The sequence below is a fragment of the Phalacrocorax carbo genome, chromosome 11 (genome assembly GCF_963921805.1).
Source record: "Phalacrocorax carbo chromosome 11, bPhaCar2.1, whole genome shotgun sequence".
Lineage (NCBI taxonomy): Eukaryota > Metazoa > Chordata > Aves > Suliformes > Phalacrocoracidae > Phalacrocorax > Phalacrocorax carbo.
In genome coordinates, this window is record NC_087523.1 from 14,154,714 (window position 1) to 14,226,802 (window position 72,089).

At 40.6% G+C, this 72,089-nt stretch overlaps 1 protein-coding gene and 1 long non-coding RNA gene across 2 annotated transcripts; one reads left to right on the forward strand and one right to left on the reverse strand.

Annotated features, from left to right (window-relative positions):
• Positions 1–13,449: 13,449 nt before the first annotated feature.
• Positions 13,450–40,974, reverse strand: LOC135315365 (uncharacterized). Its single transcript, XR_010374817.1, has 5 exons — positions 40,877–40,974; positions 24,360–24,506; positions 23,764–23,909; positions 23,414–23,483; positions 13,450–16,789 (listed from the first exon to the last, which is right to left on the reverse strand). It is a non-coding gene; the product is annotated as an uncharacterized LOC135315365 (long non-coding RNA).
• A 151-nt stretch (positions 40,975–41,125) lies between these two features.
• Positions 41,126–46,908, forward strand: SLITRK2 (SLIT and NTRK like family member 2). The gene is made up of 2 exons (XM_064463171.1): positions 41,126–41,387; positions 41,901–46,908. Exon 2 carries the CDS (start codon positions 41,944–41,946, stop codon positions 44,515–44,517), a length of 2,574 nt encoding a protein of 857 aa, XP_064319241.1. The 5' UTR covers positions 41,126–41,387; positions 41,901–41,943; the 3' UTR covers positions 44,518–46,908.
• Positions 46,909–72,089: the final 25,181 nt, after the last annotated feature.

Here is a 72,089-nt window from a genome sequence, read left to right on the forward strand (position 1 = left end):
TGGAGCTGTAAACAGAAAAGCCCGCCTCACTTGTTTCTCTGTATGCTCAAGAAGGTGAGATTTTGTACATTTTTATAAATAAACAGAAATACAACAGTGCCACCATTTTTTCCTGCTTAACCAGGATACTCTCAAAACCATGAAATATTAATTCTGCTGCTTGGGTCAAAAGAGATACTACAGCCCATACAGCCCATATCCTTCCAGGCATTCTCTAGCTAAAATAGTATCTTCTGGTCCTGCTCTCCTGTTGATATAATGCCCACAGTCCAATAATGTATTGAACATAGTCCAGTTCTGACATTTTCAATGTAAACAGATTTAGATTCTGTCTTCAGAACACTTTATAGAACCACACAGAGATTAATCAGTAAGGCTGCGCCAATCTCCAGGCACCTTTCTTTTTTACCTTATTTCAAGCCAACTTTTTAGGCCAGGACATAGGATAAACAGCAAAGACAGTGTATGTCAGTGCTTAGAGTGACTGGAAGATGAAAAGTAGACATGGTTTTGTATGGGTTGATGAAATTTTGCAGATGAAAAGTTAAATAGCAGAGACTTTAAGATGTGTGTGAAGCAAAGGCAGATTGATATTTGTGTGCAGCCTGTGTAGATTCCACTTTTTTGAGGAAAAATGGCTATGTAATTCCTTCCCCATGTCCTCCCTGGATGTCATCTGGGCATACCTGAGTGCAAAAATACCAGTGGATGTATCCAGAGCTCCAAGTCCTTTCTGATTTTCATCCTGTTGTTTTTCAAGAGCAATAATATATTATTTAAAATTGTTTAAATGTCAAATGATGTTGACTCAGGTGGTTCTGTAGAAAATAATTTTATTATCTACAGTATTTTTTCATTCCCTCAATAATTCAGTTACAGGTTGTTTTGACTGTCTTTCTGCTAAAATACTGAAAGCATTATAGCAGGTAAAATATAAATTTGACAGGCAAAAACATTTTAACAGAGCAGAGTTCACCTCTGCTGCATCAGACAACGTTGATGCGTAGAATTATAAACACTAACTCCAAACACACTGAAAGGTTTTCGAATAATTTGATGGTTTAGAAATGTTCATCCACGTAGAAGTAACATAATTTTTTGAAATGACTGATTCAGACTGATATGAAAATGCTGGTCATGATTTTTTTTGTCAGTAAACTTTGGTACTGTGACGGATCCACCTGACTCCTTAACCAAACTAGTGATAGTTTGGTACAGGCTCCAAAGGAGATAAAGGCCTAAGCTGTAACTGGGACAAGAACTTCTCTAGTTCCAATCTGTTCTCTGAAAACCCACAAAGGAGCAGAGTGACACGGTGAACATTAATGCATATGAGCTTGGAACATAAATCATGTGATTAACACCTCAATAGCGGTGGCTTTTCCAACACTCATTTATCAAGGAACAAAGAAAGTTATGGGTACAAGGAGTCTCATGCAAACCTTTACCTTTGCATGGAATTTGCCAACAAGCCAGCCACTTTATTCCATAAATACGACAGCCTAAGTGAGCCTTCTTTGAGCTTTTCCTGCTAAGCAGCCTGGCTGCATGGTGGTGATCTCCCCTTGAGCTGCGACACCTCTCAAGGCTGCTCCTCGAGGCAGAGAGACCTTTCACCAATAGCAGGTCTGTGGTAAGCGACCAATATCACGCATAGCCTTGTGTTATGGTAACTGTGATTTTTGTCTCGGTAATTTTGATTTTTGTCTTTGTAACTTTGTAACTTTGACTCTACCTTGGTAGTTTTGAGTCATTGCTCAAATGATTGCCCAGTACAGTAAGAGAGTGAACCCTGCCATTGAACTTTATTAAGTCACACTTTTACATCATATTAAAACCACTTCTGCTAATAACTTTGACAGTAGTCCTTTAAGTGATCTAAATCACCCATTCGCAACAGGGACCATTGGAAACTTACTTCATCAATTTAGGGCTGTTGAGACCATAGTTCAACAAACTCTCTGCTGTGGGAATCCATCTCCTAAACCATTTGCCTTCCTTGAATCACCCAAGCTGTCTGCTGAGAGCATTTGCATGAATATCTTGCTGAATCATGGCCCACGGGCCACGGTGTAGAGTGGGGGCGGGGGGAGGCTAACTGCATTTACGGTGTTAACTTCGACTGCTTAATCACCAAGGTAATTAAGTGTTTTATGAGTAGATTAGGTTTGCTTTAGAAAAGAATAAACCACAAATGCATATGCTAAATAGCAGTAGTTATATCATACTTGATTAGGTCTTAGTTTGGTTTATACCAGAGTGGGAGTGAAAAGAAGCAGTTGTCCTGGGAGAGGGCTTCCATTTCACATGACAAATATTTCTACACCAATCCTCCCCATCATCAGGAAGAAGGTTCTGACCCATCACTTCAACACAAACAACTTTCTCTTAATTTTATTTTACAGCTGAAGTCCTGAGGGAAAAAATAAACGGTGTGTGGAAGTGGTGCAAGGATTGTGACATCTCCCCTCATTACATATTAGGTAGTGAGGTACTTCAACATGGAAAATGAACTTAGTGTCTTCTGCAAAGTCATAATCTTACTCTTAATGCTTTGGTAGTCTAATTAATGTAAATACACAAGCCTGAATAATTGCTTTGGGGTCATCTTAATTAGAACTTCCATCTTTTAATTGGCAGAGAGATTAATTAAGATATACCCTCAACTATCCACTAAATCCCATCCCTTATATTTTATGAAGAATTATTCCATCTCTACTCAAGCGCAGGCTAAGAATACTAATCCTACCTGACTCTTCCACTCTGCCAGCAGTTATGCTACAAAGAAAAAACTTCCTTGCACATATATACTAAAACACATAGAAACCCTGGCATCTGGCTCCCTGCATTTCCCATGTATGGATGAGCTGTGGAAGAAACGGCTGTCACCACTATAACTCGTTCCCTGGAAATCCAGAGGAAAAGAAAGGGCAAAGCAGAGGGAGCACTGCCCCGAGCTGGAAGGGCCAAAACAGACCAGTCCTCTCAGAGGACCACTGGACATGTCCAAGCCTTGTCAGCTGCTTGGCAGCCTGGGGAAGAGGATCTGCAGGCCTGTAGCTGTGGTAGGACACCTGGAAATTTCTGGGGCAGGAAGGGATAGGGAAAGACCTTAAAAAAATGGTTAGCGTGAGAGTTTTTAATGCACAACTTTCTTTTATCCAGAATGCATGAATTCTCATGAATTTCACAATCTCAGCACTGTAAACCAGGTCAAGTACATCCGCACTGAGTTTTCAGGAGAAATTAAGTGAGAACTGGAAAAAATTGGAAGGTGCCATTTCTATCTAAGCGCCTCTGCCAGGTGTAAATGTTTCTGTAGCTATTTAGAGTCAACCCTTGGTGCTGCTGTTCAGTTTCTGTTGACATCTCATCAGATGGGGGTCCAATAGACCTCTTAGGACAAACTAAAGTTAGGCTGATTTTGAGTATCCCCAGCACTTGTCCCATCTGGGAAGAGGTATGCCTCTGCAAAAATTGAGATTTCATGATGAAAAATGAAATCGTAACTACCAAACTATGGCAAATCAATTCCTTCTGTACTACCAATCTTGCAAAGAGCACTCAGGATAGTCTGGGGGTCAGAGTGACTAAATTTAGTTGAAGTGCTAGTGGAGTAAAGAGACTAGTTAGCAGATTTATTGCCAAATCAGATACTTCTTGATTAAACACTTGAATGAAAAGTCAACATTTCCTCCTTCAGATAGGGATTCTGTCTTGTCCATTCAATGCTTGATGAAAAGTGTGCCTGGGGGTGCTGAGTTATGCTTTAACAAATGGTGTCTGTTGAAATCCCATTTACACAGGAGGAGGACCTGGAGCTGTGATCACACTAGAACTCCACTGCCTTAGAGAAACTGTGAAAGCAGAAGATTTGAGATAACTGCTTGAAGTTATAGTTTCCTTCCATGTTTCCCTCAGAGGAGAACACATAAATAGCTGTCCCATGGACAGTACCCTCTGTTGAGGGGCAACAGTGATATAAATATGTTCCTTCTGTTTCAGCAAAAAAAACCCATTTCTAGCACAGCTGCATATAAAATTTTAGGTAAGTTAGAAAGTAGGAAGGAGGGGAGTTTTGTATAACAGATTCAGACTTTTGTATAACAGCTCAGAAACTGCAAGTGTAAATAGTCATGTTTTTTTCTAACAAAACCACCCATGCCCTGTCATGAACAGAAATACCTCTTCCTAGTGTTTCTTTCGAACATAGATTTAGAAACAAAAGCCATACTACAACACCAGGTAAAACTATGGAAAATATACTGCTTCAACCTGTGAAGCCAGACACACTGTATTAATAACATATTATAGCACAGAAATACTGTACAAACAAAATCCCTTATATTAATAAAAATATATTTGCCTTCAAAATTATTTTGGTGATCCAGTGAGGCCTCAGGTAGCAATGTGTCTTCATTACTGTACCAAAGTCAGATCAGAATGTGCATAACCTTTATTAGTTTTCATTAAAAACAAACCAAAACATACATTATCTTACACTCTGCTAATCAAAGGAGATAAGGGGTTTCAATGTGAGGGATGTGACCCAGCTGCCCTTTTCCAGCTTTTTCGTAATGAAATGCTGCTAAATGTTTGGATGTTAACAAATAAAAATAACTGTAGGAAGAAACTGAATGTCCTTGAAGAAAATCCTGCCAGCTGAAGGAAGTAGTCAGTCTGCAAAACATGCATGTGTGTAATATTCAAAAAGGCTGGACCTCCTCAGTACCCCAGTTTGGGGGCTTACTTTCAACAGATTTGCAAACAGTGGCCAAGGGCAGTTCCTGTAATAACTATTACAACAGCTGAATTCAAACTGGAGAGCATAACCACCATCAGTGATGAAAGATGCTAGAATAACCTGTCAGCACATGTCCTGCCCAAAACAAAGCCATATGAAAGTCACTCTAGACCGTTAATAACAGAGGCAGAGTACATTGTTATTGTGGTAGCAATGAGCTTGTGTACCTGTATGTGCATGAGACAGAGGCAGCCCACAGCTCTACTTGTCTGTAGAGCGACTTGAGAAAAGCTGGAGAGAGAGAAGCAGCATGTGAGAGGAATTTTCAACATGGCAGACCAGCATATAGAGGCACAAGCTGTGAGCAAAGATGCTGCTCCTTCTTGTTTAATTTCTCCAGTATTCAGGGAAACAGCTCTGTGTTCTCTGAAAAAAAAAAATCATAGGTCTGCTTCAAAGAGTCACTGGCCTTCATCACATATTTTTTCTAGTGGAACACCCTGAAAAATCCTGAATGTGTGGCTGAACGCTCAGGTCAAAGGAGCAATTGTTGCTTCCAAGTTATCTTGTAATCTAAGTGGCATTACTGAGACCAAGGCCTCTGAAGGATTCTGGCATCAGGGGACCTCTCACAGATCCTGTGAAGAAATCAAAGGAATCATCCAATGACAAGTATAATAGTATTTCCCTTTCTGAAATGAAGACCTCCCTCCTGACCTCCTGGCTGCTCAGAATAATTCCAGCATTATTATAACACATTCATTTGCCCTCAGGTGAAAGAAGGTGCCCTCACCAGAACATTTCCACCCAGGGACACGAAATTCAAGTGGGTTGGGGTTGTGAGTAAAAGCCATGCATTAGAAACCTTCTCTACAACCATCCCTCTCCTCTGGGCATAAATATCACTTCTCTGACAGGGTCCCCGAAGCACTAAATCCTGTGGGGCTGTGTCAGAATGTCACAGCAATGAGCTACAGCCAAGCGTGTGACACACACTGGGCTTATCTGGCGCAGGGCTATGGAATTGCTCTGCCGCAATCCAGCTGTCCTGAAATGATATAATGCATAATAAAACCAAGACAGATACTGAAGAAAAGTTACTCTTAGGAAATATGTACAGGACTATTTGTTTGGAACTTCTTTACTTCCTGACCAAATGGAAAACATGTCAGAACTAGAAGAGAAATAAGCAGCAATTTCAAAATTACCATTTTTCTGATTAAAGACAGTTACCGATGTTCTCTACTTTTGTGTGGGTCTATAGTTTTATGTAGGCTTTTGTCTATCTTGAAGGACCTGGATAAATAAATGACAGATATGTGACAATGGCATATAAAATGAACATCTTCATATAGATTACTTTCCTTGATGTCACATATATCATAGACTTTATGGTGGTTGAGTCATCTCCTGCCCAGTCTTCATTAAAAATAATCCTGGTTATTATTCTACTGTCTTGCCTAAGAGAAGCAGCGCAAGGCTGGAACTAGCCTGACACTCACAGTCTGAGGCTTGCCTTTAGTACCAGGCAGAAGGTACTGAAGTGCCAGCTGAACTGGCACTTTTGTGGTACATCCCTGCTCAGTGATGACTTCTGAGCTATTTGTCAAGGAGTTTGGGAAAACAGAGTCAAAATGTCTCTCAGTCCATGCCATCCAGGATAAAAGAGGAGGTTGAGATGGCTGCTTCCCTGCCCTCAGGGGCTCCACCAAAGAGGTCCACCTCTTCAGGACCTGTTAGCACCTTGCAATCATACACAGCTGAGCTGCAGACACCCTGTTCAGATCATCTGGTTAAGAAGTTGCAATGAATCAACAACAAAAGTCTGTTCATGCACAGTTTAAGGAGTTCTCTAGTTCTGAGCCCACCCACTTCTCTTTTTTTTCAGTTTTTATGAAGCATATAATGGTGTTTTGAAGTAGAAATTCAGATTCTGCTTCTACAAGGACTGCTTTTCTTTATTTTGGTCAAAACTGAAGCAAACCGATAGCTAATTATTTCCTGCTTCAGGCACAATAGAGTGTTTATTGGTATGTTCCCTATAATCCTATCTGAAGTGTTATAGGATCTCAGTAATAAATGAGCTTCCAATTAATTAAATGCAGCTCTCCATATACAGAGATCACTCCAGAAACTAACTGTTACTTTTCTTCCTCCTTCTGCGTCAACATCAGTTGCTACAGAGCAGGAAGAAGGTTTTTACTGGAGTTTAATACAAAACATCATGATTGCAGAATGTTTTACTCATGGTGAAATTCACCCTTAGTGAATTAAAGTTAAAAATGAAATAGGAATATTCTTAGTTCCACTGTTAAAATGTAATTTATTTGGGTGTGCTTGCATATTTTGCACTTGCATGTTCTTTTTTATTTAAGCATTTTTAAATTGGCAATGTAAAATTGGACCTTGCATCATTTTTAGTAGCATTTTTAATAGCATTTCTCTCTAATTGGATTTAAATTACATTTTAGAGAATTAACGTTCATTCTTGATAATGACAAAGTGAAATACAACAACAGTTATTTGTGTGTCAGAAGGGAAAAGAGGTTGATTTTGTTCTTTTCAAATGTTAGTAGTGGGGTGAAAGGGCTAGGTTCAAACCATCTAGGTATTTCAAGCCAGTTTTCTACATGTGTTTTGGTGTCAGGAGAGTTGCTTTGAAAAAAAATCAAACCAGACATTTTTCTGCTTTACTTGGCTAAATACTCCATGCATTTGCGAGGCACAAAAATCAGGCTGCAGGACACTCCAAAAAAAACCTTGCCTAAGTGCATTCATTCTGCTACAGTGCTAAGGAGTAAGCTTAAAGTATATCAACTGCTCCGTGAAGATGCCCCTTTGGTGTGCTCTGTGGGACACACACTGTGGGGAACGTGGGAAAGACAAATGAACTCTTTGGGTTTACTCTGGGACACTGGCTGCAGAGTAGCAAGTGTGCTATGTGGCCATATCTCAGCTACCTGGTATGCCAGGAAAGGCGCTTTATTATAATGTTCATGTGTGGGTGTTAATAGGTAAAAAGAGTGGACTAGGGCAAACATTCTTGAATCATCTATGCTTCAGGTCTTCTGGTTTCTAGGAAACTGCTGGCTTATGCATCTATATGCAGTGCAGAAGCTTGATAGCATCTACCGAGTTCCTGATGAATAGAGGCTCGAGCACCTAAGGAATGGTGAAAGGAAAGAAAAAAATGTTCCTTTGCTACCAAAGAACATGTTTGGTACAGAACAATCAAAGAAAAAATAGATGTAAGGGTGGGTGGATGTGGGGGGCGGGTGAGGGTTGTGTTATACCTGAGCTATTCAGGATACTGCCGATGCTGATTGGTGCAACACCTCCTGCTTCAAACCATTCTAAGCCTTAACAATAACTTGGGGCATGATTTTGGATTCATAAGGTAGGCAAAAGTCCAAGTGCTCACTGAAAGAGATCACGTTGGAAATAAGGAGTAAAATTTATGTGTGAGAAAAGTTTCCAGTGCCTTACAAACAAGGCAGAACAAAAATGGCATTCCTACCACTCAAATTAAAAACGTGTCTCCTCAACAGACTGACACTAGTGAAACAGTTGAAGTCCCACCAGCACAAAGCCAGATAGCAAAGGTGCCTTTCAGAATAACAACCATTCCAAGTGCATCAAAGAAACAACACTGAATGACCAGGGACACAAAAGTCCATTCCTTTTTTCTTGGTGCTACAGGCTTTCCTGAGCCAGTGTAGTATGCACAGAATTGCAGCCTGTGATCTTCAAGCTAGGAAAAGGGACGAGGCTGGACCGAAAGGCTGATGGTGAGGCAGGAGAAGTAAACACTCTCTTAGGCCCCTCTGCTCTCCCCGATGGTCTGTGGAGCTGGAGGGCTGCAAGAGGTAGGTACTTCTCATCCTCACCCGAGGGAAGTATGATGCTGAACACAGCCAGCATTCTGGGTAAAGCAGCTAAACCCCATGGTCTGATGCAGCAGCATCTGTGTTTTATTCTCACAGTTATCTGTGTGTGAGTGTGACTTTGAAGCTGAAGTTCCTGCATGGATAGTCATTGTTAAAACATTTTCATCCTGGACTTGTGCCGGTGCCTGCTTTGACATGGAAAGTTACAAAGGCTGAGCAGGTCTGCTTAAAAACTTTGGTCTGTCTACCTTTATCTCCATTCATAGTAAACCCACCTTGAGCTCAAGTCTCAGCAGCCGGTAGATTTTTGTTCTTTCCAGAAGTGTCAGTTACTCCACCTGGAAGAGTGTGCACAGCCCTTGCTTTGAAGCTTATCTGAGGTAAGAAATCACTCCTATTGAAATCTCTTACTAGGGCACCAACTTGCCTCATCAAATGTTCTTTATGAGTACTCTTTATGATTTTCTTCCCCTATAATTTATACTGGAGAACATAATTCAGAACAGAAATTAATAACAGCAGTCCCTGAAGACAGTGTGGTCAAACTGATCAGGATTTTTGTTAATGGCCGTTGCATCTGACATACCATTGTGCCTGATTTCCTTCCCATCATTTATGTGCGTAGTCTCTGCTGCTTGTACAGCTGGGAAATCTCATATTTGTTTAGAGCAACAGAGTTGAGAGAACAAATCTCTTGGTCAAATTCACCGAGGACAAAACTTAGTAGCAAAACTAAGATCTGGGTTTAAAATTTAACCCAGGGTTTTAAGTATATATTCTGTCTACAGTTTGGTACAAGTGACAGTTGATTGCCTGAACTTTTATTAATGTTGGAGTCACATGGGAAAAATTACTAGATTGCTTTCTGAGATGAAGACTGAGTTATTTGTCAGCATGTTCATATTCTTACTACATTTGCTTTCCATGATTGTGCCAGGTAAAAATAGGAAGGCATAAATATTTAAGCAGAATAGAGCTTAGGGAGGCACAGCCAGAGCATTACACAGGCATTTGTATCTACATGAGTTTGGGCCATATTCATCCCATAAAAGGCTGATGCTCATGAGCCACAAGAGGAGATTTAGTCCTAGCAGTTCTTCAGGTCCCCATTATCCAGGTGTTTGTTCAACTCAAAAACCACAGTTAGCAGGAATGATTATACTGTTGCCACAGAAGTTATTAGTCATACAAAGATATTAGTCATACACATAAAAATACAGAGCCCTTTATTAAAAGCTGTTAGTGGGCATCTAAGTTTTGGGGAATTCATTGGATTTTCTTTTAATAAAGGTGCAGTTGAAATGAATGGTGCTTTTAGAGGTTATGGCCCAGTTGCAGTGCAGTCATATCAGCCAGGCCATAATGTAGAATGACATTTGGGTTAGAGAAGAGCTGGTACTGCAGTAATTGTTCATCTATATAGATTTTCATTGAATAAGTTCCATTTTAGTGTCTATATATATTTGCCACAACTATTTTGATTTTAAATGTTCTGTCCAGAAGATTGCAAATGCTGATGATATTTAATATGGCATTTTAAAGACAAACGGCACCCATGGCAGGGAGAAGTGATGGGTTAAGAGAATGACACCAGGGTGACACCAATTAGTTAAAGGCTATGAAATAAGAGCTTCTTTGTAATGGACATGTGCAGAATAACAAGGATACTTGTTACCTTCTGAATAACCAGGTTCACAGATTATACAGCTAGATTATAAAGTCTGATCTAAGGCATAAATCAGAGTGGTTTGCTGAATTGATTTTTGTTTGAATTACAGCATGTATTCTGAGAAAGAAATCCCAACGTTATTCTTACATTGTCCTGAAGCCCTTAAGAAATTCAGGAAAGGCTGCTCCCCCCCTCCTTAGATATATGGAAGAGACACCATGTGAGAGAGAGTCTGCAGTTCTCTCTCAGTTATTGAAGCAGAGCTACCCCGGCTGCAAATTTGTATACTAGTGACTGCAGGGTCAGGGTTTTACTAGCCTTTGAATCTCCTGCTTTTAGTCCTTTCGAAGGAAAGACTTTATATATTTGTGAACCCACAGGCATGCCCTTTTGAACTGTAAAGACTGTAGAAGACTTTCACGCTGCATGAGTTTTGTGTGATTTAAATTCACTACCATGAATGTGTGGGGAGATCATGCTTGAGACTAGAGGTAAAACTGATAGAAAGGGACCAGCTAGATAACAACTGTGTGGGCCTCCAAACCTCCAGATTGGGCAGTAGTTAGAAGTATCTTACAATGGACCATAATTTTTTAAAATCACTTTCACTAAGTCCCCTGTATAGCCTTACAATTAAACAGTGGGTTATTATGCCTTTCAAAAAACTATCAGGGGTAGCAGGCAGAGACACTATGACCTACTAGACTGAAGGGATACAGTAGGGAAAACAGACACACATCTCAAAGCTGCTCCTGAGGTCTTAATGAATGTGAATAGAGATTTTGGTGACTTGGCAGAGTTCTGAAGGTCAGTATAGGAACTACTAGGTGATCTTTCTGTTTTAATTCATGTGGATATTTTGTAGATCTGATGTAGTACTGAGGCTAAAAGAAGCTGAAATATTTTAAAACAAATGGCATACAATGTAAAGCCATGCAACAACAATTGGCTCTTTCCTAGGTCCACCCAGCCATGTTAGCTCTAGCGCTGCCTTCCCTGCTCCTAAACCATTTCAATGGCACTGTGAACACCAACAGGAAGGTCTGACTTGTTCTGCATAAAGCTCTACATTAATCAAAGTTGTGTTTCATTACTAGAAACTAACCCTGGGAATGACTAGAAATAACTATAACATTGCATTTAATTTTATGGTGTGAAATTCATTGTATGTATTTGAAAAACTAGTGTGTTGATTACATACATTAAAGCGTAGATTACTGAGAAAGCAGATGTAAATGTTACTTCATTACTTTCTTAAGCCTTCATAATGCAAAGCCAACAGTGGGTGCAAACAAGTGCAAGTAAAAGCATGGGTGTCCTTCTTACCAGAAGAGTGAACTGTCCAAAACTCCAGCATCAAAGCAGTCCCTGCTCGGTGCCTACCCGACATCAATGCTTCAGCTGTCTTAATATAAAATACGGAGTAAATGGGATTAAAAAAAACTGGGCACTGAAAGTACATGGCAGGTCCATGACCCAGATGAAGATGTATGTGCATGACAACGTGGCCCATAGCGTTTCTCTACAGGTCTTTGCAGTTGTCACTGTTCTATATGTTTCATTGATTCAAATAAAAGGACAAAAAACCTAAGGTTTCTGCTTATGAGTTTTAAAATGTTTCAGACCTGAAACACTTTTATTTGAAGGGGCACACTGCTGCAACATTTTCTTTTTTGTGATACTTCACCCTGTTTTATTTGGACTTCATCAAATCATTTTATATTCTCAAAATGTTTTTCAGAGATCCAGCTTGAAACTGCAAGATGATGTTCGGATATTTTTTTCCTCTAGCATGTGGCAATTACGATGAATCAGAGTTTATTCTGTGTTCTTTCGATCACCATAGTAACCTGTACTCTCTGTATTTAATAGGAAACAAAAAGTTATTTATTTGACAGGGATGGAGTTCTAGGAAGCATTGGTTTATGAACATTGGCAAAATATTTTAATGGGACTACTTGCTTCTCAGGTTGTTATGTGTACCAGTAATTTGATCTTCATCTGTCATGCAAACTTCACAAGAAGAAATTTATTGTAGTCAAAAATTATTCATTAGGATTAAGCTATTTTTTACTCTTATTGGTTGTTATATAAAGCTAGACAGTGCCCTATTCAGTCCAGATTGTTTATGTATATGTAGAGCATAGTAAAGGTACCAGGCTAGTTATTAAGCTTGTTTTGTATTCTCAGGAACCAAAGGAATTCCTAAACTGCAAACAAAAGATAGCAACTGCTTATTATTATTTAATAAAATCATTGCCATTTAGTCTCAGACCTCTTAAGGTCAATTTTTTCAAGCCCAAACTGTGAGATTGCCCATCAGCTTTTAATAGTTCATTTGGTGGTGCAAATTGATTTATTTTATTTTATGAAATTACTTACTTTCAGAGTGTTAATTGATCTGTCTGACCGGTTACTCTCAACAAGGATCAATCCATTGATCTGCCTCATAAAAGTGGCCCCACAAAAGGCAGAAATGGCACAGGAGCAATGACTGGTATCCAGTGTGGGGCAGATGAAGCTGTGGGAGGCTGAAGAGCTCTTTCTGCCCAGTCCCTGCTCTGTGGGACTCAGACACCAAATCTGCCGTCTTATTGAACTTTTCCTTAAGCAAATTTCAGTCTTAGAGGGCAAGCTGTAGGGAAACCAGGGTGATTGCCCATGCAGTTTTTCTTTATGAAGACAGTTTCTGCATTTTGAGTACCTTGGTGGAGACATCCCATGATATGATATACTCTCAGAAATATTTATAAAGCAATCCATCCAGAAAAGATGTGGTTGTTACATTTCTGACCTCGTCTACCTGCAATGAATGGTTCATTATTGAACTTCATTATTATATACCTATAAACCACTTAATTTTTTCTACCTTTATAACTTACCTAAACCATAATTACAACTTACCTAAACTGTAATTACAAGCATACATTACTGAGGTAGTCTCCAGTCCCTCAAGCATTTATGTATTCTACCTATCTTTTGTTACACATTTTATCATGCTGCAGTGAACCTTATTTTACAATGCATACAGATCTAAAGCTTGAATTTCACCAGTTCTGTAGGGAATATTTTACCCAAAAGGGTGAATTTATTTCTTCTAAGTTAGGAAGAATTTTGATGCTAACTCTCAAAAAATTAAAAAAAAAAAAAAATGGAAAACACATCTATTAATCCAGAAATTTTGTTTTATTGGAAACACAGAGCTAATATTTAATATACTTATTTTATACACTTAAATATACATTATCTCCTGCAGAAGTAGATGCAATGAATATCAAGCATCAACCAGTATGTGTATATTGATTATACAAAACCCTCTTCAAATTCATATTATCAGATAGGTTTTCTAACCTTTTTTCTTAGGAATGCAATTTGGAGGATGTGCATTTGTACGTGTAAAACCAACTGTTATTATCACTTCAGCTGTGTGTGTTGGCACTGCAGGCTACCAGTTTTGCTGAAGTAATAATTTGGTTATATCAAGGGATGGAAGATCAGATCATCAAAGCACGACTCAGAAGGAATTGCTGAGTAAGTGCATTGTGTTATTTCTTTCCTGCTAAGTGATTAAACATCATACCTGGATATTACCTCATAAATGCCACACACAGAGTAGTTATGAGATAGATAAGGGAAGGCTGGTAGCACAGGCAAAAATCAGAAGCATTAGGAGTTGGGAAATGCTACCTGTGATAGATGCATTTTCCTAGCATAATGAGATACCGGGAATGCACTGGTTTTGCTCTACAAAACAGTTAATCAAAATATTAGCAATGCTTTTTCATTCTAAAACCCGCAGAAGACAGGGGCCTGGGGATGGTACACCTGATGGTTTAACTTTGAGCCCAGGTTCATATTTTTGAGCAGCTTTATAGCAAGCTAATACTGCATCATCTCCAGTCTAAACGTTCAAAGATACAGAATCCTCATTTTCAAATTTATTTAGGGCAAGTCTATGCGGGCAGTTGCACAAAGAGACAAGCTTTTGCTAGGCACACTCTGAAATGGCCAACACAAACTGGTTCTGAACAGGAACCATATAACTATGCCTAAGTTATTAGCCCCCACTGAGCTCTCTGAACAGTCAGGATCAGCCCAAGTGCTCTAGCCAAGTGCAGGATCACAAGATTCATGCCTAACTCAGAGCACAGACAGATAAAGTTTGCACTTGCCCTTGCAGCTTTATCTGCAAAATGGGTATACAAATATTTACCTTTCACAAAGGTGTGGTATGTTTAAATAATGTAATATTGGATATATTGGATACAACAAGATCTTGGATGGAAATCTGCACAAATACAATCATTAATGCCCACAGTTTATCTTTCACATTCTGATGTTCAGTGTACACTTGTGCCCTTTTTCCAGAAAATAAAAGAATTATTTCTGAGCTAATGGTGAACAGCTTGTAGAGAACTTTTATATATATATGAGTTGTACATAATTTATGCAATGAAGAATTTGCATAGATATTTCATTTCCTTTGTAAATATCATTAGCAGAGAACACTGGTGAGAGATACCACCTACAATCCACCTTTTGATAATTTACATAGAGGCGCAGTACACAGGTCACACATACCAAATAGAAGACTTTAGCTCAAGAAAAGAAATATAATTGTAAAATGGATTTGCTTGCACAAACGCATGGAAGATTTCAAATAAAGCAAAAAGGTAATATTGATTTTGATATAGCCACCCCTAAAAATACAGGCTTTACAGAGTCAATATTGTCTTGATTTAGGTTCTAACCCAACCCAAAAGTCTCAGATTCAGCTCCATCCACTTATTATTGATTTGTCTGGCATGCTGGGTTGTTTTTTTTGTCCAGAAATGCTTTTCTGCTCTCAAATTTTAGCTAGCTCTCCCAAAAGAATGTCTAATACAGTCACAAAGAGCAATTATATTCTTTACAACTGAGCTATTGACTATCGTAATAGAAAGGAAAGACAGAAGCCATGTCAGCTTAGCTTCTGACAGGACCTCACAGTGCTCCTTCATTCAAAAACACTTATGTAATCAACAAGCAATGAGAAATGAGTTGCAAAATATCAGCAGCCTTTAATTTTCTATCAGGTATGATAAAAACTTTATAAAGCTCTGCTATTTTTAAGGAATAAAAGACCTTATAACCATCACCAAGACATCAGTTCGTTGCCATTTTACTATAATACCTTTTCTTTATTTTTTTTCTCTCTCCTGCTACCTGACATCTAAATGCCTATAATTTTAGATATCAGGACCACATACCAGCAAAAAAATCCTCAGGCAGAGTGCTGAAAGATATTATTTTTGCCATGTGTAGGCAATAGTTTCACCTGATGTGCATCTTCAGCACCTTCTTCATCTTTTCATGGGGTGGGGGGTAAGATGAAGGAGCACAGAGACAGCACAGCTTCTTTAATAAGCCTTAACAATTTTGCTTTGATTAAATTTGTACAGTGAAATTGAAATCCTTTGGGTAGGGGTAAAAAAGCCCTGTTGATGAATCATAGAGGAAATCAAGAGGGGAAATAAAGCCATGCTTGGAAAGAGATTAAACAAGCCATAAAGTTTTCAATAAAAGTAGCATGTAGAAAATAGAGACGTAAGTGATTGGTTGGGGTGCAAATGTACGTGCGGGCAGGAGGAAAGGGGAAGGTAAATTTTTCTGGGAGTAAATCCACTTAGGTCATTAAAGTTCAATATGGCCATGATCCAGAAGAACACTTGAGCTTATGTTTGCTTTTAACACGTGAGTCACTCTCTCAAAATCTGAGCTCTGCTCACTTGCTCAGGCTCAAGTTTAAGCGATTTCATCATAGCTGGGATCCTTTCTTGAATTATATTGCCCCACACCAAAGCTCTGGTTTCCAGTATGGCATGTGCTTAGAAATGGAAAGGTATTTTTGCACGCACAGAGGCTGACAGAAGCAGAACGACAATGGCAGCCAGAGGGGATGTGACATTGTGGTTCTGCAGGCATTTAATTTCCGGGAAACTGTTAATGTTTTGTGAGAGGTGGTACATGATAATCAGATTTAACTTGGCCAATGTTACTGAGCACTTAATACTTATTTGTGTGGTTCAGTTAGCTGTGCCTGTGCTTGCAGGCCGCAGAGACACAGTGGAGAAGGACCGGCCGGGGGCAGACAGCTCTGTCACAAGCATGCCCAAGGAAGAGGCAGAGCAGCACCTCCTCTCACCCCAGCAGCACAAGCCGGGCTCTCCGAAGTGTCATGGTGAAGACAGTTTATGTTGCAGTCATTAACTGCTGATAACAAGAAATGGGTTCTTGGATTGTTCTTCCTACCCCAGGTTTGGGTGGGATTTCTGGCCAGGGCGGAGGAATGACTTTGGGAGAAGTCTGACTGAGTCCATGGTTCTGAACCACTACTTTGGGATGATTTGTTTGTGAAAAGACCACAAGTTTAAATCTTACATATTTTTCCCATCTTCTCATCCCTAGGAGTCCATTCTGCTTCCTCTCTAAGTTCCAATCTTCTGTTTTCTAGGACAGAAAGAAATATCATTTTGGCTTTTCAGAAATGAACAAGGTAGAAGAGATAGATAGATATCCAATACATGTCAGTGTCACCAGGTACCATAATATTTATTTTTCTTAACTCTGTTTCCTGACAAATAGGAATAGAAGAATTACAGTTTTCATTGAACAGCAAAGTTAATTCCTAGTTCTCGAGGTTTCACAGAAAAGCATTAGAACGTGATTCTTGCAATGTCACCACAAATATCACTTGGACTTCTTGAATTTTCCTTGCTTCTGAGCTTGCTTTCTGAGGATGCAAAGATTCACTTATACAAGCAATTTGCAGAATAGAGGGACCTGTTTATCTAATATGCCAGACTTCTTTTTCTCCTAGGAACCCATGATGATGCACAAGAGCAAACATCTATATTTTTATATGACCAAAATGTTCACAACATTTTTTTAATTGCTACATTTTATTAATAAGCTACTAGTTAAAAGGTTTCTTTGAAACATTTCAGAAGTTGAAATGAAAAACTGTGTGTATTTTTCAGTATCTTTATATTTCTTTTATTGTCAAAGTCTCAGTCAGAAAAATGAGGTGGCTGATAATTATTCAGGGTTGCCAATTAACCTACTTAGCAGGTCACATAGGTAACTGGCATAGATTGTGTCAAATCTCATTATTGGGATAATAATTTAATCAGCCAGTGCATTGACTGAAGGCCAGAGAATCTGGAGAATAAATTAAAGAGGGAAATAAAATCAGTATGTAGATAGACATTATATTTAAATACATGAAAACAGTTTGTCACACAAAAGTATAAACCATACTACCCACTAGCAGAAACCTGTTAAAATCTGGGGTGGGGGTTGGTAGTATTGGAGGTGGGAGAGTTTCAATCATACTATCCAGCATGAGTATGAAAAAATGTTTTATGTTGCCTTGCATTTATGAATCAAAGATAGTTTTGTACATGAAGAAGTCATAAGCATGTGTGTTACTCTTTGGCACTTAGACAGACACGCAATGCAGTTGTCTTTAATGCAGCGTTATGGACCAGAACTTCCCAGACCCATTTGCTTTGTGACCTACATGGAACAATCCTGGCCTCTCCTTTTGTATATATCCCAGCCTTGTTCAGTTCTTCATGCCTGGCTTTAGAGCAAAGACAAAGGAATGTCAAGGAAAAAGGTTACTTAATGGATAGAATAATATTGCTGGATCTTTCAAAATGGACAGGAGAGAAGAAAAATTACAATAAGTGCAATTGTCAAAGTCATAGAGTCAGTGAAAAAGCTGTGCTTTCTCTGTACAGTAATGCTCTACATTTACAAGGTGACTGAGTAAATAGGTGGTAGAAGGAGTAGAGACTGGAAGAAGAAAAACATTTTCTGGGCAGATTGAGGAAGGAATATTAGGAGGAACAACATCATCTTTAAAAAATGGGTTTGAGTATGAAATACATATTGATATTTTCTTTAAAGAGAGGCACAAACATTACCAGAAATTATCAGAGTTTTAATATTCAAGATATAGACTGGAGATAAAATACCACTACTAATGACAGGACCTAGCTGGTCCTGAATGTGTGAGGGGTGAGGAGCCCCAGAGCACAAAGTACGTGCAAGACTCAGGAAAAGACCAGAGTATGGTGAACATGCCCTTGCCTTCATCGTCTATATCAATGGTTAAATGTCTACAAGAACAAGAGGGCTATAAAAGAAGCCATCACTCCTCTGAGTAGTGGATCATTCAGTTTAAACATATCTCATAGGTCTTATGGACAAGAATTACAGCATACCGAGCACTCTCCAGGGCTTGTAATTTATGCATTCAGTAGGAAAAAAGTGACTACCTTATCAACTCATGATAGGCCTGTAAAATAAAAACAGCCTGCATGCCAAAATAGCCCGCATGCCAGGAATGAATGCTGATCTCTTAACTAGCTTTAGGTTTTTTTATAAAAATGAGCAAGAATACATGCTTAAGTTATAGATGTGACCTAGACCACTCACTTACGTTGTCAAATGTATTATTTTGAGTAATACATTGTCTTGCTACTGAAACACCGTAAGTTATAGCAGAAAGGCTGAGCATATTTCAGTTTTGAAATTACAGAAGCAACATGCAACTCTTAAGTGTCTATTTTAACTGTGTCCACAGAATATAAATGCTATAGTAGTCAATAACTTCTTAGACTTTTTTTAAAAAAAGACTAAACAGGATAGCACTATTCATGGATGCTACCTACTAGTTCAGGAGTGCCAGATAAAAAAGTGACAAGCTTGAAGATAATAGCTTCTGGTTTTTTAACATAAACCAAGAGTTCAAAAGTACTGGATAAATTCAGTGTAAGGGCCTCTCAGGAGGTGTCAGCTGATGTAAATGAAGTTATCCTTTGCTAGAAGGTTGGAGGCTAGACTCCAGCTGCCAGCAATTACTAATTTTTCTGGACAGAAGGACCACAGCTCCCAGTCTGTTTTTCTGATTCTTGTGAACATTTCCAGTGTTTTCAGCTCACTGGTAATTTTTATATATTATGTACTAAAGTTATAAATGGCTAATCAAATTACATAGGCTACAATCACAGTAAAGAGTGACAGTAGATTAAGAAACTCCATTAGGATACTGAATATTTCACTATCTAGATAAATCTGGTTATATAAATGCTTTGGTAAGGCAAAAGCCTTATCAGCTCACTTCCATGATGGTCTAGAGAGCCATCATTTCAGAGGTTAGCTTAAGGCAATAACATAGCCTAGGCAGCATGATTCCCATACTGTGAAGTCAGGACATATTCTAAGTGGGGTTTCAAGTCTGGGTGGAGATAAGCCCAAGAGCGAGCAACAAAATGGATCTACAGATGTGTACTCTGCTGTAGCTGTGAAGGGCTGTTGCAGAGACTGAACATAAAGTAACTGCATCTTCATCAAAGGAAGGTTGTTCTGCATGACAGCTGCTCTCAGTGATCTCTGGAAAAAGGGATCAATTAGAAACTTTTTGATCCCCTTTCATTTATTACTTGTCCATTTTTTAAAATACATATTTTCCATTGTCCTCCCATTTATAATTCACAGTCTGCAATTGTCATGAACAGAAACCCCATTATATTGTTGTCATAGTACCGTTTTACAACTCTTCATTTTAAAAAATGCTTTCCAATGACGCTGTTTCTTCAGTTGATGGCAGTTACCTGTGTATTTGTTAACTACAAGCTTAATGAGAAGTATTAGCTGATAATAAAGTACTGTAATACAATGTGATAGTGTTTTGGACAGATCTGGACCAGTTAAAATTTTATTCACCACCCCGCTCCCTGTAGTGTCCAGGCTTGAACATTCCTGTTCAGTGCTAATCTTTTTTATTCCTTTCCTTTCTCAGACTAACACTGACTTAGCGCCTGTTCCCCTGTATAGGTGATGCTAATTGCTAGCAAGTCTGCAGCAAGTTGAACCATATACCCCCCTGGGACAGTCTGGGGGGGAAGGGAGAGGAATGGCTTCTTTTCCCTCCGGTGAAAATTATGACTGCTCACGGCTGCTAATTTCCACTGAAATTAAAAAGCAGGTAGGTTTTAATCAGAAGAGGGGGTGATGGGGGAAGAAGACAGGCTCTGAGCCTCCACAGGGTTATAGCAACTCCTCCACAAGGAAGGCACTGCAAGGCTTTCCAGGGTCTTCTCCCTCCCGCTATCAAACCTCAAAACAGAGCTAAGGACGCTGCAGCGTGGCCCCTTTGCCTTGCTCCCCCTCCCGGCGCTCACCCTCACTCCCTCCTCGCAGAGTGCTAGCTCATGGGGGAGGTTACTTACAACCTCCTGGGACCTTTATCTGAGCATCCAGATAAATGCTGGGGCTCGGAAAGCAAAGGGTAGACTGTAGTTTTTTCCCCATCACGATTGCCTGTTTTTCTGGACAGCAGAAGTGGTTTTAAATCATTGCGAAGAGCCTGGACCGCTCTACCCTATTCCCTAGGCAAGCATTTTATCACTAGGTTGTATTTTTTACAAATAGATACTATATATTATACTCAACACAAAGCACAGTAATCCCACTTCAAGACTGCATGTGAAGAGCAGTGGTGGAAACTTGGTACAGGACACAAATTAGTCCCCTATAACTTCCCACGCAGAAGGTTTCACTGGCTGGCTGCGTCTGTGCCGGGCAATTCTGGCTCAGGAAGCGACAAGTCTTTTGGTTCAGGACTGCAGAATATGGGTGATTTTTGTTTGCCTCTGTGGCTTTCCCACTGCTCACAGAAGAAAGCCTTTATCTTTCAGTAAATGCACAGCTGAACTAATAGATTGTCAGGGATTCACTGCAAAAGGACAGCTTACTGTTCAAGATAACTCTAAAGATTCACAAGTGTAAGAGTGCAGCAAAATGTAAAACATTTTAAACGTAATGCAGTGATTAACCACGGGCTTTCCATAATAATCATCATTTAGCGAATGTATAAATAGAATAAAAGCAATATTGAAGCAAATAAATGACCTCTGACACAAAAAATGGCTTGCATTTCGTATTACTTTACTTAACTGCCTCCTCCTTCCCCCACCAAACAGAAGCTTTATTGACAAAATGTGCTCTGGTAATTTAGTCCGTAGACTTAAAGAATGTGCAGCTCTGGGAAAAACTGAATTATGGGTTCTATTTGTAAGATGAGGAATGGCATGTAATAACTTAATGAACTGGAAGTTTATTAGTTGTAAAAGACAGAACTAATGGAACGCGCTGTCTATCAATCTTTTTTTTTAACTTGAAAACATTCAGGTGGGTAGGTGTAGCATCCATTATGCATTTATTATCTTATTAATACAAATATGTGCTAGAATCTCAACAAGCTACAAAAATATATCTCAGCTTCTGGTTTAATGTGTATTTTGTTAGTCAGTTTTGGAGGCTCTATTCTAAACCCGAGTCATTAGGATTTCTACTCAGTTTTTTGGCAAAAAATTCACTTGAACACAAGAGCTACCAACTTACATCATCTAAGGTTACAGCCCCCTGCTCCCTGTACAGACTGTATTCATCAAAATGGTGGAGTGAAATAAATGCACACACAATCATGATGACAGCCTCATTTCAATAGCTATTTATTGCTCTGTAGACACATAAATACAAAAGGACAGTAATATAATGATTTTAACAAGAAACATGTAGAGAAACCATTCTAACATAAAATGTAAGAATCAAATCCTTGGCTGTGGAAGAAGTTTTTTCCACTGTGTAAATTATAGGGATTTACCTCAGCTACAGTTTCACATGCACGTATCTATTTTACACAATGGAATGGTTTGCCCCAAAATGTTTTGGATCATCTCATCCATGTGTGAATATGCAGAACAACAGCAATAATAAAGTAGTCTAAAATCTATTAGGATGTTCTCCCAGTCTTAACTGGTATTATGTATTAAAAACACAATGTAACAAATATAATTTAAGCCTAAATAAGTAAAAGATATGTGCAAGTAACAAAAAATGAGACAGTAGGAAATTCAAAGTTCAGGTCAATGCATATAAAGGTCTAAGTAGGACAAACCAGCCAGGTTCTACTCCATCAGCCCAAATATTTCATGTGCTGCATAGATCCTTGGGCAATTTTAATTTTAACCCTGCAATGGATTGATCTGTTTCCTTTGATTTTCTATTCCAGAAATAAAAATAAGCAAGGAAGGAAAACATGCATTAATTTATGCCTCCAGCAGACTCCTGGGCTGGGCCTTTTTGCTTTTTTGGTTTTGTTTTGTTTTGTTTTGTTTTTTACGTGGCCAGTCTAGCAGCAGATGTCTTACATATATTTAACTGTCTTACATATATTTAGACCAGTCATAGCCATTCCACTTAATCAGGCAGCAGCACGCTATTGACATATTAGACCAATTCAATACACTCGTTTTCTTTATCAATTTACTTTTCATCTCAGAGGTCCAATACAATGGGATTTTGAGCCATTTGTGCTGAGCACAATCGAAGGGCCAGTAATCCAATTATTTGATTTTCTTGCTGAAGAGAACAGGAGAGAGGGAAAGCCATCTTCCCCTCTCTCCAGCAAGTGAGCTGCAGGCCTGAATTAGGCTTTAAGCTTCCTGTGTAAAACATACCCCAAGGGCAGCAGAAGGCCACTTAAATACAGCTTGGAGGGCATAAGTGGAACATGGCTGTGGCACGTTGGCTTTCTGCCCAGGAATAAATTCCAACCATTAGCATCAAACACTCATCCTGAAGCTCTCATACGGAAATTAAATGCAATCTATCAAATGAATAAACAATAATAAATTAAAGCAGCACAAGTAAATTAAAAAAATAAATCGCAGTAATTTATACTGTGGATCATCTGTTCTGGATTGCTTTCCCAGACTGCGCACCTCAGATTATCTTTCAGCGTGTTTTTTTCATGATTGTGTTTTTGCACACGCAAAATGGCCCTCAATGCACAAATTGAATTTATTCATAGTCTACCCTACATGTTAATAAAAATATAGGTTAAATAGTGCTTGTTTTCCCCATGCAAATAATGTTGTTTACTCTTGCTAATCAGCAGAATCTGACCTATTTGGTAAACAGGCTGAGTCTACGTAAATTGTATCTAAGCAAGTACTCATACAACAACAATTAAGCATGCAAATATGTAGCTTTATATACCTCAGGTAGATCCGCACATTCTGGTTTAGGCAGCCAAGGATAATTTCAGCAGGCTTCGTAATTCGGATAGCTGTGAAGTTAAAATGAATCAGTTCTTTTAAAGCGCTCACAGGAAAAGCAGATTGTATTCTGGGACAGATTTTAAAAGGGGAATTTTCTGTAAGCAGAATCTAATTATCAAACTGGAATTTTGCCATGATGCCTGGCTAAACCTTCATTTTTTGTAATGAAGCAAAAAAACTCAGGGAAACTATTATGCTCTATCTGAACCATACCTATTATAGCAATAAATTCAGCCTTTTGCTGGGATGGGACAGTATTAAGAAGGAGACCAAAGGGAAATATCTCACCTACTGGATAGTAGTCTCATTTCCTGAAACAAGTTGACTCTTCCCAGGAACTTCTTTCCCAAAACTTCCTCAGGGTATGAAATAATTAGCTATTAACCAGAGTGTTCTTGACCCAAAGAATGGAGCAAAAAACATGGAAGACTTGTCTGGATTATGAGGAGAGATAAAAGAGAAATTAGAGCCGATACATACTGACTGAGCCTGCGGCTGTCTTGATTTTGTTAGTTGAGACTCAGAGGGTTTTACCTGCAGTTGTACTAGGGCAAAAGACCTGAGGAAAAGAGCAGGCAGAAAATGGAGGAAGGGAGAACATAATGGCATATCTTTCTTCCTTTTCAGATTTTTTTTCCCTGCCTGTTTGCCCTGTATTTATTGTGGGGCTGTGAAAAAGAAAGGCTGCCAGCTCCATAGCATCATATTGCCAGCATAGTGGACAGCCTGTCTCACCTCAAGGCAAAAAAGAAGTTATGAAAAAGGTGTCTGAACAAAAAGAAAAATAAATGCAGTCTTACTTATCACCGATCCTGTACACAGTCTTCTGAACAAGTGATAGTTTCCTTTTTTTCCCCTTGTAAATGCAGTTGCCTATAACCTACCAAAACCTCTGCAGGACCCTTGAGGGCTGCCCCGTGCTCCGAGTGCTGGCAGCCAGCATGCCGGGCGAAGCTGCTCCGGTGAAGGCTCCGAACACCATGTGAGGAAGAGCTGAGGACATCAGTGCGCGAGGAGGCAGTTCCCATGCCCTGTAATGATGAAAACAAGTCATTAGTATGCACCACACAGCACCGAAGGCTGAGCCCGCTGCTAATGAGTGCTATGCAGAGGGCTCAGGTCAGGGTTTTGCTAAATTCTGCACACCTGGTACACCTGTGAAACACAACAAAATGCGGTTCAGCTCACATAGCCGTCCGAGTGCAGCACATTGTAACCAAGGTGCCAGGGCAGGTGTCTCTGAGCCATCGGTGTGATATCTGCACCTCAGTGCCAAGGGGTTTATTAGGACTGCAAAGCGCTGTGCAAGTTAAGAAGTCTTTATAGGGCTGGTAGGCCTCCGTTGCGCCTGCCCTGCCACTGGGGCAGGGGTTTCTGGGCAGGATGTCATGCCTTACTGCTGGTTCATAGTTGTTCATAACGGCTCCAAGTAAGTGCCTGTACACTGCGGCACACAGCATGGGGACACACAGGAGGCACTGGGCTCTGGGCTGGGCTGGGACCTCACTGGGATCACAGCAATGCAGTGCACTAGCCCTAGGGGGGTACATGGTCAGCTGCCATGGAGGGGTACCATGGACGGATCCAGCTCTTCAGGAGGACAGGCCAGGACAGCAAGGAGGGAGAGCTGCCCTCGACGTGAAAGAGCAGCTAGGGTACATGAAGCTGTGCCTTGGGACAGGTGACAAGGCAGCTGACGGGTCAGGATTAGAGGACAGCCCATGGTGGTGGGTGTCTGCTACCTGATAAGGAAGAAGTAGATAAGGCAAAAAACTGGAAGAAGCCTCGTGCTAACAGGCCATCAAGGGTCAGAGCACTGATGCTATACCGAGTACCACTAGTGAAGTAGCAGAACACATATACACACCACGAAATGCTCCTGGGAGATCCTACCTTAGCCCTATCTACCTTAAAAGGTCACTCTCATCCTCTGCATAACCATTCTGCTGCCTTTCAGAGAATGGTGTGCACTACCTGTATAGCATAGACCACCTCAGCAGTCTCGAAGAGGATTTCTTTGTTGTCTTACAAAGCAACAGCTTCTGGCCTCTTCGGCCTTTTCCTGCCGATCACAGTTTGATGCCCTGAATGTGTAACACATGCAAACACGATGCACTGGCTGCAAATTCTGGGAAAGTGTCTCTTTCATATGGGCAAAAAGGAGGTTGTACTTGTAGGAGGTGTGTGCATACACCTACTTTAAATAAAGCTCCCCCATGTTTCCAGGTTAGATCGCACTCTATTTCAAATGCCTTCACCTGCCATGTGTCCCGAAGTGTCTGAATAGAAAAGAGATTGGAAAAACTTTGCTGACTTCTGTAAAAGGAAAAATTACTGTAACATATGTGTTTCAGCAGCTTATATGATTCATAAGTTCTCACCCTTATTCAGTGAAGGAGTCCTTCAGGAAAGAGATAAGTGGTACTCAGCTGTAAGATAATAAATTTTCACCGGTGATAAAAGACAAGGCTGAATCTTAATGGGGAAGAGTAGTAATCCCAGCACTGTGCTTCCCCATTCCTACCTCTGTGGCAGGAATTTCTCTGATTTTGTTACAGCCGGAGTCCTCTATACCACAGAAGACAGTGGGCAGAGCCAGTTTTGCCGCAGTATAGGAACAGTCTTTACATGCTCTTATGGTAATGTGCCAGTTCCCTCAGGATCTCTGAAAAGATCACACAGCAATCAGAATGTCCTGTGGTATGTTCTAGGGACATAGGACCATTTCTAGAGAACTTGAGGGAGGAATTTTAATATATTGGGAATAGCTACCAAAGATGCAATTTAGCTGCAGCAGTTTTCCTTCCTTTGGTCTTTATAGCCTATAACTTCAAACAAAAATTAGGACCCTTAATTTTCTTTAAACTGTATGGCAAACTGTTCAGATTCAGTGAGTGCCTCAGGATCTCTCCTCACTACACTCGTATGCACACCTACATAATATCAGTGCCTTGCTTATTCCATATTTCAGTAACTTAATTACACGATTAATTCTTTCATGCTGCAAATTTATCTTCATTGAGCTAACTTTTGATCTCAGGCACTAACTCTGATCAGCGTTGAGGCACAGACAGTCCATCCAATTAGCAGGTGGCCGCCTCAGAAGCTCAGGACACAGCACCTCTGTTACTCTGCCTTCCAGGAGCTTTGACCTCAACAAACACACTTGATGAACCTGGCCATGGTATTTTGGCTGCCTACCTCAGCTCATCTGCTTGGATGGCATTTTGCCTGTTAGCAAGGTAATATACTACTTTCAGGAGATACCAGAAAAGGATGGGTTTAGATCCATAACTTGCTAAGCTCTGTTAAAATAGCTTTCTTCTGACAGTAAGCAATTACATAAAATATCTTGACTTTCTCTGTATAAAAGTGACTCATTATCAGACAGTCCCTTGTATGGAATCCAAACAACTTGCTTTCCAACATCAGCAAAAACAAGTATATATTTCAAAAAAGGTTGTTGTTGTGCTCTTTGGAGGCTATTCTGATATTGATGACATCAAGGAATCTCTGCTTTACTCAATAGTTACACTTGAGGCAGTGACCATCTTATTCTGTGTTTTCCCATGTCTAGAGCAAGGGGCATCTGAGCCATAGTCAAGGCTCCTGGGCATTCACTGATACCAACTGTACTACTGCATTAAATGTCAAATAAGCCCAGCACTTTGTTTTGTTGGCAGTTTCAAAGCCACAGAGGAGCAATCTATGACTCAGTTTCTAATAAAAGCCACTAGTTAATTGTGAACACCCCTACCTCACTGCTTTGTACCTCTAGTTAATTTGTTTGTGTCATTTGATGCCTGTTTGCTCTGACACGGCAGAACCCTAAAGCTATGGAAAGAATGCCAAGATTTCAAAGTCCACTCTTAAGATGGCTGAAATCAGTAACTTTCCAGATGTTCCTGGATGCCTGAGGATGTGCCAAATGAGGCTGTGTTGAAGAACTCTTAGGTGACATCAGGTGTGAAATACCTAAGTGTGAAGGAAACACGGCAGCAGAATCACACGTTGACCCTGTTTACAAGTTCTTTGTAGCTAGTTGGCATTTTAATCCAAAGCAAAGCTGATCACAACACAGTATAGGGGACTGAAGTCGTACATGCTCAGAAGAGCCTTTCAGTCCGCCTCTTGGCACACCAAATTTGTGCTTGCAAAACATAGGCTAGAATGGAGAAGTGAAATTCCCAGCTCTACCTAAGCCTGATTGACTGTGTGACTATATTCATTCAGCATCTAAAGTAGGTCATTAGCTCTGAAACCTATGGGTGATCATGTAAATAGAGCACTAGAACATCAAGAAAAATGCAGAGACCTGTGTTCTTACATTAGCTGCTGCTGCCTTGCCTTTCCCCAGTTGGGAATCACCACATTGTGATTAAGGACCCTTTGAGGGTCCTTAATAAGAGAGTACATGGGGCTTAGTCTTGGCATTCTGGGTCACCCTGCCACTAGGGCCAGAGGAGTAGACAAAAGAGGCATTGTTATCTCCTGGTTTGCAACAGCCCAATATATACAAAAGAGTGAACAATCCTATGACTGCCCTTCTGCCATATGCTTGCAGACATTCTCCACCTATTCCAAGAAACAAAGCAAACTGCAGCATGCAGTTTTTATTTATTATCTTTATCATTTACATGATAAAGATATCAGCTCACCTCAGCATCACACCAGGACAATTATTTTTGGCAGTTTTAGACTGAAATGACTTCCAGTTCCAGTGTTTGATTATTTTTGATAATCCCAGGATCTCCAAACTGGGCTTTTAAAATGGACTCCACCCCATTTTTTCTTTTGCATTCCCACAGCAGTCTCTCCTCTATGCCTCTCCCAGTTTGACTACTTTTTTTTTGTAACATGTTTGACTGGAAGTCTATCTTGTCAGTCTCTGTTCAGTCCTGCTCTTGCCAGGCATTTTACATTCAGTACAGCAGATCTAAAACCTAGACCTGAGATGTGAAGAAAGAGATCATAGGAACAGAAAAAAAAAATCAGGAAGAAAATCCTGCAATCCATCAAGAACTTTGCTCTTTCATAACTGAAGTGTGTTGTATAGCAACAGTAGAGAAGCCACAGAAAACTCTAATCTAACGTGGAGCAAGGAACTTCATTAGAATGAGAAGAGCCATAGGACTGCTGAAATTACAGTGCCTTTCTTGAACTTACTCAAGTCACCTCATGCTTGGATTACTGCTAAGGGTTTAGAGAACTGAATAGACAGTAGTCTTTAAAGGGATGTGGGGGAAAGGGCTGGAAGTGAATGTAACACAAGGAAACCTGGAATCGGGAGGAGGACTACAAATGCAACTTTCCTCGTTTGCAAGATCAATTCAACTAAAATTGAGTAAAAGAACAAAATGATATCTCCCTCCTACATTGCATTCCATTCTTCATGTATACTGACATAAGAAGGGTAAGCATGAAAAATAGCTCTATTTTCAGCCACACAAAGATGAAAGAAGTTTGGGGATATATGCAAATGAAGTTATAAGACTGACTCCAGCCAACAGTTTTCTACTGCCTCAAACCTTGCAAGGTCTCCTGCAAGGGGAATGGCGGTGCTGGCAATGAGAAGGCTTTGAGAGCTCTCTTTGGGGGCACAGAAGTATTTTTTTCTACTGGCACATGGGCAGGTTGCTTAACTATTGTTCCTATATTGATACAAGAAGCATGTTTTCATGCAGCCAAAGGCATCCTTCCAGAGTTGAAAAGAAGATTATTTACCTTTCTGAATCAACAGTAGGGTTCACAGCAGGTACGTAATGGGAGCCTGAAAAAAATCTTGGTTGCTGAAACCACCATCCCCACCAAAGAATTTTTGAATGGTCGTGCCCTGAACTATTCCTTCCTTTATTTTCCAAACACAGTATGGCCAACTGAACACCAAATTCTGATTTAGTGCCTAAGCAGAGGATAAAATTAGTGCTCAGTTAAACATCAATAAAGATTAGCTGCATGGCTCATAATAATATATAGGAAGATCTGATGCATAAATTTAAACACAATGTACCAGTACTGTGTTCACTTTTGTTTAAAATAAGAATTAGTAGAATCTGTCTATCAAAATGTTGGTATATGAATATACCAACAGAGATGAAAGTAATTAAAAAGGCCCTTAAAAATAGGAAGAAAGATAGGGAAAACAACTTCAGTTAATTCTCCTTTTCAGGATCTAATTAACCTTAAAACTCTGAGTCTCAAGCCTTTCCCATGCATTTCAATGCAATGGAGAATGTCCCTTGCTAAAAACTACAGGTCTGATTTAATGGAGTTTTGATTGAAGATAAAGACAGAAGAGTCAGTCTGTGGTACCCTCTCTTCATGCTGAAAAGGGTCCAATTCCAAAGGCAAATGCACTCAGCTCAGTCATCCCAATTAAAGTGTCGGCTGCTATTCAGCACAAGCAGAGATAGCACAAAGAGTGCAAAAGAATCAGCCCTTACGGCATATGTAAAAGGCAACACAGAAACCAACGTTGGCTAGGGACGGCAAAGGAAAACACGTTATTTAAACTAACAGATGTGCATACATATATGTATACATTTGCACATACAGAGCTACCCCCCCCCCCATATCATAAAATTATTAAAAAGGAGAAAAAAACCCTTTGCTTTCTTTAGGTTATGCTCTTGACTGTTTCATTTGTATGAAAATAAGTGGAACTACAGCTGAAGCTACAGTATCTGGCTGTTGAAACAGTATCTTCTTGCTGCAAGTAAAAAGTGTTAAAAATAAATACATTTTCGAAGACCTTTTTTATTCACGGGTGTCTATAACAACTCATCTAGTATGCACAGCACACTGAAACCCTGATCTTACACTGGTGTCAGCCTGCCGTAACCCCTCGTGCCTCTAGAGGAATTTCTGAGCTGAGACCAGGATCCAGCCCAATGCCGACCAGGTCATACCCTGCAGTAGTGCCAGGCACAGATCTCCTTCTGACATCTCTGGAGGTTTTGCATCAGTGCTAGTGGCAGTCCGTTAAATTCAGGTCAAGTCACCTGAAATGCTCCAGCTTCCTTGTTTCCCAAATGCCTACCAGTTACTATATTTTTATCAGAAAGAATGAGAGAGACAGAGTTCCCTGCCAAAGGTTATCTCCAAGTTCATACTGTGTGTCCTTACGCTGCCATATTCAATAAATCGTTAACACCGTCTGTCCCAAGCAGGCTTCCCTGGGACCAGTTTTGTGGGGCCAGCACAAATTTGTGCAGGCTGCTGCAATATGGAAGACAAGCTGGGCTGGCACCTCAGCTCTGTGTGGACATGGTCAGCCTTCAAATGATTGTGAAATGATCTTTCGAACTTCAGCTTTCAACTGCTACTGCAGTTTTCAAGAACAAAAGAGATCCAGGCAATTGAAGTCTGCCCAGCAAGAACAAAGCTCACCCAGAGCAGTGGGGACCTCCCCAAAGTCCTCTGTGCTGGCCTGAAATGCCCCAGAGAAGGGTGAGGGATGCTCTGCTCCTCTCAGCCTCTCTGAAGAGCACCACTACTGGTGCTGGGGCCCACTGAAGGAACTATCCTGGGGGTTTTGGACGAGGTGGATGTTCATGCTCACACAGAAGGAGCTTCAAGCACTTCTGCCTACCCATGTGGATCAATATTACCAGGGGGGTGGGGGTGGGGCTGCACTGTAATGCGGTGGCTTCCCAGTAGTGGGGGTGAAGGTCATTTCTGACTCCTCTGAGAGGAAACTCACTCCCAAAAGCTAACACAAGACATTGATAAAGTCCTTTTTAAGCCCTTGAAGACCCACCTCAACCTCCTATGCAACAGCTGGCATGGGTTTACAATACATAGAAATAAACTGGTAGAGCCTTGCTCTTGTACTCCGCACAGTGATGGACTTTCCACCCTTTCAACCCTTTGCAAAGCTGGATGACAGTAGGATGGTGGCAGCAGGACGCCACCCTGAAGTGTAATTATTTTATAGCTTCTATTTGTTTTTTGGAATATCAGAAACTATGACAATCACTAAAGCAGATTGATTAAACGCTAAGCATAAACACCCCACGATAGAGAAGTTGTTTTTCTGTCATCCCAAGGAAGCATCTATTTGCAAAGTACGTGGCAATATCAAAGAGCTCTCTATTGATTAAACTTTGAAAATAAAATTGCACCACTTATCATATGCTGTTTGCAAAAATGCCAATCATTATAATACATAAGCATAATGTGTCTTCCCCCTGAACTCGTTAAATTTATTACTGAGACTCTATCCTGAGCTGCCTACATGTGGAAAAAATATCTTACAGATAACACATTAACATTCAAAACCAGTATTTAAAGCTATGCATGGTGCCATCTCAAAAGATAAGGGTCTTGTCAGCACTTCCAGTATAAGCCTCATTTTAGGGGATGGAGGGAGGGAGTGGTAACACTGTATTTCAGCTACTTTAAATGACACCAGCCAGAAGCTTGACATACAAGTTGTCAATCTAATTGTACCTATCTTTCAGAGACAGGTGCATCTTTCACCTCCACATTCAGTTTAAAAAACCACTGAATTCTCAGTACGTCATTATAAACTACCTTGCAAGTGCTATCATTCTGCTTGTGCACGCAGCATCCTGCACAATTATAATTCTAGATCTAACCTTCATATTACAAAAGCTTTTAAGGTACAGAAAAAATGATATGACCACTTTCTCACAGGTATTCTTGCACTCTACAGAAGAAAGAGATAAGCAAAACAATAGCTAACAATAGAAAAATGAGGGCTTGGTCCATGACTCATGTTATCAGATGTTCCTGTGGTATCAAAATACTAATAATACTAAGTACAAAACACAATGACAAAAAGGGTAAAAAATAACAACTAAAAATGTTTTTTTGGGGGAAAAATTGGTAGGTACAATGCATATGCCTTTGAGCCCAATTCCACTACAGATACAGCTTAGTTGTGATTTGCAAGATGAGACCCTTTAGCTGTTGATGTTATTCTGTCAAAAGAAATTATATTTGTATTAGTAAAAAATAATATTATCAAAAGCAAACAAGCAGTTGTCATAAGGAAAGAGAGGCTTCAGAAAGCCGCAACAACCCTAAAAAGAAATTATTGCAATGCTTATACTTGAGATGATCAGGACCACCAACCAGTTCCAATAGCTATAACCAAATAGCTGTAAAGGAATGATCTCATCTCTGTATCATTCCAAGTGCATCAGTATCACCAGATAGAAATAATAAAGCCAAACACTTGTACCTGCAAAAGCAAACAGAATATTTCTGGTCAGAAAGCTCAAAGGCTAACCAGTGTAGTGGTTGCAAAGCAAAAATACTCTGGAGCAAATGAGTGCACAAATAACTGGTTTTGCCCACAGTTTTCAAGATTCCAAGGCAGAGTTGACTACCAAAGTTGACTGAGCTGTCCTCTTCTTTTACCAGCTTCACTTGCTGCTTAGTCATGAAGTGGACATTAAAATCTCCTGCTCTTCAAAGGATTTTATTGTTTTACAGGAAAAAGACTGATAGATGGTAAAAAAAGATGCCATATAAAGAACAGGCAGTTATTCATAAATTTTATGCTTTGTAATGGAAAGAAATGCTACAAGTGTTATGGAATACATACACACACTTCAGACTGAAGACAAATGCTCACTCCCTCTTGCCAAAGCTGTTCCACTCTACATGGAACCTAATGGACTAGAGACACCACACAAGGAACAAGATCCCCCGTGTGTGGCAGTTAGGATACATACTTATCCACCATTATCCATACTTATCCACTTATCCATACTTATCCACCGATTCAACAGATTCTGGTGTCCCCTGGCATCCCCTGGCATTCAGGCTGGAAGGGAGATGGCTAAATATTTTCAGCATCCTGGACCACAATGACTACAATATGAAGCAGAAGTATTATCGTAACTTCTTCCCTTCCTGTTGTCCCTCCAGTTAATGCACCACATTCGGTGCATACCTGCTATGCTTTGAAATGTGTCTATCAAGACACAGATGGCTCTGAGGATGCCCAGGAAAATGACTTCAAGCCCAAGCAAACTGTAATGTTAAACATTGAGATGTCAAGTGATTTTAAGCACCATCAGAATTTGGTCACTGTCAATAGGGAAGGGGATTCTGAGTATGCCTATCTTCTACTTGAGCACCTAAATTTCTCCATAAAATGTTATATTACTCGAGATTTCTTTGTGCTTGTGCGTAAAGTCCCCAGAGTAGAAGTCAGCTGAAGTCCCGTCCCCTTGAAGTCAAAGGGAGATTTGTCAGCAGGTGAAGTCTAGGTCATGATTTTATGTATGTTTGTATTGTGCTTTGTGCAATAACAACTCAGGGAGCTACTTCAGATGCCAAATAAACTTTAAGGTTTCCCTGGAGTTTGGAATTCTTTATTCTAAGTGATTCTCCCCAACATATTAATGCAACCGCCATTCTTATAAGTCCTAATTGTCTCATCAATTTCTTTTCATGCCACTTTGAGTTTCATGCCACTTTGAGTCACGCTTCAAAGTCATTAGTTGTAACCAACTGGCCTCCACAAAGAGAAATATTATAGGGTATTTTTCAGATAAATGATTACTGCTCAGAGACAGCAAAGCTTCTGGCTAAAGTGATGTGGGAAAGACTGCAGAAAAGCAGGGAATATTTTTCTTTAGTCGAAAAAAGAAGTCCTTATTTCTCTGAGACATTTCTGTCCTTGGAAAACCAGAACAGAAACTATTTCTTCCCAAAAGCTACATCACTGGGGTTTTTTTGTGGTTTTTTTTTTGTTGTTGTTCTGACTTATTATACCCTCTTTTCAGGGATAAACTGCTTGCCTTTTCAGTGTAATTTCTTTGTTCCTATTGACTCAAGGTGGCTTCTTGGCCTGCACTCTGTTCAGTGACTATCCATAAACTAACTTCACCTCTGACACCAGAAACCACATCTCAGCCCCGCAACCTCTTCTGCACTTAGGTAACTTTACACAGTGAAATACTCACATCGAGCCTATGCAGAAACAAGACCTTGAAACAGCCCCGCAAATAACGGGGAGCATCTGACCTAAAATGAAAACATTTTCAAACCATAGGGCTATTCCAAACCACTGTTACCTGATCTTGCAGGAGCCTGCAAACAGGGCAAATGCTTAAGCATACGTCCCCCTCCCTGCCCCTGACATGTGGTTGGGTGAGCAGCCAAAATACAAACTCTGTTGTGGATTTTTCTGATAGATAACAGTGGATGAGGCCAGGCTGCAACCTTTCTTCTGGCTGGGCCAATTCTCAGTCACTTATTTCTGCTGAAGAAGTGGGAAACTAAAATCTCTAATGGCTACTGCCTTTCATCAAATCTGGTTCAAAATATTTGTGACAGCCAGACATACATGCATACCATGCACGCACATAAAGCACAATTACATTTCTGTTAGAAACGAGGTGAAAAGCACAAAAGCCAATGATTGCCCAAATTTTTCTTCAGTCAGCTTAATGGAAGGAATTTTTGGGAACACATAAAGTTGAAAAAATATTGGGTTTTGTTCTACCCATCATGGAGCAAAACCAGAAATATGTGACCTCTGTGCATAATGACAACTCGATGACATGGCTCTCATTCTGAATGTGGAGTATGAAATGCTCACCGTGAACTGCTCAAAAATAATCCTCAGGCCATGATTATTCATAGAAATTATTTGGTGAGTAATTTCAATTAAATAAATTCAAGGAATCAATAAAAAGAGGCTAAACTAATAGAATGCATTATTTATGATGAATAATTCATTTGGAGGAACTTTTCCCCCACACACTGTTGCAGAAAGCCAGCTCAAGGCACAGGGCACTGGAGTCCCACTTAGGCCATGTTTTGAGGTCTTAATTCGGGGCTTTCATGATGAATCACTCTGAGCTGGCCCTCTGCCCAGGACTGAATTTCACCCATTGCTCCCTCTCCTCACATATTGCTAGGTACGTCATTAGCACAGTGGGATTTGGATTCTTTCAACTTCACTGCCATAAAAATAATGAGGGGCAGATTTCATGATGTTTCTTTCACTACTAATAAATAAAGGGAAGAAACCTCTCACATCAACCCACCAAACTTTCAACATTCATCATACCCATACATCAACTGCATTATGCAAATATGAGCCCCATTACCGAGGCACGTCCATTCAGTAAAGCAAGACGACTTGGTAATTTCAGCAAGACTCTCTGAATGACTAAAAGCACTTGTGTGCACTTGTGCTTGCATGATGGGCATCTCCAGTTAAAAACATTCACAGTATGTAACATGTAGATGATGACGCCGAGGAAATCTGAAAAATTGCACTTACAAATGTAGTGGTAAATCTTACCGTAGATATTCACCCATTCAAAATGAAAGGACCAAGAAATCCATTGTTGTTTTAAGGATGGAAAAAACCCATTTTTTATGTTCTTGATGCTCAGCAATGTCATCACAGAATATCCATCATCAGGAAGATTCATCTCGCTGTTCGTATCAGAGAAAATGAACCCACTGACGATGAAACAAAGCACTTCTAAAAATATTTAACCCACTCTGTAAGACCTAAGTGATTGCTTTTAACATTTGTTCAAAGATCCGATCCAAATCCCAGTGAAGTGGAGTAGAAGTAGGAGTCCTTCCACTGACACCAAAGGGCGTTGGATCAGACATACTACTTTGCTGAATAGGTTGAACACATCCATAAACATCAACTGTCTTACAGTACTTCGCCGCGTCTGAGGTGTGTGTGTACAAGGGGAGGGGAGATTTGTTTTCCTATGCAAGAAAGAAAAAAATTGGGCTAAAGCTAAAATAAAGCGCGGTCTTAATTACATAGTGGTGAGTCTGTCAGTATCCCCACTTGCTAGCTGGGATGCTTTCTGACGGACAGCTTCTATATCACATTTCCTGCTGAAACCAATATTAACGGTCCTTTAACTCACAAAATTTGCTTCCTATTTTTAAGAAAGTTAGGGTTCCACATTAATGATACAAAAAATTCAGAAATTGCTAGTTTTAATGCTGCATTTTGCACCACCAGTGTAAAATCATGCTGTCTGTTACAAAGCAGATTAGCCCAGATATACGGAAACAAATGATGGCGATGTCTATTTGCAAAAAAATTCTCTTGAAATTAGATAACGGATCTCAACAATGCATATCCTTGGCCAGCATCTGAGTCCTTGCAGGAATCAGCAACTGAGGGAAGAATTACAAAGCATGTTGATTTAAAGTCATGGTTCATTAAATTATTTTATTTACAGAGTAGGTAATCATGAAGTGTCAGTAAACAATATTCTGCAATAGCCTATGGCTCTCCAGATGCTTGAATGGTTGGGGGAAATGGAGCTAAAAAATGCGTCTGGAAACCAAGGAAATTCATTACAGGTAATAGCAAAGGCCATTACTGACTGCCAGCAAACAGCAACTCAGCAGACACCACACATTTAGAAGCCACTGTTGCTCAGGAGTGCCCCTCTGCCCGCAGAGTGGCGCATCCACCGACTCGCCTTCCATGGAGACTTTGTCACAAACATCTCTCTCCTCTGCCTCTTCTGGGCATGCATCGCACCAGTTTGCTGTTGCTGGGCAGCGCGGGTGAGTGGGGATGGACGCCAGGGTCATGGAGGGCAGAGCCTGCCAGCTCCTTCCTCCCTGTCTTTCATGCTCACCCTCCTTCACTCATCCCTTGCCCATTCCTTGCCCAAACAAAGCAAGCGGAAGCCAGAGCCTCCTCTTTCCTCCTCTACAGCATACTTTCCAGTGCTGCTGGACGAGATAAAATCCTGGATTACAAGTAACAATTATTTTGCATACTGCTCACTGCTAAATCTGGAAACTGTTTATTTCCTTAATAATTACTCTTAAGCAAGGCGCAAAAATATCCCACTTACAGTACAGGAAATATTCCAAAAATGTGCAAACTCACAGAGGGAGAAAGTCTCCAGCTACAAATAGGCACACATAGACACACACAGGCATACAGAGAAATATCCCTTTGGAAAGCGAGAATATAGGGTACTTGTTGAATAGTAATGATGATTATCTCAGAACCCTAAAAGCTGACATAGAGTAGGCATGTCATACCTAAATACTTAAACTTACAAATTCCCATTGTTTCACCACATAAGTCATCATGTTTCGTTCACAAAAATGAATATTGGCATCTATACTACGTGAATAAATCCCTCCTTACCCGCCACCAGCACCTGCCTTGGTAGTTTATAATGACCAGTTAAAACTTAAGTCCTGCCCTCCATCCAATTCGTAGAGATTTTTGCTTAGTTTCTTGCTGCATTCTTTTCTTTATTCCATGAGACTTGGTGGATATGCTTGTTCCTTCTTCATTTATATACAGAGAAACAGAAGCAGATAAACCGATAGGTAAAGATGCGTAAGTAGTGTTCAGCATCCATCTGCAGATACAATACGGGGAAAGAAAATGATCTCCACATTTCTAGACTTATTCTGCTCCTTGATATTTACTCTCACAGAAGGACAACAGCATGATGTGCACTAGGCAGGAAGGGTAATGATCTGTGCCAAATTTTAGGTGCTTATGCTTCATGCTGTAGCCTGGCTTTTTTTCCTGCCAGCAGGTAGATAAAGTGGTGGCTTTAGGACCATGCAGGAGCTCTGGTGTATGAACCAGCACAGAATATCTGAAGTTGGTTAAGGCTTGTATCAGGCCAGTATTTAGTTCATACTTGCTCTGCAGCAGTCTGGGAGTGCCCCCGTGGGAAAGAGGTATGGGATAATTAAGGGCTCTTAAGCCAGCAGACAAGGATATTACAAGGATAAAAATTTCAAACTGATGGTAGCAAGAGGCAGAGTTGTAGAGAAAGCACAGTTTTTTACCTGTGGTAGATGAAAGATACGGGAACAACTGACCAAACATGGTGCAGATCTTCATCATAGGTTCAGGCTAAAATATGCCTGAATATGTTATTGGTTTTTCAGGTTTTTATTTTTCTTTTTCTTTTTCCTAGGAAGTATGATTTAGTTTAAACAGGAATTAATTCCAATTTAGCTGATGGCCTGGGTTATGCAAGATCCAAAAGCCACAATGGTTCCATTAAGTCGTATAATCTATGAATCTGTACTCAGTTTTCATAACTTTGCTCCAAAAAGGAGGATGAGGGAATGCAGCAAAGTACCGGGTTAAAAAATAAACCCTTACAACCTCACAATGCTTACAAATAGGCACAACACTGAGTTTCCCAAACCCTCACAGGCTGCTGTATCAACCTGCCTCCTGGCCTTCCGTTCCCGGAGGCTCCCAGATTTTCTCAGCCTGAAAATACCCCTGCATTTGACACGCAAAATAAAAAGCAGTAAAAGAGGTGCGGAAAAAAAGCTGTCCTTTTGTACTCTGTGTTTTCAACTGAAGGGATTATAAAACAATTTGGGCATGCTGAGAAATCATGACTTTGTTCCTAAAAAAAAGCTGTAGCTATATATTTTTTTAAATCCTTGTTCCTCCTCCTACAACAGTGGTTATTATATGCATGCATTTGCAGTGTAATAGAATCAGTATCATCTCTGTGTCTTATTACTGTTGCAATCCCCTAACATGCTGTTCCTTCCATCCCACATGAATCTGGTAATTACTGCTGAGCCATGCCATGCGTACGCTTTCCCTTCCCAGGCAGCATCAGCAGTTACCACAAACACATTTCCTACGTACTAGTAAACACAGGCAAGTGGGACAGTATATGTTGCCCTGTAAGGCAATTCCTTGCTCACCAGAAAGCTGTGCGTCAGTGAAACTCATGGACATGAAAAAAATGTGTGCTGTGAGATGAGAGAAAAATTCATTGGACTTACTTCTGGCTTCGGCTACTGCTGCGTGTTGCAGTGAGCCCTGTGAGTGCTGGCAACGCTGTGCAGGGCTGCTCAGGTGAGACACCTTGAAGGTAGGTTACAGGAACATGTGTGTGCCTCTATGTGTGTGTCAGTGTGGGCAGGTGTGGGTATGAATATGCTCCCTTCTGAAAAACAAAACAGAAAAATCAACCTGGGACTACTTTTACTTTCTCTTTTTAGGCTCATGCCCATAGACTGTGTTAGAAAGATCTGAAAATAAGATTTGCTATGTTCTGTAACTAGTCCAGTTTTGCTCCCCAAACACCATATTGTAATGTTTAAAGCAGGAAACAAGCAAAAAATCTCGCAGAAAAATAATCTGGCTGCTGGTGTATTAGTGCTGTAAAACGCCAGCTTGCTACACACATCTTTCCTGATCTTAGCAATTTTTGCTCCTGAATTCAGCTGGATAGACTGAGTTAGAAATGGAGCAGCTCTGAGTGCATTTCCAAATCCCAGTCCTGTTGAACTCTAGGCAGTACCACAGCAAAAGCATGCTCCAGTGCACGATGTTTCTGCTTTTTCCACCACTTCTCCAAATTTTAGGTAGAGAAGTTGCAGCTGCTCCAATCCCAAATGTAAACTCCAGCACCATTCCTGCCCAGCAGCACTGCAAAGGCACCTGTGCTGGCTACTGCAGGATGCTACCTTTTCAGACCTCAAGCCCCCATAAGAATAGACAGCACATTCCTGCTGCTTCTAAAATGTGGGCTCTGATACTTAACGGCTAAAAAATAACAACACAAGATGACAGAACCGCTTTTGCTAAGCCCAGCACTCTTTTGGCAGCAAACCTGTACGTTCTAAACACTAAGTAAAGTGCACATAGTTCCCTATAAAAATCGAGTAATAACGCACCCTGCCGTACTAGCACTTTAAAAATTCTTGTGGAGTGTCTATTTTTTTTTTTTCCCCAGTGTGATCCCAAAGTTTTACCTCCCAGAGAGAGATCAAGAGCAGCCGTCCTTTCCCATCAAACAGATCTGCGCCCAGCGCATGGTGCTTAAGCGAAGTCCCAATAACCCACATCCACCACCTCCTTTTTAAAAAAGGCAGCAAAACGCTACAGCGAAACCTCGCAATGGGGCGGTGGGGCAAGTCTAGCCCGTGTGAACGCTCACGTTAGATGTGGCCTTGGCTGCTCGGCGCCTAGCGAGCTCCCCGCAGCGCGCCGGGCTGCGGGCGCAGCGCCGCCGCCGCCGCCAGCCCCGCTGGGCGGAAGGTGCTGAACTTCCCCGCACGCGCGGGGCGCGCCCACGCGCCGACACCGCTCCGCGCGCGCGGAAGGGACTCGCTGCGGCGAGGGGGGGGGTCACACATGCTGATGCCAGATCCGGGTTTTGCAGCACCCCTGCTCCGAGAGCCAGACTGTGCGTGTGCGGTGCGTGTGCGTGTGCGGAGCGTGCGGTGCGTGCGTGTGTGTGTGTGCGCGCGTGTGTGGTGTGTGTGGCGCGTGCGGGTGTGCGGGGCGTGCGCGCTTGCCGGGTGGCTTGTGCCGAAGAAGCTGCTTGACTTGCTCTCGGTTTTGAGGGCACGGATTTAGGGACTCGGGGCCAAAAATCCTCCGGACCCAGGTAAATCCGCTCGTTACCTTATTCCACTCCCCGGCTGCGAGTCCCCGCGCTGTCCTGGGCGCGGCGCGGCTGCAGGTGCTGTCAGCGCTCCCGCGATGCGCAGCCGAGCCGGAGCGGAGCCGGCTGCCAGAGCCACGCGGGGAGGGGGGGGGAACGGGGGGTGAGGGGGAGGACGGGGGGTGGGGGGCTGGGAGAAACGTGTGTGTCCCCCCCCCACCGCCCCCGGCGTGACGTCAGCGCGGCCCCGCGCGGGGCAGCCGGCAAAAACCCCGCGCCGCGCCGCGCCCCGCGCAGAGCCGCCCGCGCTCCCGCAGCGGCGCCGCCGCCGCTCCTCGTCCCCCGCCCGGCCCAACTTCCCGCCGAGCCGCGGCCGGGACGGGACGGGACGGGACGGCGGCGCCTCGCCGGGCTCCTCCTGAGGCGTGAGGCGGGCGATGCCTCTCGCCGCCGGGCGCTTGGCTCCCGGGGCGCGGCGGCGGCGGCGCTCGGCGGCGGCCCCTGCGGCCCCCTCGGGCGCCCCGAGAGCAGGTAACGAGCCGAGGAGCGCGGCGGGAGGCGCGGGGAGCGCGGTCCGGAGGCGCCCTGCTGCCGGGAGCGGGGCTGGGGGGGTTTGCGATGTCCCGTGTGCCCCCCCCCCCCCCCCCCAGTTCTAAATGCCGTCGCTGAGGGGGCGCCGGGCAGCCGGGAGCGGGGGCTGCCCCGGGCCGACGGGGCCGCTCTGCCGGCGGCCGCCGAGGCGGAGGCGGGGGGGAGGCGGCTGCCGCGGCGGGCGGCGGGGCCGGGCGGCGGGCAGCGCTGGGGAGCCCGGTGGTCGGAGGGCTCCCCGACGGGGCTTCCCCCGCAGCAGCTCCGCGGGCGCTTTCCGAGAGGAAAAGGAGGGGGGGAGGAGGGGGGGATTTCCGAGGAGTTTTGCAAGTCGCCGCCTCGCCGCCCCGCTCCCCCGCCCCAACCTGGCACCCTCCTTTGCCCTCCCCTTGCAGCCTCTGCTCCTGGCCGTTTTCACTGGGGATTTCTTCTTTCTCTCTTTACCTGTCTTAAAAGGTTTGACTGTAGGTACTGAAGCGGGGATCGACGGCGCATAAAGATGCTGAAGGGTGTTTGGTTACTCAGTTTGTTAACAGTGGCTGGGATCTCGCAGACAGAGAGTCGCAAACCTGCCAAAGACATTTGCAGCAAGAGCCGCTGCCCTTGCGAGGAGAAGGAGAACGTGCTGAACATTAATTGTGAAAACAAAGGATTTACAACGGTCAGCCTCCTCCTGCCGCCACCGTCCAAGATCTACCAGCTGTTTCTCAATGGGAACGCGCTGACCCGCCTGTTCCCCAATGAGTTTGTCAACTACTCCAATGCCGTGACCCTCCACTTGGGCAACAACGACATGCAGGAGATCCGCACGGGGGCCTTCAGTGGCCTCCGCACCCTCAAGAGGCTGCACCTGAATAACAACAAGCTGGAAGTGCTGAAGGAGGACACGTTCCTGGGCTTGGAGAGTCTGGAGTACCTGCAGGCTGATTACAATTACATCAGTGCCATTGAGGCAGGGGCCTTCAGCAAGCTAAACAAGCTCAAGGTTCTGATTCTCAACGACAATCTCCTGCTGTCCCTGCCCAGCAATGTCTTCCGCTTCGTGCTCCTCACTCACCTGGACCTGCGGGGGAACCGGCTGAAGATGATGCCTTTTGCTGGTGTGCTGGAGCACATTGGAGGCATCATGGAAATCCAGCTGGAGGAAAACCCTTGGAATTGCACCTGTGACTTGCTGCCGCTCAAGGCCTGGCTAGACACCATCACTGTGTTCGTGGGTGAGATAGTCTGTGAAACCCCCTTCAGGCTTCATGGGAAAGATGTGACCCAGCTCACCAGGCAAGATCTCTGCCCTAGGAAAAGTTCCAGTGATTCAAACCAGAGAGAAAAACACCCTGTCCTCTCAGACCCACACATCTCGAGGCTATCGCCCACAGCCAACTCTGCCATCAATCCCACCAGAGCTCCAAAAGCCAGCCGGCCACCCAAAACCAGGAACCGCCCCACACCCCGCGTCACTGTGTCAAAAGACAGACAAATATTTGGACCTATCATGGTTTACCAGACAAAGTCTCCTGTGCCCATCACCTGCCCAGCTGGCTGCATCTGTACGTCGCAGAGCTCAGACAACGGCTTAAATGTGAACTGCCAAGAGAAAAAGATAAGTAACATCTCCGATCTCCACCCTAGGCCTACCAGTCCAAAGAAACTTTACCTTACCAGTAACTATTTGCAAGTCATTTATAGAACCGATCTGGTAGAGTACAGCTCTCTGGATTTGTTACATCTAGGAAATAACAGAATTGCAGTGATACAAGAAGGTGCCTTTACAAACCTCACAAGTTTACGTAGACTTTATCTTAATGGCAACTACCTTGAGATTCTCTACCCATCCATGTTCAATGGGCTGCACAGCCTGCAATATCTCTACCTAGAGTACAATGTCATTAAGGAGATCCTGCCACGCACCTTTGATGCTCTGAGTAATCTTCATCTGTTATTTCTCAATAACAACCTGCTCAGATCTTTGCCTGACAACGTCTTCGGCGGCACTTCCCTCACCAGACTCAACCTTAGAAACAACCATTTCTCACACCTGCCTGTGAGAGGAGTCTTGGACCAGCTGTCGGCTCTAATTCAGATAGACCTCCAGGAGAACCCTTGGGACTGCACATGTGACATCCTGGGGCTGAGGAACTGGATAGAGCAAGTCACAGACCAGAACAACCAGCAGCCAAATCCCCCCGTAGTTATCAACGAAGTCATATGCGAGTCTCCCACCAAGCACTCTGGAGAGCATCTGAAATTCCTGAGCAAAGAAGCCATCTGCCCAGAGAACCCCAACTTGTCAGATTCTTCTCTCCTCTCCATGAATCAGAACACAGATACACCCCATCTCCTTGGTGTCTCACCCAGCTCCTACCCAGAAATACACACTGAAGTTCCGCTGTCTGTCTTAATATTAGGCTTACTGGTTGTGTTTATTTTGTCGGTCTGTTTTGGGGCAGGCCTGTTTGTCTTTGTCCTGAAGCGCCGGAAGGGGGTGCAAAGCATGCCCAGCAGCACAAACAACTTAGACATAAGTTCGTTTCAGCTCCAGTATGGGTCTTACAACACTGAGACCCACGATAAAACTGAAGGACATGTTTATAACTACATTCCCCCTCCTGTTGGACAGATGTGCCAAAACCCGATCTACATGCAGAAGGAAGGGGATCCAGTTGCCTATTACAGGAATCTCCATGAGTTTAGCTATAGCAATCTTGACCACAAAAAGGAAGACCCCACCAGTCTTGCATTTACAATCAGTGCAGCTGAATTACTGGAAAAGCAATCCTCGCCAAGGGAACCAGAGCTTCTTTATCAAAATATTGCAGAAAGGGTCAAGGAACTGCCCACCGGAGGATTAGTTCATTATAACTTTTGCACCTTACCCAAAAGGCAGTTTGCCCCTTCATATGAATCAAGACGCCAAAACCAGGACAGGATAAATAAAACTGTTTTATATGGAACTCCCAGGAAATATTTTGCAGAACACTCTAAACCTGAGCATCCTTTACTCCAAGGAAAGCTACAAACAGAACCAGACTACCTCGAAGTTCTGGAAAAACAAACTGCAATCAGTCAGCTGTGAGGGGGGAGGTGGGAGACAGGAAAATTTTTAAATGAGCTCAGCATCATATTTGATTGAGTCTGAACTCAGTGCTCATGTCATCTGTCGCATTCCCAGCATCTCCACTTTTTAAATTAGAGAGGGAGTGAGAGAGAAATGGAACCCTTGCAGCATAGCAGGGATATGGTGTTGCTTTTGCAACGTTCCCTTTAAGTTATTTCTCTGTCTCTCTCCTTTTGACCCTTCTATAGGAACTGTCACTGCAAATGTATGTTTCTGTAGTAGATCTTGCATCATTCTTTTTGATTTGGAAGGAAATTAGGAAGGTGGTCTTTGGGTTTTCTCTTGATTTTTTTTCTTTTCATTTCAAAGTGGAAACTTAAATGTATTCTGTAGAAGATCTCCAAAGATCTTTTTTTCCTGGACTATGACTTTCTTTTGTAAATAATAATATACAGTACTGCTGTTTCAATTACCAAGTATAGCCACTGGGCGTCACTTTTTTGTGTTAAAGTGCCTTTGCACTTTAAGTACATTATTACTTAATTGTTGCTCTTAGCTTTGATAAATTGAACCTATTTTAATGTGTTGTATTTTTGAAATTAAAAAAAAATGTAAAATAGATCTACATGTCAGCTGCATTAAATCAGAAGGTTTGATTTATAGGAAAGCTGCCCTTCTTTAAATGAATCTAGTTCTAGGACTTTACAGACTCAAATGTAAATTATTGGGCTATTTTTCCCTCTGGGTTTGTTTAGAATGATTCACTGAAATCAACTGAGAGGGTTTAGTAATGGACTAGAGGTTATCAAATGCCTCAGCTGGGAGTAACAGCTCATTAATAAAAGACGTTTAACACAGTATCATAGTGAACCGAACAATTAATGTCCTTCTTAATACATTGCATTGCAGCTCTAACACAGTAATGTTCAGTGGTTTAAGATTAGTTTCATACTTAAGAGAACATTACTCATATTTTATGCATTAAATTAGGTATTTTTATACATTTTATGGGAGAGTTTATATTTGTAACTTTTTTGGACTGAAATTAACATGTCCTTTTCCTGCCAGATGCTTTTTTTTTTTTTTTTTTATAAGCAGGGACACCAGCAGGGGTCATCCCACACCTCATTAAATTTATTAACATACAGGCAAATGAACCAATGCCAAAGGTAAAATTTGAACCTGGGTCTCTGGAGTCCTCCAAATCAAGGTAGCAGAGATCAGTGTGTGCATCACACTAACTGTCAGTAGTCTGAAATATGTCAAGTTTTCAGTCTCTAAAGCAAGAGTAATATTGCAATAATTCTAATCTACTAGAAAAAAGATTAAGTTCATTACCTTAAATTTTATAAAATGTTTTAAGTTAACTGAATTCCATTCTCAACATTGGTTTTCTTAAGCTCGTCAGTGAACACACGCCATGTCTTCTCCTTTCCCATTAACTCAGGCCTGTTTTACTTCAAGCTTTACGTTATCACCTTCAATTTACATTTCCTTCCTGGAGAATATTGAAACCATTTTTATTAACAAGTACACAGTCAAACTTTATTAAGCCTTATTAGCTTCTAAATAATTTTTAGATGCAAACATTATTGTGTGATTTAAACAAACAGCCCTTATTTACAACAAAAACAGTTTTGTTTTGTCTATTGTAAATCCTTATGCAACTGGGATGGTGATCTGCATATAAAGTAGGCCAGGCTTTTCAATTCCTTATTAAAGCAATTGATGGAGTCTGAAAGAAGCACACTGTTTCCTTTTCATAAATAGGTTACTGCACATAATAATCCTTTATTATCATGCGGAGATTGAAGTGGCCTCTGCTGACTGATTTTTAGAGCTTTACTATAGTTAATAACACAGTATCTACAACTTTGAGAAATTTTCAGCAATAGCATTTGAGCTATAAATAACCACAATCAATGTTGTTCTAATCAGGACTTTGCCAAAAGGAAGTTGCTTTATATTTAAGAGCTAAAGGGGCTTTGCGAGTGTATTGCCAGATATCTGAGTCATTCGGTAAACTGTCTTCTAATGATTCATGTGACATCTGAGTACATTAATATGCTAACACATCAATTCTTTATGTTTAGAGTCCATAGCACCTATGGCTGTTCATTAGGTCAGTTTTAAAACTGGAGTGCTGTAATGAACTACTGAAGAATCAGTCTTCAAAACGGTCTCCCTTCAAGAAGGAGGTGAAATGGTATCACATTAGTTGAGCTTGGAACGTTTGACCGGAATAGCATCCATCTTTAAGTGAGGTACTTGTTTGAAAGCTGCCAGTAGTGATTGTCTTATTATGGCTCTTTTCCCTGGGTAATTACAAGCATTTATTGCGGAAACCCTAAGAAAAGTATAAGTATTATTTTAAAATAAAGTTATTAACTCTTCCCAGGTATGATTTTAGTATTGCCCGCAAAACAAGTACCATGTAGCAGGTAGGTCTGTAGCAGCTAGGGTATTATTATTTATTATTCTCTAGTGAACCAGAACCAATTGCAGGTTTTTTTCGTACAAAAATGCTAATTTTTCTTACAAAAATGTTTTCTGTTTTCTAGTGTTGGCAAACAACAGAGATAGGGAACTGATTCTTTTAGAAACTTTATCTTGCTTATTTTTACTGTGACACTCTCAGACTGTCTTAACTGTTTGCTTTGGTAGCACAGCCATATTTTACAGAGGTTGCTGTTGCTTTACATTTCCTTAGCTTTCCTAGTGGAATTTATTTAGTGACTAGATTTTCTTTTGCATCATCAGTACCAACTTAAAAATCATTATTGCTGTAGATCTTTTAGGTTTGTTTTTATACCCTTCAGTTGACATCTATTAAGCAATTCTTTTCATAGTGTGTCTAGGTGAGAGAGAAGGATATTTTTTCAGTTATGCTTAAAGAGATTTGTTTAACAGGGAAAGTGTGTCGACAGCTGCTGTGTAGAAGGTCTCTACATTTCTTTAGCTGTGCAGCCCTGGAAGCTGCTGCTTGTTAGCAGAGAGCTGCTTGCCTGAGTACTGGCTTGATAATGAGTCTGAAAAAATTTTCCTGCGTAGTTTGAAAAGTTGAACTGTGAAAATTATGTAACCAGGTTAGAAAAGTACTTTTTTCCTCAGGAAAATGGGATACAAATAGTTTTCTTTCTTCATAAGTTTTCTTTTGTGAAAGTGGACGTAATGTTACCTTTGCAGAAACAGTAACAATGCAGACTGAAGCGTTATTAAAACTATGCAGTTATCTCCAGTGAAAATGAGGGGCTGTACACATCCAATGCATGAATACATTTTTTAAGAGATCTTGCTATGTAAGCATGAAGTAAAGTTTGTCAGTGATCTTAGAAACTGGATTTCAATAAGTAACTTTAATGTCAAAATGGAGAGAGATGCTGCTATCCTTGCACTACTGTGCCCAGATAGCCCTACAGTTCCTAGGCAGACATCTATCTCCTGGGACGATGCTGTGGCTTTGCTAGCAACAGAACGCACCCAGAGGATGACAAGTTAATTGTCTTCCCTTTTTCTCCCCCACAAATCAAATGCCACTTTTTGCATAAGGGTCGTTACTTTCTATCTGGGTTCTCAAGTCTGCTGCAGAGCCACTCCAAATGCCCGTTGGTAGTCCTCCTTTCTGCAGTCTCTCTCTTCCATCAGATTTCATCCTTTTGGATTCCAGCATTTGCTCAGTTCCTACCTCACCTCCATTATCTGCTTCCCAAGCCCTCACCAGGTAATGCCCCAACCTTTCCCCTCGTATCTGTCCCCCCGGGCTCTCCCTTTCTTCACTAGGTAGCTCTGGAGGACCTATTTCAGCCTTGAAGGGAATTGCTGTCCTTGCTCCACTGAGAGCTCAGCCCTTACCTCCTCCGGTGACATTGCCGAGAAGCCCCGCGTGAAATGAGACACCTGACCCCAGTGGTACCCCTGGGGACCACACTGGAGGAAGGTCTGCATAGCCGCTCCCGCTTCCACTCGTTGAGCAGAGGAGAGCGGTGCAAGATCAAATAGTGTTTTGGCTTCCACGCAGGATTTCCCGTGTGCCAGGCCTGGCTATGCAAGCAGCATCTCTGAGTAAGAACAAATGGATGAGCTGCATCACATCACACTTTGCTGTAATTCCAGCATGTTGTCTTCAGCATGGGTTAATCTTGCCAAAATTAGCTACTAAAATTTAAGACTCAAAACTGGTTGTTCCTAGAGTAAATAGCAAAAACCAGGCCATCCAAAGGTGACGTATTACCTCCCAAAATAAATGGCATGTTTTGGGCTACAGATATGCCTGCTTTTTTGGGGTAACTGTGGAGAGGATAGATGATAAGCACTGATAATGATGAGCTGATCACCACATAGCTGCAGTCAGCCCAGCCTGATCATTTTCTGGTACACCCCCGTGAAACATATATGCTCTGCTGAGTATCTGCCACTCTCTACCCCAAGATATTTCCATTCTGTCCATGAGAGAAATGTTTCCCATGGAGTTTATAGCCTGCTTCGGTCAAAGGCACTGGCTTTTTATGACATCATCTTGTGCTGATAGAGAACTATACAGTAGGGTTTAGTTTGCTTTTTTTCTTCCCATCAACACTTGAGTTTGTGAAATAAAAATCAAACATTTTAAAGTTAGAAGCTGTAATTAGTAGTGTCAAAATAAGGACACCAACAAGTTAAATTGCCTAAATAAAAGTCTTAAAGAATACTGATCTTGTACAGGAATACAAGTGCCATAATTTTAAACTGCTCATGAGTGAAATGAGATACTGGAAATGTTAATGAAACTTCTTAGGCTCTTACAAGCTAGTCGCTGATACAGTTTGTGATTTTTCATATTACTGTTTTTGCAGACAGTAAATGTCATTTAACAGAGAGAGAAGAAAAAACTGTTTCCCAAAGTCCTTCCCCAACAGTACAACTCCAAACCAACAGATAAATTAACTTCTGCGATGATGTGACATTTCTTGTATTTTTCCCTTCACTTTGTAGAAGTGTTCTGTAGGAGAAGTACAAAAGTTATTCTTTTGTAAGAGGATCATTAAGTCTGCTTGGATTATTGATCTCATAGCTTTTCTGGGCACAAGGCCAATCATTTTGACTAAGGTTTTTAATCCTAGCTAATGAGGGAGGTGGATTAATGAGAAGTTTTTTGTTCGGGTTTTTTTTGTTATTGGAGGGTTGGTTGGATTTTTTTTGAACCAGTAGATTGACATGTTTATGAATATGGATGAATAGATCATTTTGAATGAAAGAAATGTTGGAGCCACAGTCAGAGACGCAGTCATTCTAAAGACCAAATAGACTCAAAAGTATGAGTGAAGTTTGAAAACCAAGACAAGATAAAACTGGTTTTCTTCCTGAGACCATGAACACAGAGGGCCCTGATCTGAGTACAGGAGCAGCTTTTGTTACATGCTGTTAAACATTTGAAAAGGTTAAATTAGAGGCCAGATGCACTTCCATTCTCTTTAAGGATGTTCTGCTAACTGAAGCGTTCAGAATTTGGGTCTCATCTCTAATTGTTACCCTATTTCTGCATGTATCTATAGTACCAATGCGCTTGAAAAAGTAATCAAGGTGAAGTTTGGAAGATTAGAGCTAGTTTCAGTATTTCTGAAACTCTTTTGTCTCTTTTTTTTTAGAAATACAGGGCATTAACAGTTTTTGTAATTAACACCACAGTCTTTTAACGTCTAAGGTCCGTTATAAAAACCAACTTTTCAGCAAATTGTTCGGATCAGTATATGTGGCTAGTTACACAACAAGAGCAACACAAAACATTGTGGATCTTAAAAAGGAAGGTGGCACTACCATTTAGAAATCAAGATAATGTAAATCTGTATTTGCAGTATAACAGAAATTACACCAACATTGTGAAGTGTCTGCAATACAATGTCAGGATTCTTTATGGTGACAGAACAAGTATAGATTTGCGTCTTAGCAACACAAACCCCTTGTATCTGCTTTTCTCCCCCTGCGCACGCATTGCTCCCCAGAGCCAGAAGCGTTAGGCACCAATTATCTTCTGAGTGGGAAGAAGTACAGCCATTTTAAGAATGCTGTCTGCATTGGAAAAGGCACAGCTAATGTATATAGACCTGTTGCAGTTATCTCCTCTTGAGATAAGACCTATTTCCATACAAAAGCCTGGAAAAAATCCCCTTGAGATCACTGATAATGTGACAGAATCTATTTTAAGACATCTTGATTTTTGTTCTGAGAGCCTCTCGTCTGAGAGGCAGAGGAATTGGATTGGGGCAGTTTGTTCCCATGCTATAAACTTTTTTCCTTCTCTCCAGGGATTAGTTACTGATTTGATCCATCTTAGCTGGACAGCTAAAATGAACAGAAAATTTTGAGAGAACTGTGAAAATGTAATGACTACATAAATTCTCTTCTAATCACAAAAACCCCAAACAACACAATACCGAAGCAAAGCTGGCACAGAGGCTTTTAAAGGCTTCAGGATACAGTCAAATCTGAGTGATTCAGGAGTAGATGCAGAGTGCCTTTGTTAGCTCTACACCTGAGTGGCTCCAGGGGAGTCCCCTGGAGTTGGCACCAGTGACAAGAACCTCACCAAATACGGGCAGCCACTGAACTCACCGAAATGTGAGTGGCAGAGGAGAGAGAAAAATGGTTATGTCCTCATACCAGCACTTAAAATGCCATTTGGGAGCTTCCCAGACTGAATGCTCAGTCACATAAATCTGAAGTCAGCATACTCCAAGTTTATGCCTGAGTCACTAAGTATCAGATTTTCAGTAATGTTTGAGTACTCCATGATGTGACCTTTTGGCTTAAAGTGTGGCCAGAATCTTATCTGCTATCACCTCTCCTGCTCCTGGGAGGGTGAGGTTTTGCTTGGAATCTTGTTATTATATCTCTGCTAAATTTTAATTCCTGATTATTCCTGACTGTATTCTTGCTATGGAGGAAAAATGGAGTATGTTCAGCTAAGTCTTTGTTTTTCCATTATCTTCTTTCACAAGTACCAGGGCAGCTGTCACTTGAACCGCTCAGATGACTTTCAGAAACTCAGTGATCCACTCAAGCGAGCAAAGCTTTACCAAAACTTTATGGTTCCCATCGCATCTGCTGTGTTCTGCTCTGCTGTTGCTTCTATTCAGACATGTTCCAACTTGGAACGCATACACACTAATAAGTATCTGTAGAAAACCTTACAATATTCAGTTTACATGCTTACTTGCAATAGAAGAAATAGAAGGGGTTAGAGGTTGGGGAAAGGGCTTTTTTTCTGAAGGTTTCAGAGGGGTTTATTATGATTATTAGTGAATCAAAAGGAAAACTGACAACACAGTTATGGGGTTTTTTTTGCCTTTTTATGCACGACAGAGAAAAAAAAAGGGGAGGGGGTAAGGTAGATTATAATTGTCTTAACTGTCAAGATGTTAAAAGGAGACTACCAGAAAACTAAGGATTTCAGCATTCATAAATCAAAGAGCTTACACAAATGCCTATCTTTTGTAGAACATCTAAAGGGAAATGGTACACAGACTGCTTTCTTAATGGCTAAGGGAACTGGACAGGCAATTCTCTTGGACAGCTGAGAAATCACAGCCTTAAAGTTAAACCAAATTTACTGCAATTCAGACATAAGCATGTCTCATGTGAAAAGACAATGATAGGGGGGAAAATGCTTAATGCTACAGTTCAGACTTTAATTAGAGATGTAGTTTTTAGCTTGTGTTTTCTGAGACCATATTTACCACCCCATCTAACTCATAAGCTACTTACCAGAACTGAGTGGATAATTCTTATTTATTAATGTGGCCTTCTTTTCCATAATGCAATGCTTACAAATTTGTTTGCTGGTGGCTTATGTTTTCCATGGCTTCTCGTTGTTCTCCAGAAAATGCGTGGGAATAATTCCTAGCTGTAGAGTCCTAATGGATAATTCATAGTGAATGCCTAAAATTGAACTACCAAGGACTTTGTTTATACTATCGTATTTACTTATTTGCTCTAGATGGGGAGGCAGTGGGCCTAGTTAAGAGTTTATTTACTGGGAATTGAGAAATTAGTGTTCTCTTTTTAGTTCTGCCAGTGACCTTGCACAAGGCATACCTGTGTGCCTTTAATTTCTGCATCATTAAATGAGGAGGATGATACTTTCTGCTGTAGTCTAGTGAGATTTACTGATGAGAAATGATAAGTAGAATTGTTTTCCAAAGTCAGTACTTATGGCTTTATAGCTCCATCCAAATACAGCAATAGCCTACTGCTTCTTTCCCTGGCATATATTATTCTGGTCTAAGAATGTGGTGTATACATTTCAGATTTAATTTGGTTTTCTGTTTTTACAGTTAAAACAGACCATGAAGATTACCCTGTACAGGGAAGAAATACTATCTCCTTGTAAAAGGAAATTACATACATGGAATGAATGGGGGGGAAAGCTACACTTTATTTTTAAACTGTTGAAAACGCACAGTATCCCATCTCCTAAATTAAATTTTCCCTCTCTGGCTGAGCTGAATCACCTTGTCGGTTTCTGCCCTATAGAATCCTTTCAACAATAGTTCTTAGCATACTAGTTATTTCTTATTCACCTTTTTCTGCATTAAGTCAGTTTGGCTACTGCAGACAACTTTTATGCTAGTAAGGCTCTGAGTGGCAGACAGCTGCTGAAATAAGAACCTGGCACTCTGGGGAGAGAAAGAAATTCATTCAACATTCCTTTTCTAACTATTCCCTGTACTCTCTAACCTCTTCTTTTTTTCTACTCCATGGCTACTGTAATTCTTGCCCATTGAATGCAGAGTGTGGGCATATTGTTCCATATTACAGCACTGCTACATACTGTAAAATCCAACTATTTGTTTTGGAAAGCCCACCATTTTCCACAGACAGTCTTCCAGAATGCATGTGGACAAGCCATGCCTAGCAATCTGAGGATGCTTCCATGCAACAGAGAGCTGATTGGTAAATGTAGGACTAGATGCTACAAGAATCTATGGCAGCATATCCAGTCAATGCAACGAAGCCACAGTTTTACCTCCACTTTTAAATTGGGTTTTGATTAACCAACTGAAATTCATTCACCAGCTAGGCATGTTATTCTGGTTTAGGTTTATATTTAGCGCCCTTCTAAACTTTGAGACTCCTAAGACTGATGCTCTCACTTTCCCTGCCGATTCATAGAATGGGACACGTGAACAATTGTTCCTGGTTTCTAGACTGTAGATGACATGGGGGTTTTTTGGGTGGGTGTGGTAAGTGCTCTGATCCCATGCACAATTTTATACTTCTAGATAATTGGCAGTTGTTTAGAGGATGTTTATATAGAACAGAAGATACATGGTACACCACAGAATATTTCTGCCAGTGCAGTGTAAACCATTTGTCCTGGACCAGCAGAAGTACATCAAAAGCAGTACTTCAAACAGTCCTTTAAAAGACTTTTTCTCTTTAAGTTCTGGGAAAAATCTAGATCAGGGAATGTAAAAATTCAATGATCCCTTTAATGTGTTCATCTTAAGAGATTTTAAGAGTTAACTTTTCTATCCTAAGAATAACAGAGGTTATTATTTAAGTAAGGGTATCCAGATCCTCAGCTCCATAAACTTCCCTGTAACGGCTTATAGTAGCTGAGGGTGCAGCCACCTTGTTTTGTAGACCTCTTAACCTAAGCAATCAACATATACCAATAATGGATCAGCACTATAAGCAACGCAGTAGGTTGTTCACTTTAATTTCATTGCTTTAGAAAAAATACAATTTGCTGCTATTTTGGAATATTTAGTCACATTTGAAAAAAGAGATCTTTGAAAGTTCACCACCTATTTAATTTTGGGATGCAAATGAATAATTTGTGCAATAAAACTCTTGATATATTTATACATTTGGTGCTTTACAAGCCCTTTTAATTTTTAAGTCTTACAGTTAGTAATACAAAGTAGTGAGACAGAAAGGCATATTTTTGTATTCTCCATTTGGGACTCTGAAACTCTGAATTTATTCCGAAAAATCAAAGCTACTTAACAACTCTAGCATACCTATTCTGCCACCCTCACAGTTTGGATGTGAGTCTGTAATCAATGGCAACTGCACCGTAACAGTAAATGTACTTTCAAAGAGAGCGAGCTGTAGAGTCTTGGGACATGCACAAAGTCACATTTAGAAAGTCATGTTTTCCCAAGGATGGCCACAGCTCTTTCTTCTTCTTTGTGAGCAATACATTGTCTTCATCTAAAATATATAACCTTATTATCATGCAAATATTTATGCCACATTAGAACCAAGGTTGCTCTTTTCACAATAGATAAGCTTCCTGTATTATTACAGATAACGACAATCCAATTTCTGAAAATGTTCTGTTATTGTTTCTTTTTTCCTCTGCTTTTTATTAGTGAGGAACTTGTAATTATTTGGTCTTATTCAGACTTTCCAGAGGAAGAACTGAAGACATATTTCCCACACACTGGGATTCTGATCATTCACTTCTTTCTCTTCTTTCTATTGCCTTTAAATAAAGGAATGTACTAGGGAAAAAGACTCAGCTCAGTCTGGAATGATACAAGTGCAAGTCAGGAATAATTGAAAATAGTTTTGATCACCCTTTCAAATCCTAGATTAAGCAGTTTTGCTAACACTCAAAGAAATTCACTGGAACCTTTTGATTTATTGCACAATAGGTAGAAAGCTTCTTTTCTTCTTCTTCAGGCTCTTACCCTGCCAATGGATATTTGTTCTGTAAGTAGCACTGACATGAAAAGTCTGAAGTTGTCCACTTTTCTCCCTTTGACCAACATTCCCTTGGTAAACAGAATACCATGAGAAGGGCGGTGTTAATCCTCTAAGTTTAGCTTTTTGAAAAAGCCACACAGAAAGCTGTGAAAGCTTTGAGCAAAATTAACAAAACTTTGCAAGCCTTGCCATCATCTTTCCAGAACACTTGCTATTATATGAGACTCCTATTTAATAATACCCATAACAGTTTCTTCCAAATTAATAAAATACAAATGTGGAAACAATAGGGGCTATACCTTTAGCTGAAGTAACTCCATTTAGCAACATGGATTGCAATGTTGTTTGCAATGCTAGTTGTCTGATCTGTTGAATTTAACTTATTAATTGAATTGATAAATTGAATTTTGCTGCCTCTGGGCTGAGCCATCAGGCTGAGTAAGGGCCAGGCTGCTTCTGCAAAGGGGAAGTAAGGGACAGAAGTTGAACTGCAATAGAGACACAAAGGCATAGCCCTGAAGAGAAGGTTGAGGCCACCAAGGAGAGCATTTCCGTCCTAGGAGGGACTCCCTCACTCACACATAGAGACAGGCTCCTCCAGCACACATGCCATCCCACATTCCACAGTTGGGCTTCAGCATAACCAAACTAGACAGCAGGCACCTGGCCTTCTTGCTTTCCCAAGAAATGCTTGCAGAGCATACACGTACAGCCAGTTGCACTGGATTGATGTCTACCCATCCAAAGCTGTCTGCGTTCTCTTAAACTTGGCTAGTTTGGTAAGAAATCCAATGGGCTGGTAGAAATCCCAGGACTAAGGAATTCAGTCTGGAGTGCTCTGTGCTTCAGCTGACTGGAAAAATGTGAACAGTACACACAACTCTTCTTGAGAGCGTCCCAGGAGTCTGCCTCGGCCCTCCTAATCTCATTGCACTGAATAAACTGGCACACTGGTATTAAAGAAAAGTTAAAATAAGTAATATGTCTCAACAAAGGCACAGAGGAAGATAAATAGTAAAATGGTTATATAAGAGGAAGTACTTGGTGTTGGAGGTTGAACAGGAATGCAATGGTGAAGCCTCTAAGAGACAAACTGGCATCCCAGAGTACAGTCCCTTGAATGGTACGTGCTGGTGCTCTGTCTGTCCCAACAGATACTGCTGCCACCAGAAAAGCACAGATCAAAGGTCTCCCACAGTTTCCATAGGGGCTTATTTTTTTCATCATTACTCATGCTGAGCTGGAGTTCTCACAAATTTACCCACTGAAATCAGTCACACTGTGCACAGGGTACATGTAAACATAGGAGGCAAAATCTAGCACTGCCTTCTTTTTAAGGGACCTGACTGGCCAAAACAATAAGACCGCCACTTTGCCGCATTGCCACTGAATTTGAAGGTACTGGGAGGAGGCATGGGGTGATGTTCTACTGGATGAACAGATGTTATTCTGAATGCAGTCCCCAACCCTTGTGGAGGAAAACATGTTGCCAATACCATGCATGTTATTAGCTAAGTATTGTTTCCCATGGGATGGCAAACACTGGGGACCACTACTTTAAATAATTTAGCTCTCCTCCTCTGTCAATACTCCAATACATGGTACTATATTCTAGTGGGTTTTGTCTCCTCTATGATGAGCTGTATCATGTTCAGGAATCAACCTGATTTTAAATTGGGGTGGGGGGGTTTGAGGGGGGGGGTGTAGAAAAGATGGGGAATGACAAAGAACCAGCCTTGCCTTTCTAGGCTGAGATAAATTTTCGTCTGTCCCAAATATATGAACACGACCACCCTGAACAGAAGACTTAGGGAGATGGAAATCCCTGAAGACCTCAAAAGTGAAAGAACAGATGAGCCCTGTCTTCTTTATTAACTGACCCTGGCTCCAAGTGCTTTCTGATAGCATGGATGACAGAAAGAACACTGGACTCTCTCTGTCCTTGGAATAAAGTGGGTCACCATAAATTTTTAAGCAAAGCTGCTCCCTTGGAATCAGCACTTGACTTGTTCTTAAAAACTCTGCACTGATCTACCCTTTTCATGTACAGAAGTTATGATTTCTGTACCAGACAGGGCAGTATGGTACTCTGTAGTCCAGTGCAACAAGAGATTTAGACTCCAGTGATAATAGGAGAGGGTTCTTTGACAGATTAACTGTAAGCATTATTGCCTCTACAGATGGTTCCCTATAATAAATGTTGCTTTTTTTGCTGTTTGATTTTATCATTCATGTGGGATTCATGTCATTTAACAGTAGCTACCTAAGCATGAGATGTCTTGTCTAGTTTAATCATCAGTGTTCTTTTTATAGTTAACAGAAGAAATCAGCCTCACCGCAAGTTGATTCATCTCACCCACCTCAGCAAATTGTCATTGTCTGCACACTATTTATGTCTTTGTGAGTTAGTTAGACTAGTCTTCTCCCCAAGTTGAATTAAGAACTGAAAGTCCTATTGAACAGGAAATGGATAAAACCTCCAAAGCAGTTTTTATTTTCAAGTCACATCTGTACGGATCTTCAAGCTTCTTGTAGAAACCAATGAATGGTCCATGATTTAAAGGCAAGGTGGAACTCTTATCAAGAGAAAAAAAGAATCAAGGGAAAGAAGAACGAAACGTTCTTTTATATAAATATCATTTTTATGAGGGGGACACAGTTAGTGGTATGCAGCCCCCCATTACTCTCTCCTTCATGCCCACAAATTCTCAGTGCTCCCTGAGAATCTCCTCCACCCACCTCCCTTCTTGAAGATACTTGGCTCAAATAATGCTGCACCAAATTTTCTGTGCCTATGCCCAGATTCCTCCTGTGAAAAACTGTCTTTTTAGCAACACTTAGCTAATCCAGGAATCCCACATATATACCTAAGATATGGGTCCTCATTTGCTGCTTTACCTACTTACAGGCAATAGGGCTTTTTCAGTCATGTGATGTGAGATTTGTAGTCCTTTTAAAACACAGGTGACTTAATCACAAATGAGGTTTTGTAGCAGATAAATCCTTCAGTGGCACCACATTTCACAACACCAGGAAAATTGCATCCTCTCCAGCTACTAAAGGCCACATTTGGATATATTTACACAAAGAGAAAGATCCAGCAGTCTTAAGAGTAGCAGATACTCCTGCATCTCATATATTCAACTAGATTTAAGAGAAGTACAGGAGAGAGAGAAAGTCATTTGGAAGAAGCCTAGGAGTTACTACCATGAGGGACTGGGAGTGGTTTTGTACTGAGTAGTGAGCAAGCAAGAGATTCCACCAAGTGCTGCGAAACTTCATGTTGATCACTCTGAGGCAGCGCCAGCCATGTACAGTTGCTGTGAGTATCTAGCAAAGTATTTAAAATTATTCTGCTTAGACAGCCATGGCTTTATGATCTACTGTCTATCATAACAGTTGCTGCTTATGGAGAGTGACCTCACTTTGCTATTACTCACTGAGACAAATCACCCCATCTTTTTTACATGTCCTTTCATAAATGAAAATATTTGGGAGGAAAGGGTAGCATTTCCAAAAGCTTACTGGTGCCTGAATGTTGAGCCCATAAATGATCTCTTGGACCGCTGGTCATAAAAAGAAAAACCACACAGTATTTTTAAGCAGCTAATGCTCATTCGTTTCTCAGGTTCTGAGCAGTTCTGGAAGATGCCTAAATGCTCACTTTACTCTAGCCATGCAAACATGAACAACTATTGTTTCCCAGACAAGCCATGGGAGTTTATAAAATTTGGTGATTTCTCTCTTTTTTCAGCTGGTGGTATTTTGTCACCAGTCACATTTGTCCAGATAAACAGGCAAGAAAGGAACACTCGGTTCGGGAAGGACACACAATCCTCATGATCCCCTGAGGCCTCTGTTCCAGCTCCCAAGGTGAAACCCAAGTCTGAGGAGCTGCTTCAGCCTTTCCAAGACACTCACATAAGGAAAAAGGTACCCCTGCAGCCATCCCAGTTTGTACTGTATGACTTCTAGTCATCCCTTTTGCAGAAATCGGGGAAAGATAAATGATCAAGTACCTGGACATGTCTAGACCCCTGCCTCAAACAGGCTTACCTCCATCCACCTCTTGTGAGCCGTAGTGACAAGATGTGTAATACAATACCTAAACCAAAAACTTTCCTGACTAGGCTTTTTAGTACCTTACTCACAGATTCAACACCATTAATCTTCATTTGGAAAGCCACGGATTTTACTTTCTATAGCAAGTAAATAATCATTCTTTTTTATTACTTGCTCTCTGCAATAATAAAGATACATATTTTACTCTTCTGCTTTGTACTAAGGACACAGAAAGACAATGCAGGCTGTACTTTTGCTTTAGGTAAGCCCTTTTTGTCTCCCACTTTATACATATCCATGCTTCTCTCCTTATAAAATAATAAAATCAGCAATAACTACCTCTCTTATTGATTTACTTTGGCTTCACTAAAAGAACATATTCAGATATCTACTGATCAAATAGGGCAATTCATCCACGCAATAACTGCACAACTGTAGACTTATCCCAAAGAAATGTAAGGAAGATAAGGATTTCCCCATGGGAAATTCAAACACAAGTAGAATGTTCATTTGGTAAATGCACAAAAACACGTGTCATTCATTTCCTTCTACAGCAAGAATCTCAAACTGAGAAATCAAGTAACTTAAAACAGTTCTTTAGAAGTCATACAGATGAGTCACATTAATTACAGATTTACTCCCTTCTCTGCAAAAAGAGGGTGTATATTTTTTTCACAAGTCATTAGATTCCATCAGCTAGTATTTAGAGTTCTGAGAGTCCTAGGTAGAAAGAGCTATTGAAGTGTAAAATATGTATTGTTATTGTTGCCCATTTCTATTTGATACCCTTCACTTTCCACTCTAATGGCAAGCTAAGTATAAAAGAAAATTCAGGCTGTAAGGACAACTCTTCTAAAAATATCAGCCCATTATCTACTTTTTTTTTTATTTCTTGAGAAAGGATGAAGTACACCCATCAAAGATATTATAAGCTAGTTGCACCCTTTTGATGCAATCCTGTATCACTGAAGTCCATGTAAATTCAGTAGGAGCGGGATTAAAGACTTTAGTGGAACAGCAGTGGTGTATTATAGGAAGCTTTCATGTAATTGAAAATCTTCCCAGCAACAAAGTGATTTTTAAGGAGACACTGAGTTTGTGGCTGAAAAGAGAATTTTAAACCATGCAGCAGGCACAAAGCCACTAGTTTCTGGTCCTGCATCTTTCCCATGGAAGAAGACTGCTCAGCACCGCTGTATTTCTCAGCCTGGGAATAACTCTACATTACCTCTCCTTCTTGCTATGAGCAGCTTCACAGTGAGATCACATCACACCTGAAAAAACTAGCAATTTTAATGAGTGTCCTAGATACGACACCTTAGAGCAGCAGACCTTCCTCTGCAGCTCAGCAAATCTCTGGTGATGAAAGATTTTGCTGTTCAGTTCAGGAACCTAAGGACAGTAGAGTTTACAACTGCTTTTTAAGAAGCTCCTTAAATCTTAGAGCCAGAATAAGTGAATACACAAAAGTTACAGGAGATACACACATTTCCTACAGTCCCAACAAAAAAATGTACTTAATAAGAGTCTAATTTAACAGCAATGTTATAAGTGGAAATTTTGCCATTGGTCACAACAGGATGGACATTGTCCCCACCACACCACACCCCAGAGATTTCCACATGTCTTTAACACACATATTACACAGATTGGAACGACAGCCCTCGTACCTTCTGCCCTCTTTCAAGCAGAGGAATCACTCTCTCTTCTGTTAGGGGCTTGGGGTTGAACAAGAGCTTTACTTGTATAAAACAAGTGACTCTCTCTTTAATAACTTGTTGCTATCAAATGCTTATATCCATTGATTATCCCATAAGATGATCAACATAAAAGCCACTGTATCTTTTATTGCAAAGGAAATAGCTCAAATGACATATAGCTGCTTCTGTATTAGTAGAGACTGTACTGCACAATGAAGCCTGAATAATTTCCCTCTGAAATGGAAGCCATAACATTCCGTTTTATGCCATGGTCAGTCAAACATCTGCATTTTGGTGGTTACGGCACCAACTTAATATCTTGTGTCTGTACTTGTAGGAAATACACAAAGCCTTTTTGGCACTGACTGCCTTTATTGTGGCAAAATAGATGTATGACATTTGTCATTTAGCAAGTCCATTCGGTTATTTCCAATTTATTTAGTGTTCTTTTAAAGCCTTTACTCTTCCTACAAGATTTCTATTAGACTAGGAGGTTTAAAAAGTCCTGCTGAGCCAATACAATAAAATTTGTATTAAACAAAATGATAAGAAAAAGAATATCAACATGCCTCTGAGAAAATGATCTCTGATCTCGAAACAATTATTTTTATTTTTTAATAGTACTTATAGAATGAAGCTGTCTGAACACTGAGAAACAGTTAATTCTGCTTTGTATAATTATTCTAGTCCGGGTAAAACTACCTAATACACAAAAACACACATTTCAAGCAAATATGACAGAATGAGGGCATTATGGTTTTGATACTCTATGTATATTTGGAACTGTGGGTAAATTCAGCAGGACTGCTGCGGTTGCTTGAAATACATACCATAAATGCCGTCCTCTGAACAAGAGAAGTAAGAGCAGAAATCACTTGTTAGTTAAAGATAAAATCAGGAGTGAGAGACCCTCTGGAAACTGGATGTACAATTCAGAATCCCAGTCAGCTGCAGCGAAAACCCAGCCTTCACTCTGTCTTGCCTTCACACCATTGATGCCGTGTACCTGCCTGGTGCCTCATACAGCGCGGTGGCTTACACAGCTGCACGACCGGACCCACACTTTAACATACTCTGTGAACTTCTTACACGTGATGTGTTAAGTGAAACTTAATGCCACTCCCCTGCCACCTTGAAGAAATACGAAAGTTTCTGCTCAACTGTGCTCTAAGGGCTTATCCATCTTTCCTGAGCACCTGTACACTGGTCTGAAGGGACTTTGGACCTGGCTACTGCCTCCAAACCTTTGTGCTCAAAAGAGAGATTGGAACTGCAAAGCCAAGTCACTGTGCCTGAGAAAAGACTCTGTAAAGTCACATCTCATGCCTAGCACAGGACTAAACAGGATGCTGCATGTGTCAGGATCAGGAATGGATGTAAAAGCTGCAATCTCGGGTCCTACGACAGGCTACAGAGGTTAGCTTATGCTGATCTAACTCTTTTTATATCTGTTTCCCAATAGGATAAATTTGAACTTAATTAGTTCTTTTAATTACGAACCTAATTATTATGATGTGTTTGATAAGGCCTATTTTATGGGCAACAGTTATTTAATTAATCTCTCCAGACAACAGGTTGCCAAGTATATTCAGGGCCATCAGAATGGCAGCAGCGTTGGGTTGCTTAGTCTGAAAACATAGAGAAAGGAAAGTAATCCAGGGAATATGACTGGGGTGAGCAGACCACCTTCCTTTCCCAGGGCCCTCCAGGTTTTTCTAAGACCAAAAGTTTGTCTGCTTTTTCCATATATATTAACGATGTAAAGTTATTATTGTTTCTTACAAAGCTCGAATCTTTATAGGTACATAGGAGACTCCAACTTCTCACTAATATATGGGATTATAATGAAGCAACCTAACTGTAAGTTTCCTACAACTGACTTCAATTATACTTATCGCATCAAGAACTGTTCTACAGAGAAGTAAGTTTTGTGAAACAAACGTAAAACATTACCAGCACAAAAGGAGAATCAGGCTTACAGGTTGTTTGAAAGCATATTTTAAGAAGCAGGCAGACCCGATCAAATGTCAAGAACCAATTTGTTCATGTGAGATTTGTCACCAGTAGGCTTTAAAAGTCAGTGAGAGCTTAGTTTCTATTTCACAAGTCCTGATCATATCAGTTAGCTTCATACCGTTAGATTAACTTGCACACTGAACTTTCCAGAGACAGAGGGAAGAAAAAGATAAGGGAGAAAAAAAATTATGAGAAGCCTAAAAGAAAGGCAAAGGAAATAAAAAGAAGCTGGAGATGGGATATAAGTGCCGTAAAGAATACAGAATTGGTAGGATTAAAAAAAAAAGGATGGGGAGATATGCCAAAAGATGGGAGGGGAAAACAAATGTTCCTGATTAACAAGAAAAGAAAATGCGAATTTACTGGGACTGACAGAGGGAAGGCAAAGCACTGAGTATTTTGTTGTCTGTAGCTGAGGGGATAAGACACACACCAATGCATTATTTTGCCCTCAGAGTGAAGTAGTGATTATTTCCATTCCATCTAAGTGTTTTACAATATTCTTTACTCATTCGTGGAGGTCGTGATCTCTCTGCTTCTACATCGTCCTGTGAAAAATAGTGTTACAGATGTAGTACGGTCTTCTCTCTGCTCAGATGTATTTACTTTCTTTATGAAATTAATAAAAAAATTATCACAAGGTCAAAGGGAAATTCTATGTTCAAGTTAGCTTGGATCAGATAATTAATGCTAAAATTATTAAGATCCTTATGGAGCTACACTAATATACACCAGCGGGGAATTTGGACTGTGTCCGTTCAAGTACAGCCTGAAGCAGATACCTAATAAAACTATTAAAATTAAAAGTGACATAATTTCATTAAAGTGAGCATATTGTACTGTACTGAGGCCAAGGGAGTGCAGTCATATTAACCAGGTCCTATATTGCTTTGCACTAATTATTAACTTCAGTATATTTTTTTTTACACCAAATTTCAAAAATGTTTGTCTTTCATTTAAGACCATACAGCAAATTTCATGTCTTTTAATAATATTTGTGTTACTTTTTTTGTTTTTGTAGCATTTTGCTTTGATCTGTGAGACACCTGTTAATGGTCTTTGCCCAGACCCTTGTTCCATCCAAAGAGATCAAGTCTAAATACTGACCCATGCATAAATGGTTTAATATTCGCCTAGCATAAGCAAAGGGCAAGAATATAGGAACACTACACCAGCTTGATCCTCTGGTTCACTTAGCCTTATAATCCTGTACCTTTCTCTAATAGTGGCCAGCACAACATCTTTTACAATTTGTGGTATAATCCATCCTCCCCATTAAATATTTCCTTACTCGGTGAGGCACGGAAATGAATTGCCCAGATTTTTACTTCTTTCAAAAATAATTTTTAACATTCTTCTTCTTGTTATTTTTGTTATTAATTGACTAGACTCCTTATGGCATGTCATTAAATTTCTGGTCTGCATGGTTGGGGAGGTTTTACAAATAAAGGTGTGGCATTTGTTCAGAGTTATCAAAATTATCCATTGCTGAGGCAACATTTCCCAATCAAGTCTAATAATATTTCACATGTTATGCCCCATCCTTTTCCTTATGCTTCTTAATGTCTTTTTGGACTTCTGGCCATAGCTAAAGTCTTCATTAAGCTGTCTGTAACAACATCCAACTCTTTAATGAACTGAATAATTAATTTCAAATCCTTTCCACTTTCATAGACGTTTTAATACTTTGCATGTATTGATGGGAAGTCTCATTTGCTGTCATGATCCTCGTGAAGCTCATCCATCAACACACAGCACTGAATAAGACCACGGGGCCACTAAGTCCAGAAGCACTTCACCACATAATTGATGTTAGACCAGAAAAAACAGTATGAACATCTTTCCATTCCCACACACGATAAATCAGTCTTCCTTAGTGATGACTAACCAATATGCCTGTACTCTCTGCAAATTTTGCTGCCCTCCTATCCATCACCTTGTTCAGGAATTACTAAATATATTAAGCAATGTTGCCCCTAATACAGAAGGTAAATTACTGTTTTTATATTTTACTCATCAGGAAGAAACTCTTAATTTCCTGTCTCTTTGCATATGGAGACCCAAGCTCAATGCTTACATAATCTGGAAGCTACCTTATCAAAGTATAAATGCTATGAAAGGCAAGGAAAATGTATTATAGAATTTTTATCATCATTTTTTCTTGATTCTTATAAATTATGAATCAAGATCATGAGGAATTTATGAATTCATCTTTTTTCCCCCAGTAAGAGAATATGTTCCTGTAAAGAATAAATTTAGACTAAGGTATTATAAAATGCACTGAAATGCAGTACGGAACAATTCAAGTGCTTTCAGAAATAGCAAACAGTGGGTTACAGTGCAGTATCAAGGTGGTGAGGACTCACTGTTTCATTGTGCTCTAAATTTATTTTAACTCTCTGCTGATTTTACTTTTTTCCATCTTTAGGAAAAAAAAAAAACACTAAATTGTAATTACAGGTGATAAAGAGAGAATCTGTTCTTCAGATATGAGCTTTAATAATTTAGGCCCCTTTTAGCAATCATAACCTCAAGCTACAAGAGCAGAACAGAGACTCTTCCACAGAAAAGTGGTACTTCTTTCAGCACTTCACCATTTCTTTCACTCCTAGAAGCCTGTTCACTTGACTTGTATCTATAAGACATTCTGCCACTGTGGCATATGCTGAGGGAAAAATGGAGACTCAACTCATCTGCACTTCGTACCATACACATTTCTAGGCCCTCCCAGTATTGCAGAAGACAATCAAGTGGCTGTTCCGTTGCAGATGGAGTGAGTGCACTTCACTCACAAGAGAGAAGCAGCAATATACTTTATTGATATAAAACAGTGAGTTAACAAAGTTCAATGATAAATGTGACAGTGGTTTAACAAGATTCAATGGCAAGATCTATTTGATTATTTACTGCATAGAGGACAGGGTCAGACAAAACTCCCATTGAGTCATGAGGTTCAGAAAGGACCCCCTTGCTTTTTAAACTCCTTCTCAGAAAGGAGTCTAGATCCAGTCCTAGTCCCAGACTTGGTCAATGGTTTATGTCTAAAGGATTTTACGTGCACAATCAATCCTTTATATCACTTAGTTTAGATTTCAAAGTTCAGCACGCTATTAGTCACTTACCAAGAATCTGTTGTGGCAGAGAATCTCTCAACCTCGAGGAGTGGCCTTGAGACGCGTCCCTGCTCAAGGGGAGATCCTGGCGTTCAGCCCACTGCCCACTGCAGGAGAACTCAACTAATAAACAGCCCTGGGCAGTCCACTGTTTATGGACTAAGGTGATTGACTTATGGTCATATTGGCATACCAGCAAGAGGTTTAGATCACTGCACCAGACAGCCCTTGGCTACTCTGTTGCCATCCATCCCCAAAGTCCAGCATAAGCTGGAAGCACCCATCACAAACCCCACTGATGATTATGGCTAAAGCTGGGTGGAGGGAAGCACACTGGCACGTGTTCCTGACCCTTATACCTTCTGAGATCCCATGTCCAACATTGCTACAAGAAGGCAACATACATCATGCAAATGAGGAGAGCAAATCTCAGCCAAGCTGCATCAAAATAAGAACAGTAATAAAAAATTTTTGTAAATTGTAAATTGAGTTTATAATCTGGTGAGAGGTCTGAACACCTTCACAATATTTCAAAACTCTAGCATCTCACTAAACATGCATATGGAAACTAAGAGACTTCCTACATCTGCTGTGTGCAGCTCCCACAGATAGCATAGCATTTGGAACAGGAAGAACAATATTACAATAAAATATTAAAAAATAGAAAGATAAGATTTCCCTTACCATATTTGACAATCCAGGAAATAAAATGGATTTAATTTACAGAGATATCAACAATTCCTAGCATCTGAGGAAGATTTATTATCTGGTTTACATGAAAAAAACTAAAGAATGCATCTGTAAATATGTGTAAGGAAATGTTTAGTCCAGCTGCCTACAGGGCATGACAATGCTTCCCTGGGAATGATGTATATTGGTATTATAGGACTAACTAAAAAACGCAGGGAGACCATTCACAAATAATGCATGATTGCCTCCTATTTACAGCTTGTTGAGTTCATGAGATGTGAATAATTAGCAGAGCTCTGGGAACAGTAAAAAAGCATTCTTTTTTTAATATTAAGCATACTTTCCATTTACCAAATGCCAAGGGCTACACTGTGTCCCAGTCCTTTCACTAGAACCCTCCTCACATCCTGGTGTTCAAAGCCATGCTTGAGAAGTTGCACACTGGCCTATTGAGTCCCAGGTGGCTGAGTTATTGATGGGAGCTCCATCAGGCCTTGCTAGAATGGCAGGTAATTTACGCTGAACATTAATTTTTTAGAATTTTTTTAAAACTACCGTTCACAGTGTGCCGTTAAAATTCCCTTATTCTTCCCTGACCTCCATGTAGTTGTAACTCTGGTTAATACGCAGCCTATGGGAAATACACAATGGTGGTGTTTGCAGACAAAAGAATCCGTATATAGGCTATAACCTTCCTTGATTTGTACTGAGAGGATAATTCAAATAAGTTTTGTATAAGTTGACAAAGCTGACTTATGGCACATTTGTAAAGTGAAATGTCTTTGTTGATGAATTAAAATCCATAAAGACTGCTAGTAACCCCACTTGTGTACACCTGGATTTGTTGATGTGTAAGATTCGCTTCAGTCTGCAAAATTCAGAGTGATGGATAGGAACACTGCAAATTCAAACAACCTGTAAGTAAATTAAGCCATCCTTTAGAGGCAAGTGACCATTCACAGTGTATTCTTTTTCCTATTTGCACTGAATTGTTTGCCACTATCCATTATCAAGCACCAATTGTTTTTTAAGGCTGAAAATTTTAAAATGCTCTGCCTACCTGCCAAAACCACCCAGCTACAGAATTGCTTCCAAATAAGTGCTGCTGACTTTTGTATAAAAGATTTGTAAATATAGGGAATGAGTGGGTGAAATAGCAATTTTTGCCCTAGATTCTGAACTGCCCAGTGGGTGTGCTTCACATTTAAAAAGCTTTCCTTCTGCCAGTAACACTGAGTCCTCGCACATGTCCCACAGCCTCTGTTTTGCTGTGCACAATGCGAATTGCAAATGTGAAGATTGTTAGATGGGGAAAAGACATTTGTTTTGGGTTAGTATCCAGCAAACCATGTTTATTTTGCATATTTAAACTAAACTGCACTAAATCACTATAAGTGTGGTGCTAATGAGATATATGACCAAAGATCAGATTTACTGCTAAGCCATAGAAAATGGGGTTGGTTAGCATTCAACTCTAGCTATCACATAAAAAAAAACAAAACTGAAAGAAAGTTGTAGCCTACTAAATGTTGCCGTGCTTCTGTGGTAAGATCCTTTGGACAGACAGATGATAGAACTCTCTTATAAATGTAAGGCGCCATTAACTGACACCATATGTTAACACATATTCCTATCTATTTACAGCCAATTAATAAATGCATTATTCAGTTATTTTCTCTTTATGCTAGCTGGTGTGCTAAAAAAAGAAATTAGTTAAAAAGAAGCAGTTAAGCTGACACTAGTTCAGCAAACCTCAGCCACACTCACTGCTAGTTGTCATTAGCTATCCTACCATGCAAATCTGGAGAACTCAGAAGGGATATTCCTATGCCTCCTGGATGGCTCAGTTACAGACTGAATCCTCTTATTAAGCAGAATAGAAGGGATTCATAGAGGAGAAAGGTATTGGTAAGCATGAAGACTATGGAACTCTGCAGTATCTGCTTAGAAGTGCTAAGCATCACAGGCTGAATATATAAAATGGCCTTTTCTAACAGAACAAATATCACCATTTAAGGAAATGGTGATGATTTAAGAATGCAAGGACATCTTTCTCTCAAATGGCCAAGAACAAATGTCTAAAGGATTGTGTGAACAAGTCAACACTGTTGTGATACTTCCTCAGGATATTTTCTCAGCCTCCAAAAATTTATATCTCAGAGTTTTCCTAAGCCACAAATACAGAAAGGTGGTGACTTCCAGAAGCAGGTCTGATAAGAAATGCAGGGCAAAAGCCCCTATAATTTAACAGAGGGTCATTAATGTAAATGTAATGCCAGTGGAGTATGTTAGTGAGTCAGTAGGAAAAAATAGAAACAAAAATCACTGACTCCAATAGGCTCTGCCAGAATGCTACAGGCAGTAAGATCAACTGAAACATTGAGGTCAACAGGGATGAGCAAAGGGAACCACAGACTAACAAGCAATGTTATTTCAGCAGAACAGAAAAGTCAATGTCGATGCTGCAAAAATGGCATAAGTCAGGTTGGAAACTGTGGCTAAATATATTGGGGGACTAACGCGGCAGAAACCCATGTTTACACTGAAGAAATATTAATAACTACTCACCTTATCTGCTAATTTTGGTGTCCAAAGTGTGTAAACCAACATGCATTCAAACACCACTGCAAAGGGCCAAAGGTGCTGCATTTTCCCATCAGTTTTATAGCCTTTGCTCATACGAACAAGACCTGTCAATCATCATGCTTCCAGCTCTGTCCTGAATTGATGTGTGTGTCTCTAGGAAAAGACCTTATTGCTGAATTTTTCATTTTCACACCGTAAGTTTTCCTCTGTTAATTAGACCATGAGAAACAAACAAAAATGTCAGAGAGAAGAATCCATCAAAGACCCTATGTCAGTTTTCAGAGCTTCCAATTTCACACCATCTATAAGGAACATGATTTCTGTTTTCATTATTGTCTCCAGAAAAGCACCAGCTTTTCTCAATTGCTGTCAGCTGGACTCAGTGTTTTCTGAGCATTCACACCAGCGAATTGTAACAGCTTTTCTTTCCCGTGCTTAGACAGGGATGCTTTTCCAGGGAATGGCTTTATTTACATTTGCTTTCTGAGTAAAAGGTTTAAATTTCCTCCCTACACTCTTGCAGAATATCAAATTAGGTGGAGAATTCAAGTCTTAGTACGCTTCTACTTACAAACTAAATTCGAAAAAAACATTACAGGGCATTTGGATTGTCAACTCAAATGGACAGATTGTTGTTATTTGCATATAATCCCATTTCAGATTTTTATTTTATACAGAGGAGTAATTTAGCCAAAAAAGGGGAGAAAAAGCCAAAGAACCTCCTACTACATGCCATTACCACAGATAATATCTTCACTCTTTCTACTCAAGTTTGGGCTTTGGCTTACATGCAAGTACAAACATTTTGTGTACTACAGAAAATTTATCAGGTGCTACTGTGCTGAAACAGGCTGTAATACCCAGCCTCTCTGGTCTCTACTTCCTTGCTTTTCATAGTCACGTGGAGCCATCTGGTTTATGCATAAAGTGTATCAGATTGCTTCTTATTTGGAGAAGTTCCTTTCTATTCTATGTTCCTACAGGCCTACATATTATCAACATTATAACATTTCAAATTGCTAAAAAAATTATGTTTCTTGAAAAAAAGAATTTCCACTGCAGTGCACAAAGTGTGTTTGCTGCTGTGAACAGATTCGATAGGCAGGGCATAGGGAATGGTTAGAAGTGAAGACTCCAACAGTGGGCAAGAGCCATAACCGAATCATAACTAGTTTTGTGCTATTTTCATTTTAATATTATTAACATAGGAAGTATCATCCACAGCAGGACATATAATTTGAATGGGAAGGAAATGGGTTTTTAATATAATATGAAAAGCTTGACAACTAAGTATAGTATTTGTTCTACACTTAGATATAGTTTCAGAACAGCATTTCCATGAGCCACATACCAAAACAAACAGGTCATTTTATTTTTGGCTTAGATCTGTTTTTAAAGCTCAGTGTTTTCATCATATAGATCTTTCTTTTATGCTTTTTGTGCTGAACTTTTTTCCCCACCCTTTTTAATAAAAACCCTGAGTTAGGTTTTATAATGGCATGACAGAACTTTTCTTGTTCTGTTTCATTCTTTTAATTAGCTTGGAAATGCAGCCTTTTGTTCTAGCCCCTGAATGAGTGGTTTCGTTGCAGATAAGTTAATTCTTGGTAGTTTTCTGGCTAGATGAGTTTTAAATATGATGTACTTTGTCCAGTATAGTACAATACAGCGGCACGTTTGTAGGGCTTTTCCAACCTGTTGCAACAGAGTCTCTGAAGTGTAGGAGTATGTACTCAAGACTCAAGATAAGTTTTGATTTTGCATCCTGGAGATTTGTGCTTACAAAAAATGAGGCAGAGATTTAGCTTTTCCTCTTGGATCATTCTGGTGTCTCTGCATTCAGGAATAAGAACAACATTTGGAAGCTCCTAACTCTTCCCGCTGACTTTTTATGAAATCTAGAAGTCAAATGTTTAATATAAATTCTTAAGCTCTTGTCCTTACTCAGCTTTTTAAATAGGTCTAATATAAATCAGCGGAGAACAACTGACTGCTCTGGAAGCAACAGCAAAGGAACCTCAAAGTGCACTATTGGGCTAGACTGTGAGTCAAAGGGGAGCTCCTGGATTCTTCTAGCATTTTTTCTGGTTACAGTCACTAGATGCTTTGTTGTATTACATCGCTCCTTCAAAGTGTTCTGCTGGTCTCCTCCAAAGGATCGCTATACCTTAGTCCTCAACGGATTTCTGCTGGCTATTCACCAAACAGCTTAGTTAGATTTTCTAGTGCTTAAAGCAGAAGTCTTACCAGAAAATAAAAATTTCACCTGACTGTGGGTTCACTGCAGAGTATGGAAATGATAGTCAGATAAAGAAAAATGGTAGATAGAGAGCATAGATTTGAGGAAGAGGTATTTCTAATTACACAAGAGATCCCATGTAAGCATTCCCAGAAGGTATTAAGGAAGACATTTAACCCAGATGGCAGACAGTCAGACTAACATACCTGGGAAGGTTTCAGTTAGATTTTCCTGAGTGTAGAATAGATGCCCCTATGGGTATATATTTGCAGCTGAGTGTAAATCCAGGTCTTCCTGCTTACACCAATCATGTTCTGGGAATACAAGGGTTTTGCTACCAGACACTCCACAGATGATATTCCACTTATATTTAGTGTTTCTTAATCCCTCACAATAAAATGCATTATCCAGTAGCAAGTTAATTTCCTTCATGACATTTCAACAACAGCTGCTTAATAATCGATCCGAATTTTTAAAGCATGATGATAATTC

Excerpts from the sequence above, each read along its gene's own strand:
- SLITRK2 (XM_064463171.1), top strand. The coding sequence starts at position 41,944 with ATGCTGAAGGGTGTTTGGTTACTCAGTTTGTTAACAGTGGCTGGGATC.